Raw genomic sequence first — 66,798 nt, 5'->3', positions numbered from 1 at the left:
CAACAATGTATTCAATCCCTCCGGAGTGGAATAACTCCATTACGCACACCCACGCACGCAATGCCAGCATGCAGGCTTGCGCGCACGCAGGCACTTCGGCTTCGAAATGTTCAAGCCTTCGCCCTGAACGAGAAAATGCGTGCGTTATCCGGTGAGGTCGATGTGCTTGCGATTTCTTCCGCTGTGCTCGCAACGGCGATCGTCATAAATAGGGGGCATGGACCGCTGCTCCTGCGCCAATGCCGGCCGCATCAAAATATCGTTCCGGATCTGACAATGAGCACCGACGACAAGCTACAGAGCACTGACCGAGAGAACGAGCGATCGAGCTGAGCGAGCAGACCTCCAGTCTCAGCTGAATCGTACTCCGTTTCTATTGATGTCGCGCTAGCGGGTGTTTTCCTCGCTCCGTAACTTGAGTCCAGTAGCTCACCCGGTCGGGCGTGATGACGTCCGACGCGCGGTGCTCAGGTGCTAATTGTTTATGAAAGCAACGACCAGACAGCGAATAAAAAATACAGTTACGTCTTGGCAGCTGGGCGGCCTTCTCGACCAGACATGGCGAGTGTGTAATCTTTCTTTTTGACTGACTGACTGTCGTCTATGCATGTGATCTAGACGGCACACGACAACTGTAAAGTCTGAATGAGTTTGTTTTGACTCGGTGGGTGGAAGCGGATATTCTGTCGGCTAGACGCATCGTAGAAAGTGAGCCTGCCGTAGACAGTGCTCTATCGCGATCGTCTCTGCGAAACCGCTGCTTGCTCTGAAACGATATCACCGTTCCATCGACTCCCATCACCGTGTTCGTCTCTAGCCTATGCCCTTGCTATTGTTCCAAGCCTTTTCGGAAATAAACATTCCGGAGCTTCGTCGGCGAAGATGAATGATTCTCGAAAAAACGACTGTTCCTTTCGAGGTGGATCCTCGGCGTTGTTCCCTGTCGAGCTTGATGGATTCATTGAGCTTCTGGCGATGGACGTGAGAGTGACAGTAAGAAGACGTCACGCGCTGCGACGACGTACATAGAAAGGTAGCGGCGCGATCGGTGCACATTTGTTTTTCTCCTCAGTCCGCAAACGTCTGTTGATCCGCGTCAAGGATTCTGTCCGATTAAAGGAGGCGTCGTTCTCGGAAAATACCGTGCAGCGTGCATCCCGTGGTCATTCAGTACGAAGCGTCTCGAGTATCAGAAGATTCCCGAATGGCCCGGCGTGGGACTCGGCCCGGAGTTCGGCCCGGAAATTTTCAGCGTATCCTGATGCGGCTGCCCGCTCGCTTCGCTGAATCGAATAATATTGATCATCGTTCAGAGTGGATACGACGATAGCGAGCGAAGGAAATACTTCCAGTTCCGGAGGGGAGGTGAAGTCGGATCAGGATGGAGTTCATCACTGACAGCTGCCTTGTAGAATCGCAACGGCATTTCCCGTAGCCCCCCCCCTCCCCCGATGGGCGGTGGAAAACGCCCGATTCCAGCGACATGGAAAACATGAGGTTCGACCAAGAGGCAAGAAGCTCGTCAATCCGGAGCCTGTGACAGCGGAGACGCGATTGGGATCACTGGCGTAACGAATTGGCGTGAGATGCGTTTGGTTTGCCGTTCATGGAATCAAGCAGCCATTCGACGCAACTCTGAACAGTCCCATTATACTCTCGGCGCTTCGCGCTTGCGTCGTTTGGTCGTGAGCGTCGGCTTTCTACGTTTCGGCCCTTGGATGCTCCGGCGGACTACCATCCGAAAGCTCCAAACGTCGACCGAGAGACTGCGGGGAGAACGCGGGATACGCGGACGTATTCGCTTGGCATTAATTTCCAATTCGTCAATTTCCACCGTCGGTCGGCGCAGGCAACCGTCGCAGGCGATGATGGCCGCGTCGGTGTCTCTTAGCATCCACGACATCGTTGGCGACGACATTTTCTGAATCAAGCAACAAGCAACGCAAACAAGGGACTACGACGACAGCAATGACGAAATAGAAGATCAGAAGCAAAAGAAACGACGGAGATATAGGAGAGGAACTGTGCGCGCCAAACTTCTGGGGCGGTTCGCCACCGACGTTGCCATTCGACGAATCAGTCAGAGCGGAGAAAAGCCATGAGACATCTTTCCATTCTCGAACTGTGTGGCTTTCCGCACGTGTGCCCGGTGCCATGCTTGTTCTCACATTAGCCGAGCGAGAAGCGTTTTGAGCAACGATTTATAAAACAACAAGCGCCAAAGCTTTCACTGGAACAACGCTATTGTCAACGAGAACATAGGCAACGGAGAAAGGATCGTCTCCGATCAGCAGCGACGGAGGACCGCTTCGGGAACGACGACGGTCGGCGGGGCGACGTCCGGCTCCCGGGATCCCCCGCGAGCGTGGTCGCCAACGCTGTTCACGACTTCGGTCAATTCATTTAAGAGAATAATCGAGCCGAGGCTCCGACAGGAGGGAAAACTATTTCCTCAGATCAGTCAGCACGATGAGAAGACGACGATTCTTCCGCGAACGACCATGTGAACGGCAAAAATCTATCTCTGCATTTTTTCGGTTCGTGTCCACACAAGGAAGCATCTTATGTTTTTAGAAGTAGTTTTCGAGGAATTCCAAGACATGCTATCGAAGACCAACACAGATCACAAAATTCGACTGGATACTCGGGTAGAATCCGGGACGCACGGAGGAACGGTATTCCGCCGAAACGGAAAGTTTCGGAGAATTTTTCAATTGCGGAGCGAGATTGAGCTCTCCGGAGATCTCCCTTCAGTTCCGGTATCCAGACGGGCATCTACTCGTGGGAGCGGGGTCGTTTCCGTAATGAGCGAGGGAGCTTCACGCCAAAGGTTTCGGGGACCAATTTTAAATCTCAATGCGAGTGAGCCTGATGTTTTCTGTCTCTTGCCCCATCGAATGAGAGCAGATTCTCGCGGGAGGAGCTGCTGTCCGGTTATTCGCTGCGGAAGGTTATTTGTTTGTGATGCCGTTGCCTCCACTCGGACTCAATGGTTAGGCGGCGGGTTCCCGACTCGTGACCGGCAACGACCCCTGGAGTCACGCGCAATCTACCATAGATCCGCGGGAGTTCAGAGAGCGAGAAATAAAGAATTCGCTCGCAGGTCGGAAGCGAGCTTAGAGCTTTCCGTAAACAGTCCGCTCGTTTGTTCAGAGGAGAGTGTCCGCCGCCGAACTTACCCACACTTCGCTCCACACCGCGCTCTCGATCCCAACGCTCATTCGACATTTATTGTCACTTGCTAATGACAGAGCGTATTGTGTCCCTCCCCCTGAGGAACGCCGTAAAGCGAGACGTCGGCGGTGGGCCACCATCTCTCTCGATGTTCTGATACGGCGGCACCGCTCAGGATGATGACAACGGTCGCGGCACAAACAAACCCTTAGCAGCCGTACCAAAGCGGTTGGACTGTTGTTGGACATCTGCTCAGCAATGTTGTTGGTGCCGGCACCGAAGGCCTCGGCGTCGATGTTGACCTTGTTCGCATATAACAAATTTTAAGCCAGTCAGCGATCGAGCCTGTCTGCCAAGCAAGGCAGACGGGCGACCGGGCGGGCGGGCGTTCAGGCAAGCGGCCGGGAGGCGGGCCAGAGGCTACAAAACACAGCCAACTGACGCAAACAGCACTTAGCCGAGGCTTGACGGAGATGAAGAGATTGGAACACTGCGAGACGATCCAGACGAAAGTTCTTTATTTATTCAACGAAAATGAAACAAAAGGATCCGCAGTGAATCAGGAGCTCCGTCGACGACAGCACCGTAGGATCACATCATCAGCGTGGATGCGTACCGGTCTCGGCGATGATAATAATCGATGCTATCCGAAAATAATACATGATGCGACAAGGACTCGGATATATGGAATATTCGCAGCATTCGGAGACGGGCGTATTGGAGGTTCAGCCGGAGGTCTGGGATCGAAGCCGTTTCAGCAAATAGCGCGGAGCAGCTAGGGAACTAGTTAGCCCAGCCAGACTCGAGCGAAAGTGCGGGCCTCCGAGCAGCCGAGAAACACAAAATAAACCGAGTAAGTGCCGACCTTGGTCACGTCGGCGACGACGACGACGACGAAGTTGCCCTTGAATTCGACGGTCACAACTTTCTTAGAAATCGGAATTCGTTCTCAAGTAGAGGGATTTTCGTCACCGCGGAAGACGGTGCTGTCTATCGCCGGGAGCGAGGCACGGAAGAAACAGCGAAATGAGAAGTCATGAGCTTGAAACTGTAATTAACTCTAAATTGGCCTCTCAGGAGATTGAGGCGGACAGGAGGGTGAGGGGAAACGAGATCCGGACTCGGAGCCTTAAAACTTGACTCGCCAGCAGACTAGTCGATTGGCGACAAGCGTTGCCCTTTCGATCGAGCTCCCCCTCCTCCCGGCATCAGTCGGTCGAGTTTCCGAGCGGAGGGGCTGGGGAGTGACGGGGAACATTTAGAGGACCTTCAGATGCGAGAGGGGACTCCGAGTCGTCTCTCGTAATACCCAGAACGGCCTTACGTCGTGGGCGATGAAGTTCGAGGCAATTTCCGCACTTCGAGACCACGCCATCCGCGTTCTCTGCGCCCCGTCCTTAATTCGCGGAGAATTGGCAAATTCCCAATTGCCTACTATTAAAAAGGAAATCCCCTGTCAAATTGGAAACCCCGGATGAATCAGGGAGGGAGCCAAAGCATTGAGACAATCACTCATTGGATCTCTGAATTGAGGAAGCCATCCACTAAGGCATCCTCGTTAGATGAGAACTTTCCGATACGGTCTGCGAACGGTCGAGTTTCGCAAAAATTGAGGTAAGCATCAACTTTCCTCTCGAAATCGGACCTCGTCGGGATCGCACGTCAAGGATGAGTTGCACTCCGACGTGGAGTCTCAAGTCTCCCGTTCGGAGAAAATGCGTGAACTGTTGTTTGTCCACAGCAGTGGCGTAACAAGGGGGGGGGCAGAGGGGGCACGCGCCCCAGGCGCAGATCTCAGGGGGCGCAGAATCGTGAATCAAGCTCATACTATCTATGTAGCCGTTTGGAAATACAAATCCAGTGTGTGATGATCTGGAGATGTAATACTTGACCGAGGCGCTCAAACAACTCGTTCCGCTCCGAACGAACTCGCCCAGTTGAGAGAAATTATGGGAAAATTATGGGAGTCAGGACAGTCTCGTTGATCTATCTCTTCTCAGTATAGAGAGAGACACGACGGAAGAAACGGACTTCGAAGCCTTAGTGGAAAAGTTTGCTTCGATGAAAGCGCGCAAAGTTAATTTCTAACCTTGTGAAACATTGTGATATCGTGTAATATAAAATATGGAGCATATAAATGAATACATGGAAAAAAACAGATGTTTAAAAAAAATTGTTCAATAGGGGGCGCGTTTCCCTCGATTGCCCCGGGCGCCATTTCACCCAGATACGCCACTGGTCCACAGCGTCCTACTCTCGGAGAGGCTCTCATTTCACGGGGGACCAGGCATGGTACATTTTCTGTGCGCCTCAATTTCATTGCAGATGCCGGTGACCATGAATATCCGTATGATTCCCGATGGGAGCCCGAGGGAGATCTGTAAACTCCATTCGAATATTCATCGCCGTAAGGTTGTTGTTGTTCGCTCGAAAAGCAGGAATACTCCGTCATCAAAGTAGTCGATACCCGTCAAGGATTGCACATCAGGGCCTCGCTCGGTCGCCTCTGATGCTTGCCCGGCTGTCGGACAGGTCGGGTCCCATAGTAAGTTTTCTCGCCGCTGTCTCTAACCGTGGAGCTTAACCAGAGAGTGTTCATATTCATCATTTTTCACACAAGGCAGGCAACTAAGCTGCTGCCAGCCGGCTAGTCAGCGGCGCGGCCAGACGGACGGACCGACGGACGGCCGGGCGGACACTCGGAGGAACGGGCGAAAAAGCAGACAAGACCGCGACTGTCTGGTAGCAGCTCCTCGTGGATCGTTGTGGTCGTCGACCTAGCGACCGAACGACCGAGCCATCCAGCCAGCCAGCCAGCCGACCAGCCAGCGACCGAGCGAGCGAGCGCACCGACGAACCCCCAACTCTGACTGACTGAGAGAGCAAAAGACACACTCTCACATACAGGGAAAGAATTCTGCGCGCCTTCTGCTGTCTGTGATCTTGCTGCGTTCGCTTGCCCGGACTTGAATCGCGAGGTTGGCGTCCCTTTTCTCGAAGAAGTCGCTGGGCGCCGAAGTGACACAAGTTATCCGCTCACGCGTTCATTTTCGCCTCTCAGTCCGTTTTTCTTCGAAATTCTCCTCTCCGTGTTTCATTCAAGTTCGGCCGAGTCAGGGTCGAGACTCGAGACGACTGGTTCGGAGCCCCGTTTTCGAACGGATAAACGGGCGCTCGAAAGCGTAATTAGACGGCACGAGGGATGGATGTCGTCGTCATGATGAATGTCTTCTCTCGAGATGATCGACGGAAAGATAAGCACGACAGGCGTCTTGTTCTTCCCCTCCGACGCAATATCTGTGACATCGGGCAGAACGAAATTTGTCTCAATGGAAGATAGCGTCCGCATTATCTCGTTGCGAGCGTTTCTGATTGTCGGTACGTCATGTCAGACGTCAATGAACGCTGATAAATTAATTGGAGACGTTGATGTCGAAGGCGGGAGTTCATTTCCCGGGCCTTCCCCTGCAAAATATCCTCTCGGCCACCGAACGGAATATGGCGACCTACCTTGCCGTGCTTGAGAGCGCGTCGAGTACACAACGACCCGTCGATGCGACGTTGACAACGGCTCTGTCGTCGACCCATCAAACCACAAACCACCGGATCAAGAGGTCCGCCGGATTTGATTTGGACACACGGTCGGAGGAGAGGCTTGGCTCCCCGCACGTTTTTCCGCTCCGCGTACGCGTCGCTCCATTCAAGTTTGACGTCGGGAACGAAAGCATAATTTCGCCGTTCGTCTTCTACTTTCCTCCCGTCGTACGCGTACCTAATGCTCGAGCGTCGAACGATTCCTATCGCTTATCCGACTCAGGACAAAATAATATTCTAGTACGTCATATCGAACGGTCCCGGACAGTTCGCGAGGCGAAGCTCCGTATATATCGATTATACCCGCACATGACGTCGATGCACGCAGAACTGAATAGCGCCAAAGCAGAATTTCACTCAGTTGGATTCTCCTCCGCTCTCGGGTTGACGACTTGCTCGCTTGCAGTTGTTGAACTCTGGACCAATACAGTCGATCCGTCGCTCTGTGATTCTGCTTCTCCGACGCCGCCAGTTAGGTGACAAGCGAGGTAGTTCTTCTCGAACGGTGGCGCTGATCACTCTCGCTGTCAAGAGATCACCGTGTTTGACTTGCCGAATCCTTAATTTGATCCCCATCATTGCTTTAGTCATGGAAGACGTTTTTGTTGTTGATTCCAGTGGCCCCCGTGTTGTGCGCGTAGTCAGGCTGGCTGGCTGGCTCGCTCGCTGGGCCAAGCTAGTTCAATGCCCTCCCTCCTCAGCGACGCACTACAACGCATTTGCCGGCGAGCGCACACCGAGCGAACGAACTTCGTTCAGAAACGATTCCTACGCGAGCAGCATGATGTTAGCACCTGACTACGCGTTGTTTCGTCCGTAAGCAGTCTCTATCAGCTCCAGCGATTCGAGCTTGTATTTCGCCGGTTACGCAAACACGTTTATGCAAACGACCGACACGAATTCCATTTCCAAGCTGAGGTTCTCAAACGAGAACGCGCCGAGCCCTCCGTACCGATATGCGTGCCATGGCAAGCGTATCCGCAGATACGCGATCGGGTTCCTCGGAGCGCTTTACCGGCCGGGAGAACAACTTTTCTCACTCAGTAAGTCAGTCAATCGAAATGATCCTTGGCGCCGTTTACGTCTCCGCTGACAGAATGTAAGCGACTCCCGCACTCGGTCACTGTTCGATGTCTCGCACAAAAACAACATTTCCGAAATCAAAACTTACGGACAAACAGAAAACTGAGAGATGAAGCGGGCTCTCCCAATCGACCCACAACGGGCCTTACGACATCTGCTAGGCCTAGTGTTCGGGGATTTGACATCGAGTAGGGAGATCGCTCCCAGGCGAAGTGAAACGGAAATATCCCATCGCGGCTCCTCCGCTTACGCTGCTCTCACGTTGAGACACGGGGTTGCAATCCGCGATAGCAGCGAGTAAGCCTCAGGATTATCCTGTGTGGAACGATCTTCGACCATTTGGCGTTCGACAACAGACCCAACTGGCGGCACCCGCAGCAACAATGGTATTAGAAAAAGAACGGTGAAAATTCAGGGTCCACTTAGCGACAGTCACAGAAAACTATTGACCAGAACTTTAGCCGCAGAACGATTATCGAGTCAGATTTCATTTGCCGAGTATGCGCCGCAAGCGTGAGGAAAGCATGACTCGATCAAAATAAACAGCTCCGATAGAGCACTCAGACGTTTACCCTTTGCCTGCTGCTGCCGCTGCCGCCGCCGCCGCGGCCACACATCGCAGTCGAACTTCATCTCACAGACTGGGAGAATGCGGAGAGCGAAACAATACTCATATAGACAGCACAGAGACTAATAGTCGTCCAGAGAGTCGCTCGATGTGTCGAAATAAGACCACGAAACGTTGAAAGCACCGCGACAGCGAGAGATCTCGCAATCGGCCGAAACTCCTACAGCCAAAACATTACGGCATGACATCCGTGCCTTAACCCGACCTCACACCCCGAAGCGATTTCCGCCCAGAATCGAGCTCAACCGAAGCCGATTCGAGTTTTTCGAGTGGTATCAGATGAAATTGGACGAAGTCGCCTGTTCGCCTCAATTTTAACAGGTCTCCGTCCCGTCGGACTCCGAGACGGTGGGCCGCTAGTTGTTGTTTTGATGTCGTTTGTTCGAGGAGTCCATGATCATCTTCTGCCTATCTTACCTCGGCTCGGAGCGCTGCAGAGAAACTATCCAACTTAAACGACTTCAGTCGTTCATGGGAGCACTAATAATCCAATAACTATCCGGCACGTTTAGGTAGCACAGGGTTATATCGGACTCCAGCGAGCTCGATGATGAACTTGCACTCAGGAAACTTGGTTGACTTTAATACGTCACACAGCTCCGCAGCCAGATCAGAGCCAAAAGTAGAAAGCTCTGCGAATACGTAGCCACTCAGCTAAGAATCACCGACGAACGTTTCCGGCACACGCGGCAGAATTCGCCGAATAATTAGTAAAAAGTCGTTCAAATGTTGAACAAAACCTCGTCGAACCTCTATTCGCTGCTTGTGTTTCAGCGAGGACTGTGAATCAGCTTCGCAATAGAGATACTACCGACACGGGAGAGGGACAAAAAATTCATTCATCTGCAGACAAACAAAACAGAGGCGTCACTGGGAGGCCTTTAGCGCCGCGGGACCTGGCACGTTTCGACATTCCAATGAATTCGAATTTCGGCCCGCGAAGCCGTCGTTCGGCTGAGCCTGCGGGGAATGCTGAAGACTCCTAGTAGAGAGCACTGTGATCGCCCGCAAGGAAAAATCCTCTGGAGCGACCCGAATACCTACGTCTGGGGACCAGACTGTGAAATTCGCGCTCTCTTTCTCTCCCGTTTCGTTCAAACGGGGAACTGCGTTCCCCCGAGTAATCGCCCCCGGAGGTCTCACAGCAGTCCCTCCCCTCGGTTGTTGAGCTCGATGACCAACAGATTCGGTTCCCCTGCCATGGGGGATTGTTTTCCGGCTGAGTGCCATTCTAATTCACAAGGAACAAGGCTGCGTACTCACATGGGGGAAGAAAAATTGTATGTCTCTAACAGCAATCGCTCTATCCGTACGACCGCCGGACCGTAATCAATAACGGCATTCCAGATGAGGAACTCCCTAGGAGAGGATGGAATGTATGCGTATTGAGGAAAGAAATAAGATGGGACGTCCCGGCTGAGCGACGTAGTCCATGAGTCGCTCGCGTGATGGCGCACAGAAGGTAGCCCCTCGTTCCTGTATGCTCTCGGCGGATCCCGTGTAGCGGGGTGATTCCATAAACCAGTGTTGATCCGGAATAACCAGCTTCCCCTGTACCGGGAGAATCGGGGTCGGTAAACGGTGAAATACCTACCTTGGCTGAATGACTACTCATCACTCAAAGTTGAAATATTTGCCGAAGTCCGGGAACGTTCACAAGTTTCGGTCGCCTATGCTTTTTCTATGGCCATCCCCTTCAGGAGTATGACCTGCCGCTTTTCCGGGTCCCCAGCCTGAATTTCCGCAGGTCGCTCTAGGACTACGCGCGGAGCATTCCGACGAGGGAATAATAAGGTGACGCCGCGCCGTCTGCTCCAAACACGACGTAGGTGATGGACCGATCAGTGGGAGCAACTTGACCAGTCGATGACTCCGGTTCAATCGGGCGGTCGATCCTCAGGTCAGAACTGGGTGATAATCCGAAGCCCCGTTCACTGGTCTGATGGACCGCTGCCAGGGTTGTCACAGTTCCCTCATTGCTAGCTCTGGACGAGTATTTCCCATGAGCAAAAATCTTCCGCGAGGAATCCTCACTGGGCCTTGCTTTTTAGGTACTTGACAAAAGAGGCCTGGGATCGTTCTTGTCAAGCGCGGGGAGTGCTCCGAAGACGTCGAGGAAGTGACCGAGCTCTAAACCGCTACTCACCGCTGCCCACCCTGTCCGGCTCTCGGGGTCGGCGGGTCAATGCCGATAGTCTGGCAAACTATCGCGAAGCGAAACGTGACCGTACTCCCACGCACGGATGTTGATGGGAGCATAATCTCACCTCGTCAGACGTGCTATTTCTTTCCAGAGTCCGTTCATTTGTTTCATTTGAGATTTCAGTCGGATATTCCGCGCAAATACGATCGCATCGGAGGCTCCGATCGAGCGCAGCCGATTCACACCGACTACGCAACTCGCGTATTTTTTCGTGCCGCAGCGAAACTTGGGGAATCTGGTTCTCTACAACCGGCTAGTGCTTGCTATGGCTTAAGCTATACATGATGTTCGAGAAGGCCGACCGACGTTTACGCTGTCGTTGACGTAGGTTGCGGACAATCGGTCGACTGCAGCTGTGTGACAGACCTTCTGAATGCCGCAGTGACCCAATGCCACGTGCGCGTCAGGCTTTCGCATGATTGCGTTCTTTCTGAAGTCATATCTTTCCGGGAGCGGAACGCATATCTCGCTTGCGTATCGTAGTAGATGCCATCTCGAAGAATTCCTCTCCAAATCGGAACGTTATCTTGCGGCTCGAATCGATTACTTCATACATCTCGCGTCATGTTGTCCTGACAGACAGCGGGGTCGCCAGTTGTTTGTAGGGTTCTCCGGGAAGTCCCGAGCGTCGATTTCATTGGTATCGGACGTTTCCGCTAGTATCCACAGGATCCTGTCAACCTCCGAGGTTGCGACAATCGACTGCCTATTTCTCCAATGCGATTGGCTGCAAAAAGGTTTCAATCATCGCCGCCTCTCACTCAGTCGGAGGAACGCCTCCGAATTCCCGAGCTGAATAGCTTTGATTCCCGACGACCACATCATCAGCATTTATACTTCCGAAGCATTTCGTAATCGATGGAAGCACGTTTGTAATGCAACGACGGTGAGGAAATCAGACCTTCGATCCATGGATTCCGATCCGTTCGATCTTGATGAATGTCCCTCGCCCTGTCGAGCTCGACGTTTGAATATGAAAGAGAGAAGTCGAAAGATTGATCTCGAACATGGGATTTGAGAGTCCTCTCTATTCAACTCCTGGATAATATCCTCTCATGGAAATCCTGGAGAATTACACGCTCCCTCCGGAGGGAGTTCGAGGGTGGAGGTTCCCATATAGAGAGGTTCCTGAACCCTGAACCAGATTGCTGGCTTACTGACCTTGTAGATTTCCGCCGTTCGGGGAACTCGATGAGCTCCGATATAGATTCTTCGCTGATGAATGATATATACAGCAGCCAGTAGCGTTCGCAGAATTTTTTTTTTGGGGGGCGGCAGACTAGGACATGGCCCCTTGCCTCTCTTGGTTTCGTGGAGTCCCCATGTAATTCGCGGAAACGCATGCTTACTCCAATAGCAGCGGATTTGGATCCTCGCGATGCAGAGCCGCGAGGAACCGCGGTCGCTTTCTGCAGAGGAGGAAAGCATCGTCTTCGTCTGGCAGGGCCGTCGTAATTCCGGCGACTCCTAGTTTCCGATGCGGAAAAAGCTGAATTACTCCAACCTCGTGAGCCTCATCTAATCGGAACCGCTTGATATGAATGTAATGAAGCTTAGAGAGGCCCCTCAAGAGTCTCGGAAGACCCCTCAAGGATCTCCATCGATTTTCGGACGTCCTTCGATATCCATTCTGGACCCACTACCATTCGGTTTCTGCGCTGAATGGAGTGAACTTGCACATTTGCAATGTACCTACCTGACCGAGAGGCGACCGACGCAGATTCGAGGAGGAAATTGCTCAGCGAGAGGGGAATGGATCTTGGAGAACCTCTCAAAGATTTTTGGGGAACATCGAATGACGGAGTGATCATTTATTGAGAGGATCGTGATCAAAGTCTCTCTCGATAAAATTTGACCGAGTCCGCTAGCTGCTAGGTGTTCGGTTCTCCCGGAATATTCGCGGCAGGATGAGTGCTCCGTGCTCCACCATCAGAGATTGAGTGTTGAATAAGGAACGACTGAATAATTTTCTCCTAGGCTCTCTGATTTGGAGAAGACAGAGGAATTCAGGCATACGCTGAATCCGGGGATTCCTTCGGAGTCACTTGGGAATCGAATTTTCTCCTTTCGATTAACGCATCGATAGGGTTCCGACGTCACGCTACTGGGGTTTGAGTGTCCCCTGCAAGCCCCCGATACTCCACATGTAGCGCCGAGTCTTTGTCGAAGATTGGCATTGCGAGTGATCGGTAGCGCTTACTGGCCTTAGACCACATCGGATCTCGGATCGATCAGCACCGGAAGCTGAGCGAGCGATCCCCGACAGAGAACGGAAAGCGCATTATTCCTACGGATTATCGCCGATTTTTCGATTCTGCGGAGGAAGGGCTCGCCCTCGACAAACACTTCTTTGAGATAAAGGTGACTCAATCCATGTAAGTGAGGCATTGTAGAGCCGTCACGCTCGAACGGGAGCATGTTCTCAAGGGGAGACCTCCTCTCCGGGAGGAACGAACAAGAGTTCAACAACCTTGACCTCAACAAAAACTCACAATGAATAACTTCCGGAAATCACAATATTCTTGGGTTATCACATGATTCATTGCGCCCCGGACTGAATGGCAGTCGGGTCCGGTAAGAGAGAGGTCTGCAAGTCTCTGCACCTCAGCTCCACGGAATCGGCGGCAGTGAAACCTCCTAAGCAGATGACGCAGGCAGACGGGTCTATCACTGGCAGGATGGAGGATGATGTAGTACCCTTGAATGAGTAGTCGCCCGATTCGAGAAGGATAGAAATACTATTCTAAGAGTATTCACATTCTCCAAGAAAGCTCATCGGAACCCTTAGGGAGAGCTTCACGAACCCCTCGGGAGATTTCTCAGCCTCATGCGAAAAGGAAAGGTCGCCCGAAGGCTTCATGATCCGGAACGCTCTCGAAGCTTAAGTCCTGTCGCCGGAAAATGATTCTGCATCTCGGTAGACCCAGAAGGATCGCCGCGCGACGGCAGTCGGAGAAAGTGAGGTGAAGCGAAGTGCCATTCGCATGCTGTGGACACGCAAACAGAATTCGCGCGTCGCGCTGAGAGTGGAAGCAGTGAGTGGCGCTAGTTCTAGGTCGGATTCGATCGCCCCGGGCGATTCTCTCTCCTCCGTGGCACGCAGAATGACGTTCAACTGTTGTGGCAAAGAGAGAACGAGTACCATCCCGGGCAAGCAGTCATCCAGCCAACTTCCAGCTAGCGTAGGAGCGAGCGATCAAGTCGATGCGAGAGTAGTCGGTCAGGTTGGCGCAGACTGTGCCGGCCGCTGTGTCAGTTTCATGTGCTGTGACGATTGGTGAAAAGTAGGTGAGCACCTGTCTCCAATGTGATTTTCATTGTCGCTGAGAAGAAATCAGGACCGAATGCCCCGCGAGCTGAGCCCCATTGAAAATCTCAAATTCTGGTGGGTGCATAAGTGATGCAAAAACATCCATGGATGGAACAAATGCCCTGAGCAGGACATCCTGTCGAGCGAGGTAAGGCTGTAGACGCGGAAGCGCTGAGACTCGAGGTCGGCGCCGCGTAGATACGATTTGAGGCGCCCAAATGCTCTAGTTGATTCTGCACGGAAGAATGACAGTCTGTTCGCCGTCTCCGGCGGAGCGGTCACGGCACGCGCTCGCTCGAGGTGCTCAAGCATGAATTTGGAAGGGCAGCCCATGCGGGGCGTTGAGGCTCGTCGAGAAACAAACTTATAGAAAGTCATGATTCGGTGAAATTTCATCACCGGTCCAATAATATTACGCCGCGAAGGTGGCCACAGTAGGTACCTCAGTGTTGCTCGTGAGCGAATTTCAGTCGCTCGGAAACTTTCCCCAGAATTTCACATTCGGCGCCGTCGATCGTCAGCGAGGCGGCACAGCATCGTGAAACTTGTCACTGGGGCCGGCATTAACCTCAGAAAAAAATAATTTATATTCCGCCTCGTTCCATCGCCTACCTCCTCAGAGTGGGAGGGGAAAAACTTGAAATCCCTAGACGACGAACAACACTCGCCTCGTCGCTCGCTCAAGTCCCGTCTAGCGCTGTCGAATCGCTAGGGCAGCGACTGTGGCAATCTAATCCTGAAATACGGATAATCCTTGGGCGACTATCCTCTCGGCGTGTTTGCTGGTGTGTTCGCGTATTCCAAGTCCGGCCGTAAGTGAACGAGCATAGGCGAGTGCACGGGACACAGGCTTAACTTGAGGGAACGATTTACGACCGGGAACCGTGAGGAATTTCGCAGTCGCCAGTGACAGCAAACACTCACTCACATTCGGCGCGACTTGTTCCAAATTGAGTCAAAGTGACAATGTGGGTCCGGGTGCGTTGTAATGCGAAGGCCGCGCTTTACAGGTTTCTGGCAGGTCCATGACGTATTCGGCCAATAGCCCGGCCGGCCAAAGATGCAGATGCTCGTCTACGATCAGAACAAGGCCCGATAGCAGAGTAACGTCTCCCTTCTGCTCCGGATGGTTGTTTGTTCTATGGCGGGTCCGTCTCCATTTTATTAGAGATGCATGGACGCGGCCGGGACGTATGCATTGTCGTATCGGAGCGGGACTGGAAGTGTTCTTCCAGGGAAGAATATTGTCAGAGCTCTCAGAATCCAGTACAGTACATGCATTTTCTCATTACAGCGCACGTAACGAGCGTTATTCAAGCGTCAATAGAGCGGCGGCAATGGAAATGCGACGTCGAGGAGGAGGACCAAAATCTGCGCAATTTTCTCGAGATCTGCACAGCGCCAGAGGCGTGTCAGCTCAGTCGAAGAAAGTGGCATCTGTCTGACAGGAACGCTCGATACTTCATCAAACGCATGTCATAGAGGAGCATTATGGCGCCTTAATTCACCGTTCGACGAGTACCGACGTCAGGCAATGGTGAGTTCCTGGACCTGATCGTTTCTCAGAGTTTCCCCCGCTTGAACTTCCCACCACCTGAATAATGAGACTCCCTCCCTGAGATCGATGATCGGAACGGTGCATCGAATCATTCGATCGCTCACGCCTCGATGTTCGACCTCGAGATGATGAACGTCGAGCTCTGGTTATCTACTTCTAGATGCTCCCATGCGAGCACGCGCTCGTCTGAGTGCCCATAAGAACCAGCTGATTCGTGAAACGGAGGACTTGAATCGAGTCATTTGAAAACAATTTTCACACATCTCGAGGAGCGAATGTCTTTGAGTTGTGTTTAGGAAATCTTAGCGTGCGAACAGATGGGCAGTGCGATCGGCGCTATCGATTCCTGGCGTTCTTAGACAAGCCTCGACGGTCTTCACGTAACGTGATGTAATTGGGAACATCGCTCCGGAACCCTTCTATGCTCCGGATCCCAGAAACCAGTGTATTGGTCGTGGCATAGTAACTCGATCGTAGTCTCCCTGGAAGTATGCGTCGATTGGGAGATGCTTAGAGCCGATGCTCCGAGAATTCACTCAATGGAGCATATTTGGATTCGCATTGGAGCATTGGATTTTATTCCTCCGTCAAACGAGTCATGCCCTGGGAGTCATTCAAAGGCTGTTCCACTCGCTTTAGGCTCTGACTCATTACCACGGCGAAATTCTGAGATAATTCGGAGAGCTCAAGCGAACCCTACAGCGCATAATCTTGTTAGTTCTCTCATCGCTTACACAAATCATAGATTCCGGAGACCCGTACCGGCAATCGAGTTTAATCGAATTCCCTCACTCGATGGCCGGCAGAATGAGAACTCACGACAGCTCAGGAATAAGAAGTTGAGGAATTCCTCCAGTTCTGGCTCAGCTACATTCTCTAACAATTCTTCCGTCTCTCCAGTCAGAGACAACTTCGTTACCTCCGGACCCCTGCGAGAACAACCCCTGCAAGAACGGAGGCACTTGTAGTCCACTCGACGACTTCTCTGAATACCAGTGCATATGCCCCCCAGGATTCAGAGGGGGACAGTGCGAGGGGGTAGGTGAACCCATTCTCATTATATTTCTCAGAACACAGAGGACTTCCTTGTCAGGGGGACGCACTCATTTTGTTCTCCTCCCGCAGGTCCTGCTGGTGGATTCTCCCGCGGCTTTGATCGCCGGCATTTGTTGTGCAGTTTTGTTAATTGTTGGTCTCTTGGTAGTGACCTATTTTGTGGTGAGGAAAGCCAAAGAAAAACGCCGTCAGCATGGAACTTACAGCCCATCAAGGTGAGGGCCGCTTCTGGAAATTCATATGGAAACAGAAGTTCTTCCACGTCAGAGGCGATGCGGCTCGAAAGACGGGATAAGAATCTCGGGGGAAGGGAAATTAAAGATTGTCAGCAAGCACCGGAAATTCTGCAAAAGAATTCTCTCAAACTTCCAGAGAAGAACAGAATGGACGACGCTTCGAAATGAATCACGTTCTAAAACCTCCTCCGATAGAGCGCCTAATTTAATGGACCTGGGAACACGGAGCTCCCTACAGATGATATCCGCTTCGTCCGGCGCGTGAAGGTCATCCCTGACTTTCGGCCCCTCCAGCCGATAGCCCGTATCGGGATCTGAACATGCGGGTTGTCAGACCGTCTAGTCATCCTCAGGATTCGTTCAGAACAGTTCCTCGGGGCACCTGAATGCAAATCTTCACGATTTTATGGTCGGTATCCCATTCGTTTGGAGATCCGTCGAAACTGCCTCGAAATCCGTGGAGTGCCTTGCTCAACTCCCGAACCACAGGTCTCACGTCAACCTGGTCATACCGTAGGTCCAGCGACGACGTCTTGTAGAAATGTCCCATCATCCCTTCCGCGATGTTCTATAATTTAGCGATGTTCTATAATTTTTCGATCAGAGTATACGCGAGTGTTGGGCTTCTGGAATGATCTACCTATTGGAGATCATCGATTCTGGCGAATATGGCAGCGGGTTATCCGAATGTTCTCACCATGGCCCACCTTGGAGAAATAAACGTTAAAGTTTGCAACTGAAGAAACGATTCGCGTGGTCACTTTCTGAGTTCCGAGAAGAACATCGGACCGCGAATTTTTCGCACGGCAGAAGATTGTTTATTCGGAACGAGTGACTGACGGAGCCTCATCAGTTTTCGTCGTTAAGGTACAAAATCAACATTATCGACAACGTCACGTCAGTGGATTGCCCCGCGTCATCAAGTCTCAGCCAACAAAAGCCTCGCACCCAACCTCCCAAAATGTACATCCAAACGTAGAGAATCAGTATTTATGCTTGATGATCTTCTTGAGCGAAACTTTCAGGGCTTGCTGTTTGTCCCGGAAGCTGCGCTTGACCTTGGATCTAGCCTTATGCTTGATCATGTTGTACGACTTGGTTTTGCGTTTCTGTTTGTTACTCAGCGATGCGTATTCAGCCTTCTTCTGCTTGTACCTGAAATTCAATGAGAGACATAAGAGACTGCCGCGAATCCCCCTCGAAATGCCCGCGGAGCTTTTCTTCAATGGCGACCACACGAATCGTGCATTTCTGATCTTGTGAACGATGAATCCCGCCAAAAAAACACCAACTATTTGGCTCGAGATCTGGCGCGTTGGCCGACCTCGGGAAGGGCACCCAAAGCATTTCGAGAGATTGACTCGGAGATCTGTCTCCGCCAATCTGACTCACCCTCCATATTTCTCGCGTCCTTCTCGACCCGCTTGAATCGACGCTAGCCGAGCGGCCTTGTCGTTTTTGAGGTTCTTGGACAACTTCTCGATGTCTCTCAGAGCGACGGTCTCTTTCCGGAGCGCCGAATCCACGATCAGACCCGACTCGGGATCCAGGACTGTCTCGGTTGGAGTGCCATTCTTCTTCTTCACGAATCTGGAATCGAAACCTTCGTTAGGGGACTCCATTTCTCAACTCCAGCTGTTTTTTTCCTGATAATGTTCAGAAATGCATCTGTCTGTCCTCGATTTCCGTCGGAAGACGACTAACCTCCGAGGAAGAGCTACATTGACTTTCTTCGCCAGTTGCGCGGCTCGAACTTTCTGGAATTCCTTTTGCGAAAGGATCCTCGTCGAAGAGATCATCTTGGCCTTCTCCCGTCGTTCCTCGAGACTCAATACGGGCGTGTTCTCATCGGCCCCTTCCTTTCTGAGCTTCTTCCGAGCGGGTCCGTCTGCTTCGTCTCCAGCCTCGTCATCCTCGCCACAATCGCCTTCTTCATCATCGTATTCGACATCCTCCTCTTCGTCCGATTCCTCACAATCGTCATTCTCGTCGTCCTCTTCCGGCCTCTCAGCTGGCGCTTCGTCCTCGCTGTGGCTCACGTCAATCTGGAAATATCCGTTCCTTACGGCTCGATCTCGACATGGGCGATTCCAGCAGTGCCATCGATTGAATCGAGTGAAGACCCACCCATTCGCCATCCTCGCTATCGTTAGGTTGCTCTTCGTCAGAGTCGTCTTCATCATTCCCAGAGTCTTCGTTCAGTACTTCCGCTCCTGACACGAAATCTGCAGCAACCGTCTGTCCATACTTCTTCAGGTGTATGGTCTCTTGCTGCTCTGCGGTGGGCCTTGCCCTGTACTTCCTCTTCAAGAGCTCAGGGTTCACCTATAATTTTCAGTTCAGATGTTCAGTTCACACCGGGCAATCGCCAGGATAACGATGGCAGTCGGGGGACCTGATTGGTCGGAAGGCCTGCCGAATTCGCTCCGGCAGCCCCCCGATTCTAGAGAGGAAAACTTGCCTGTCTGTAGAGAGCGACGATGCTCCGTGCAGCAGTGCTGACATTCTTGTCTCGGAAAGTCCGGTACATGACAAGATCTTGCAGAAGGTCTTCACCGATAGCCAGGGGAGCGCGCGAGCAGATTTCCCTGATCGCGTTCAAACCTACCGTCATGACCTAATGAGAGGAGGAAATCTCTCTCGTTAGTCGGCGAACCCACCATCATTGAAATCGAACAAAGTCGCTTCCAGACGTCAGGTCGCAGGAGGGAAGCTCACCTCGACAGAATTCCGCTCACTGACGAAATTATTCGCCACGGCTTTGACCACGGGCTCGAGTATGTCCGGAGGAACCAATTCATGACAGGCCTGGGCGGCGTATTGGAGCAGTTTCGTCACCTCTCTCTGATGAGGCTGGACGTACCTGCAGATGGGTCGAAGATGATTGATGGAGAATGGTTTCATTCAAAGCTCGATCCTCGCAAGACAATTCGCGAATCTAGAAATTACGCTCACTACGAACCTCAGAATTATGGGATAGAAGTTGAACAAAATGAGTTGATGGACTCCGATTAGCCTCGAGATGAGGTTCAAAATCATCAACTTGACCTCGAATCGCTCATTGAGTTTCTCCAATCTGTCGGGGAAAGAGGGTGATCGGGTTTGAAAGGTACGTCGGTAGCGTTTCCCAAAAGACGGCGCGAAGTTCACGTTGGCTCGATGACCACAGGAGCCACACCTGCACATACCTCTTCAGAAGTTTCTCAGCCATAGTCTGCGGATCGTGTATCAAGTGGAGCGCGGAGAAGTTGAAACTGGGAGCTTTGTCTGATTTCTTGGCTTTCTTCGCTTTCTTCTTGATGTTCTCCAACCAGCGTTGGCGTTTCCGGGACTTCTTGTTGATCTTGTGCGTCATCAAGGCGTCCTTGAGATCAGGAGCGTCGGAATCACTGTCCGAGTCGGAGTCGTTCTGTTGAGGTTCCTCATCACAGCCTGGATGACGGGAACAGGCTCGATGATTTATCCTTATTTCCGACCAGGCATTGTCCATCGAAACGAGAAAGACTCACCGAGAAAGAACTTCACCGCCGTTGCCATAACTTTGACTTCGGGGTGGAAGCACGCGGTCGCGATCACATTCACGGTTTTCGCATCGTTCCATACCTGCTTCTGATAGAGAGCAACCACGCAATCCAAGGACTGCTTCGCAGCCTGTGTATCGCTGTCCTGAGGATCGATATATGAATGAGAATCATCGTAATATATGTCTGCCTAGGCCGTCAGTTATTGGGTCAGCGCCTTACGGGAAGAGCAAGCGACACTAACCTTCAACACCGTGAACATGAAGTTTTGCAGGGTGTTGTTGAGCTTTGTCGATTTCGTCTTTTGATTTGTGTTCTTTATGTCGGCGATTATGTGCTGCTTGAGGAATTCCCGGAGATTCTTATCGAATTTCACTCTGAACATGCCGAAGTAAAGCTCCAACAGGGGCAGAGGTTCGAGCAGCCCCTTGTTTCTCATCATGATCAGCGCGCGACAGATGCAGAGTCTGAAATATCAAGTCGAAGAATATACCCAAGCGAGTCGAGGTGATCAGGAGGCTGTTTCTCAGACGAGGTAGAGACTACTCGTAGCTAGCACGTTTGCAAGCTCATTCGGGGAGAGAATGTCACGCTACGAACCTCGTATCAGCCGTCAGCACGTGGGCTTGGCTCTTCAAGAGTTCCATGCAATCTTGAATGAACTGATCCTTGAAGTCGTAATGCTTGCAAACATTTGCCAGGAACATGATGAGCTCTTCAAATTTATCCGAGGTGTATTCCGATGGCTGCGCGTAGAGCGTTCGATAATGCGAATACTGCTGGCGGACCTACGATGGAACAAAACTTCCGTTGTTACATCTGTGAGTTCTGTGCCCGAGACTGCCGAGCCGGTGAGAACATTTATGAGGAGCCGCAAGCGCGATGGCACGGCTCTGGGAACCATAATTGAGAGCTCGTTCTTCTCGTCCATCAAGCGGGGCACGAAGCCGACTTCGAGTCATGGATTGACACGGCGCTCGAGTACGAGACGTTCAAGCTCCTCAAGATATCAGATGTTCGAGGAATGGAACGCGTGTTGCTTTCGAACACATTCCGAGGACTCACCTCATCCTTATACGAAGGCGGATCCCGTTTCACGAGATTTTGCAGCTGAGGCAACGAGTGTGCCAACTGATTATTGTGACGAGGCTTCATCTTGTCCAGATGAAAACCTGTCGAAAATTCGAAGAGCTTCCTTTTTTCTCGGACGGCTCTAAGTGCAGGTCCTTTTCGAAACACGAGCCATGTGCGCATACCGAAACCACAGCGGACAGGACTGTTTACAACTACGTGACTTTTGTTCGCGACGCCGCATTTCTCGGCGCACCTGATTCATTTACGGCTCTCGATTAAGGTTCTGAACGATTCTCTCTGGACGCGAACGTGAAACTCGCGGAATCAACCTCAGTTCGAAGACGTTCCGCCGCGTAGTTCTCTCTGGACCGAGTTCTGGACACCCCAGACTCTCTAGGCGCCGAGTCGCATCGCACTACTGCCATCAGCGCTGAACTTTTCGGACGGACGCAGGAAGGTCGATCTATAGCTTTTGTCGAACGAATCGGTCGTCGACTGTCGACAGTGATTCCGTTCTATTTCTGAGAGCCAGACCGCTCTTTTAGGATCATGCCTCAGCTCCAAGAACTCGCCAGAATTTGGTGAGTAAGATTTGATAATCGAGAGTCCCCTCAGAGGGAGCGTTCGGGGTGAACTACAGTCGGAGCGGATTGAGAGGGAATCAGTATTTGTTCAAGTTATCATTCCCTTCGCAGGGCCCGGTCGGCTGCCGCCTACGGCGCGACAGGAGGGCTGCTCCTATGCTATTTCACCAACTGGAAAGCTGTTCTCCAGTATGTGCCCGTTTACAATTCGAAATACAAGACAGAAGAAGAAGCAGAGTGAGTACATTAGCGCCTGTTCGAGTCTGGTCTCCCGATGATTCTCGAGGGACGTTTCCCGCGGAAGTCTCGTATCCATGAACATGTCAGGGTTCCTGACACTTCATAAGCTCATGAAATTTCCTTCGCATTTGCAGGTGAATTCGTCTAGTTCAGCCGATAGTTTCTCGAATTGAATGAATAAAGAATGAATTGAAAGGTTACTCACGCTTCCTCCTTCCTCGCACGTGAGAGCTTCAGGCAGTGATGGTGTGAAGACCCTTAATTGGGGGGTGTGACACGCATCTTGCAGGGTGCGTCGACAAATTCACCGACTGCTGGCTTGGTGAAGCTGGCTCTATCATCATAAGTCATAAGACAAGTGAATTGGAGAGTCTGAGCTCCGACTTTTGATTCGAATGGAATTCGCCGATGCGATAGCCAATAGATGCACAGCTTGAGGTTTGATCGGCAACTCTCCGAGGGACTTTCTGATTGATAGAGACGCTCAAGGATTATACTTGCACTCAAGGTCCCCATCGGTGGTCATCAATGGGTCGAACGGTACGCTTTTTCGTGGCTCGGTGATGTTGCCGAAGTTTGGGAAATTCAAACCGAATCGACGTGCGATGAATTCGTACAATCGACCCTCGGAACCCCGGACGGCTGGATGCGGAGAAAGCGCTCAATTCTGCATTGATTGACCGTGGAATTTTCGTCCGTCCCAAACTGACCCTCATGAATACTTGTGACCCCAAGGAAGAGCGGAGCTCGGTGAAGTTCAACCTGTGTAGCTCGCTCCGCATCTCCGGTATTCCGACCTTCCGGCCTAGGTCTTTGTGGGAACTGAAGACCCTGAGACGGACCCTCGGTATTCGGAGCCAATACAGGAGCAGCTCCCGGAGAATTCGTCGGTACTTTCCGGGACAATCTCGAGGGCCCTGCATGGGGAGAAATCCAATCAGTGAGCGAATACGTCCCTAGCAGGATTTTTCCCTACGTCTACTCCGTTTTCCTCACAGGATGAATTCTGTTCCCATCTTCGAGCTCCATCTTGAATCCGCTCATTGCCCATCATGACCTCTATCGGCGCTGCAAACTCCCGCCGACCCCCGAAAGAAATCCTCCGCTCCGTAGCTCGAAGCCTCCGGAAGCTCCTCCGATGAGCAATGTCCTTCCGGGCCAATACGCAGGCGCGAAAGCCATGCGCGGTCGCAGGAACCCCTCACTATGCACGTGCTGACTCCTCGGCTGCTCGCGCTCTTTCACGGAGAAAGCTCTCTGCAGCATCGCCAGCTAAGTCCTGACCTCGAAGGAGCGGCATTACTATTCCTCCAGATCGAGAAATCCTCACAAAAATGCTGTGCGTAGAGTCGGAATCCGATGTATCGGCGCAGGGGATGATTTTGGAGAATTGAGACCTCAACAAGCGCTCTGAACCTCGAGATGTTGAAATATTTAAAGACATTTAATTCATCTCTAATTGTTTGCCGGCGATTCAATAGGATGTCTCTGGAAGAGGGTGGAGCGGCGGTCACGGTCTGAGCTCCGAATCGAAGTCCGCCCCCGAACTTTTATATTTGAAACGAATTTCTCAGAGCGCCCCGTGACACACCGTGTCTGTGAGGGAAATATAGCGTGGTTAGATATACGAAGAATTCTGCTCGATAACCATGAGTTTTCGACTCCGACCGCGAACGAGTGCCGCTGACCCCGTCTCGAGACAGTCGCATTGTGAACTCGCAATGTTTGATGTCGAGAGACATCGACACGGAAAGTTCGATCATATCGTTCGACCTTCGCCGATGAGTATTCCAATCAAAAGTTGAGTCTGAGACTTCCTTTCGACCATAAAGTGAATAGATTCTTCGCCTGCCACGCTCGAAATGCTTTGCGGGACACTCTGGCGAGGATTTTTCCGGTTCCTCACGAGCTACGTGAGGAACCATTGGAATCAGATCCCATGGTTCAGAATCGCGGTTTTTCTCGCCTGTGTCGTGATGTTTTTCATTCAGTTTATCGGCATCTACAAACATTATAAGGAGTTCAACTTCGCTATTTCGGTCGAGGAAGAGTACCGGGAGAATATCGTTTTTCCCGGGGTGACCATTTGTCTTGACGCTTGGTAATGTCGCTGCGGAAGAATCGCTTATGGGTCGTGGTTACATTGCATACAGAGTTCGGCAAGACCAGAGTTCGGAGCCTAGAAACATTAAACAATGCTCGTCCCGCTCACCAGATGGGCTTCCGTATTTCGCAGGATGGACTCAGTGAGGACCTGCGCCTACACGAATAACAGATGCTCTCGAAGCGATATGGTGAGTCTACGTCGAACATGGATCTCGATCTCCCCGGTGCTGCTGTTAACGTAATTCGCTTCCAGACATACTCCATTGGGCTGTATTACGTACAAACCAATCCTGAGCTGCGAAAATTCGGCGCTTTCCCGCCGAGCGATTTATTTGACTGCACAATGAAGCATCCCTCGTGCAAATCGTTCAAGTGCAAAGACGCGTGAGTTCTTCGCTTCGCTCCTTTGGAATTGTCTCGGTTCCTCATGGTGATTGCATTGGCAGTGGGTTGGGTCATCTGCGTCTGAAAAGACGAGGAACGACGCTCCGAGATTGTGCGCGCTGCATCTGGACCTTTTTCAGCATGCGAGCGACTTATTTCCGAATGCCGTCCCAGCTGTGTTACACGGTCGATGTCACTCAATACCAAAATAAAGTCGTATCTACGTGTCCCTATCCTTGGATGTATGGTGAGTGGAAACTCCACGTTCTCCCCAACATCGGGTCCCCGGGAACGAAATATGTATCAACGTATGCGATTCGAGGTCGCTGTTCTTTCGACAGAACTCGAACTCAAGTACAAGCTCAATCGGAGTCGCGTCATAACGTTCATGCCGACCAATGTGTTCCCTCTGGTCGTTCATGCGCCGAATTCGGCTCCTCCGGACCGGCTGACCGCTATCACGATGCAGCCTGGCGCGGTCTTCGAAGTGGCGATGAAGCAAGTAGGTTCCAATCTTGCTCAAAATTACTTCCTAAACCGAGCACGGCGGGGGACAGGCGCACCTTGGAGAGCCTTACAATCAGCACTCCTTCGCTGATTTGCAGCAGCGCATTCGTCGTTTGAAGGCCCCCTACAAATCGAAGTGCGTGGACTACGGAGCTCTCGGCTACAAGCAAGAATTCGGAGGCTACCTGAATTTCGATGTAAGAGAAGAGGGGAGGGACTCGCCGCAAGTTTAGTGGGGTCTGGGCTCTGAGTCGCAATTCCTGATGACGACTTCCGGATGATGTATTGCGTCTCTTCCAGCTATGCCTTCAGAACTGCAGCATGCACCTCGAACTGAAAAGGTGTGGTTGTATACGGTCCGCACACGAGTACGCGGGGCATCAGAGATATCCGATTTGTAACTTCACCTACGGCGACAGCTGCGGTCACATGATGTACGCGAGTGACGTTTACAAGGTCTGCGAAAAAATATGCGGGATGCCCTGCGAGTGAGTGACCGCGAAATAATTCGAGTCGAGGAACTTGTTGAGCGAGGAGATCCCCCATGCGATAATAATAATAATTGACATATTGCTCTTATTTCCTCCACGTATTACAGACAGATATCCTACGACCTCAAGCTCGTGAGTCTCGGTTTGGAGAGCGGGTCAACCAGCGATAAAAAGTTTGTATCCTAGCGATCGCTGGCTACAGTTTTCTACTTAAGCGACGCCCATGCCCGAGCTCCCGAGAGCTTATGACCTGTAGTAAGTCCTGAACGATCTTTCTCCTCCGCAGAAATAAATTCACCTTGAAGTTGAGTTTCGGATCGGACGCCGAAGAAGTCACGAAATACGTCCCGGCTTTCACTGTGAGTCAATCAAAGAACATAAGTTTGCTACTCGAGTGAATATGTTCTCGGTCGTCCCCCTGCTGATCGGTGTCCCGTTTCCCGCTTCGTTGCAGTACACAGAGTGCTTGGCCTATATCGGCGCGTATATGGGCACCTGGATAGGCATTGCGTACTTGGATACCCTTCTCAGTTTCGAGAGTTGGTACGCAACGAACAAACGCTTCATAAAGCACTCCATGAAGTCCTATGTCGGAATGCTGGTGGCGTAAGTGTCGTCAGTTTGCATCATCGATATTATGGATGCTCGAAAACCAAGTGGCTCATAAGCAATTTCCCGCTTTCAAGTTCGGCTCCTTACAGGCCGACTCCCGAGCCCCCTATGACAGGCCAGGGGGATGCGACGATGGATCCAGAATAAAAGAAAATATCACTGTTTCCTTAGACACGTAGATCAGTGACTGATTTCGAGATGTTTGAAGCCGAGGCAGCGATTCCGCCATTAGCCCTTGAGCTCAGGCTTGGGCGGTCGGCCCGGGAGTCGACGCGGCAAAAGGGCATGGGAACGTCCCGGAGAGCCGGACGATGACTTTCAGGCCATTCAAGACTTGTTCAACGGAGTCCCTTCATGGGCTTCCCGTGAGGGCTCTATTATGGTTAGTTCGATCTCAACTGCTGGAAGGAATGTGCAGGCCACATCTTTTTAACAAGGAGTAAAATTTCTCTCTCGAACCCGCCCTAAGAAGGAATCTCTTCAGGGAAGGATCCGGACCGTCGGTTCTCCTGCGAGGAGAGCTACGGAGGCTTTTAGCGGCTCCGGGCGTCAGAGCTCAGCATTCGAGGTATCAGGTGTGATATTCGCTCCGGGCATCGCCGAGCTCAGTTACTCTAATGCTGATGCCTATTCCGGGTCCGCGGGAAGCCAAATAGAGGACTTGAGATGCACTCGGATCGTCGAAATCCCCCGATTCTCTGAGAGAGACAAGTATTCTCTCACAGGTATCCTGCTCCGTGATGCGATCTCAGGGCAGTCAATAAATTCTAAAAAAGTGATATCCTCTGATCAGCTGATTCCCTTCATCTGTTCTCCGACCGCCCCCTCGCCTAAAGAGTCTTCATGCTTTGCCTACGTTTAGGTAGGCAAAGCTTAGGAAATATTAGGTTTGTCCGTCCGACTAGCCGTCTACATCCATTCCCGAGGAGCCTCGGTACCCTGGACTCGTCAGAGCCTCGATACAATAGAACCGCATCTAATGGACTCGGATATAACGGACACTCGGTTGTTATGACGGAGCGAAAGCTCGGTCCCCTCGACCCTATGGGATCTTCCATGCGGAGTGACTCGGCTACAGCGGACCAAATAACGGAAACCTACATGCAATGGACTGATTCCTCGGCCCCGGTCCTATCCCATCTCATGTAATTCAACTCTTTCAAGAGGGACCTGTTCTTGCGAGGCGGAAAGTTCCTCTAGTGTGATCAAGGATGAGATCTTTGTCACAATCATTTATGCCCACTCATTCGGATAGGGAGAGGCCCGGAGGAGCATCAAACTAGCTCCTCTGATCCACACTGGTCTCGTCGAACCCCATGTTCAGATACAACAGACCTCGGGTATGACGGACCAATCTGGCCGGTCCCATGGAATTCGCTGTACCGGGGTTTCACTGTATCTCGCTCAAGAATCGATGGCTCGCTCCCGAGAAATGTCGGAAATTCTCAGGCGAGCTCCGAGCCGCTGGTCAGGCGGAACTCTTTCGTCCCTGGCCCTACAGCGAGCCCGTCGAAGGCGGCTGACTTCCAGGCTCTCTCCGGCAGTTTCCCTCTCGCTTCCCACTCCGAGCTTTAGGGTGAGACCAGTTGCAGGAGCTGCATCTCCTCCGATTGAGAGACATCAACAATCGGGGATCAGTCCCTTCACATTAGTCTAGAAATGATGGTTGTAGGGAGTTTGATTCTCCCCTAGCCGCCTCGTTAGGGACTTATTCCACTAGTGGCTTGAGCGGCACAGCTTTTAGATTCCCGACCACGAAGTGACGATGTCGAGCGACAGTGAGAGCGAGCTGCTCAAAGAGTCCCGGGAATGCGTTTCTGAGGTAAGCACCCATCCCACCGTGCCCGGGTAGTGAAGTCGTTTCGCACTGTCGTTGGAATGCTTGGTCCGAGCGGTTTTCGAGAAGGAATATCGGCGGCTCGATCATGAATGGTGTGAGCCCACCCAGACCAAGCGAACACACCTGTTGTGTTGATGCGCCAAGGCGAGAGATGAAATGGCAGAGCGACAGTAATTGCATGCTGGATATATGCTGACAACGTTTTTTTTGAACGGGTTCCAGCCGCAGAAAGCGCTTTCGCCCACTTCTGCTCAACCCCAGACCTCAAATGCGAAACCACCCGGATCTCCACACATCAGCGGCGGTCATCACACCACGAACCAGGACGACTCTTGCATCGAGTCCTGTTTCCTGAAGGTGAGCGATTCTCGGTGCGGCTTCTTGCGCCTCCGGCAGGGCTTGGTGATCGAGTCCCAGCGAGTTGAGGCTGCTTTCGAGAGTTTGATCATTTGCCTATGAGAAGGCATCGAGACAACGAGTTGTCAAGCAGAACAGAAAACTCGCGGTGTCGAGGTCCTTGTTAGGTCCGTAGACGCAGTGAGACACAAGGGAAAATCAGAGCGACGTACAGTCTACTCGGTGACTCGTTGGGAAGTGATCTTCGTCGTCACCTAACTTAATGTGAGCAAGTATTCAACGGCGCACCCGGCGCGCTGACACCAACTAGGTCCCAGTAGGTCTTACCGTATGCTCACGATGAGTCAGTCTTTGACGCAGTGGCGTGCAAGCCCTCCACGGCGCCTTGGGCTTCGTTCAAATTTCTCATCAATCAAGATACTCACCGCCCCGTAGCGTATATTTTTTTCGGGGACGTTCTCCGATATATTCGACCAGAATGGCGGAGAGTTCCTTACGAAAATGATCGGCCGTTCTTCGGATGCCAAAACTGATGGAGAGATGCTGCCCCTCTCGGGTTCCGCCCCCTCCGTCTGCACGCTTCTGCATTGATGCCTCAACAATTTCAGATGGAACATCTGATCCACGAGATGCAGCATCCCGAGATGGGCGTCCCAGTTCGGTCGCAGAAACTCTTCCTCACCTCGATTCCGTGCGCTTTCGTTGGATATGATGTTGTCGAGTGGATCATGGACAACCTTGACATCGAAGATCAGAGCGGGCCTGTCGCCCAGGAAGCTCTTCAACTCGCAAATCTGCTCTGTCAGCACGGATATTTCTTCCCCGTCGGCGAGAACGCTAAAACCTACGCGATCAAAGACGACTCAACGTTGTATAGGTGAGCGACGCGAGATTCACCGTAATTCAAGTCGCCATTTCGATCGGCTCTCCTGGAGTATTGCCTGGTACCGTGATTCGCCCCTGAGGTAGACTCCCACAGCTGGATCATATGTTCTGCGTTCCATTCAAGATTCCAAGCCCCGGAGTATTGGCCCTCGCGCAATAACCCCGACAATACGGAGTACGCGCTATATCTACTCAGGAGAACCCTCAAAAACAAACCGAAGGGATCTCTCGAAGACTACGAAGTCGAGGCGCTGCAGAGGATGAAAAAACTCCTCGCGAATAAGTGGGACACCATCTGTCAACTAGCCGAAGAACAGATAGCGTGAGTAATACACGATGTTTTCGCAACGGAACTCCATCGAGGGTAGAAAGTCTGATTTTCTCGTGTCCCAACCTGGCGGTACCGATCCTTGTCCGGGAGAGGCTGTCGGAATTTCTAGAGGTCGTCCGAATCCTGTCCGAATCCAGACTCTTCAAGAGAAATCACGCATAAATTCCTCAGAAATATGAATCGTATATTAGTCTCATAATCGTCGCATGGGCTCGTTCGATAAAAGCCTCATCATCGGCCTTCGCTAAGAATAGTTTCCCAGTGCAGCTTCCGCGCGGAGCGGAAATTGAACAAAGCGCAAAGTGATTGGTCGCGTATGGAGCTCGATGTTTTATGGACCTTCACCGTGATCGACGAAAAATTACTTCGGAAGGACTTATTGACTTCCTTTCGTGTCTAGGCTCAATGACAGAGAGTTCTTAACTGCTCCCGGTCCCTTACAGACAATCGAAAGATAAGAAGAAAACAGACAAGGTGATTTCGTCTTCCCAAGAGAGGGCCTATTGGAGACTCCACCGTCCCCCTCCGGGAACGGTTTCCTGTTTAGAACGCTGTCCGAAACCGAGTCGTCGTGGGCCAAAGAAGAAAACCTGCGAACAATTGAAACGTCAGGTTAGTTCTCGTCGACGCAAGCTCTTCGCGAGATGCACCGTTCCGTCTGAAGAGGTTTGTTTCCTCCGCTAAGAGCTCGCTATTCGTTCCAGATCAAAATTCTCAGAAACAGTATATCACGCAGTCGCGCCAAGAGCACTCTCTGGCAACGATGCGAAGACTACAAGGAATTCGATGCATTTCTTTCTACTCCATTACCCTCGAATCCATGGATAACCGATGATCAGCAGCTGTGGACCGTCGAGAGCCACACGTGAGTTGATCCATACGAGACCGTAGTTGATGCGCCCGAGCGGTGTCGGTGAGCCCGTTGCTAATCTGAAACTCCGTGATTTTGTCTCGACCAGGACGGATACATTCACCGAGCGGAGACTTCGTCGATGGACTCTGTCGCTTGAAGAACTGCTCTCCGATCCACGCGGATTCAAGGAGTTTGAAACGTATCTCGGCTTGGAGTACTCTCGGGAAAACATTCTGTTCTGGAAATCCGTTCAGGATTTGAAACGAGGATCTCATTCTACGGTGCCTCAGAAAGTTGCCGCTATCCACAGGTAGGTCCTCGGGTCATCGTTCGGTCACGTGATCATTGGCTCCGAGGTTCCGTCCATGAATCACCTAGAGGGGTGAAAATGAGATACTAGGCCAGGTTAGCACCGGAGTCACTGAGAGCAAAATTTCCCCCTGGCACGGGGCAGATCAGAAACATGAGAGTGTTCATGGGCGGAACTCACGGTGGATATTTGAAGCATTTGGGAGGCGAACGCAGCAAAATCGACTAATTCCGTGATTTTCCCTTTTATCTATTCTCTCACGCAGCGAGTATCTGAAATCGGGCGCTCCGTGTGAGGTCAATCTGGACTCGGCAACCATGGAAATCACTCTGGAAGCGATGAAGAAACCGACGCGTTACACCTTCGAGAATGCTCAACAACACGTGTATACGCTGATGCAAACCGATATCTATCCCCGATTCCTCCGAAGCGATCATTTTCGCAATCTCATGGTGCAAGCATCCCTGCTCCAGGTCTGTAGTGAATTTTCCGCCACGTGATAGACAGCGATTTCGTTTGAAAATAGACCGCGCACGGCCACCCAGAACCTTGCCGAGAAATATACGACGAACGCTCATTCACAGATCCAGAGCCAACGCAAACGGTTCTTCAATTTCGGTAACTCGGCTCGGAAGGTCCCGAATACTCGCGCACCGAGAACTCTAGCGTGCGGAACCGAGGCGAGACCATCGACCCCACAGGGACATCTTCCGAATGCCGGAATACTGTACGGCCAGACCAGCCGGATGTGCGCCGCAATCACAGAGCAGGCTCAACAGGCTCCCGCTAGAAGACTCTCGGGTAAGGCAGCGAGCCGGAACCGTGGAGACCCTGCGAAACTCCTCGGCCAACAATTCAGGCGGGGAATGAGGATCGTTACGTCGATGACTGGGTCTTCGCATCGAAATCTCCGTAGAGCCGTTGCATTGAATGTCTTCTCCACCTGAAAGCACCTGCCCTGCACCGAGTAGTAGTAGTAGTCCGCACGATCACAACCTAGCGTCTACTTTTTTCAACAGGGTTACTTGCAGGAAGTACCTACGACCTTCGGGAGTCCATCAAGCGTCGGAACAGCAGCCGCAACAAGCGATTGGCTAGCAGCGGATCCAAGACGGACCTCATCTCTGACGATGACTCGATGAGTGTGGCAAGCCAATTCAGCGGGCGTCACTCCCTGAGCACCAGCGATCTCCAAACACTCACTGCTCCCGGCAGTGGCTCGAACGAAATCTTCGACGCCGATGACGGCATCTCACACGAGGTGAGAAACTACTGAGGAATCCGTCGAACAATCCCCCGCCCTCCAATGGCCTCCGTCGGCCCTGCTACCGCCCCCTCCCCCGCTTCAGTCTGAGCTGTACAGCCTGATCGGCGAACTTCGATCTCCGTAGAATGGGAAATACCCTTGATACAGTCCGTATCGTTGCAGGGAAAAGCTCTGAGCGGGAAACACACCCCCGTGCCGAAAAGGGCGACCGTCAACAGCACTAGCGACGCTGAGCTGGATTCATCCGTGGCAGCAACTTCTCCGGCAGAGCAAGCAGGCCTGACACCGGACGAGGCGCTTTCTCCCGCGTCAGCCGCATCTCCGGGCGAAACCGATACCGAAGATGCCCCGCAAGCCTCGTAATAGCTCGCTTGGATCTCATCTTGAACTTATGCGATCTGTCTTCAGTTCTCGATCAAATTCATCGCATAGCAGCTCATGAGACAGTCGCTCAGACTGAGTGCTATTTTACCCCCTAGTACGATGATGCGAGAAGATTTTCTCTCGGCAGCGAATGAAACTTCCACGTAATTTCCATAGCCTGATACTTAGCGTTATCCGCTGGTCGTGTCCGAATGGAACGCGATAGCGTTATTTCTTACATGTCCCACCTGAATATCCAAATACGCTCCAGCCCGTGAACCGTCACGCGCATGTTCGATAGGGGCGTACGTTTCCATTCACGCGTGTCTTCTCGCTCAGAGATACCATGCGCAAAATCGAGCTAACTATAAGTCCAAAGAACTTCACACAGCGAACACTCCTGCCCAATGGACAGGGATGGAGTTCCTATTTTGTATGAATCTTCCTTTTTGCTGTCGGAAGCGACAACTTACCTTTATTCCTTGTTCATTCGGAGGAAGTTTGTTTCTGAATTCCTCTGCTCCCTCTCAGTACGGAACCTGAGGCCATTCGAGCATCATAGAGGTCTATATTCAATATTCATGGCTTATATCTTGATCGCTTGCATGTTTCGAAAACAACTGTGATTCACAGTTTTATGATTGTTGGTGTTGTTGTTTATACGTGGCTCTGAGCCGGCATTCTGTTCTGGGATCCTCCGGCTGTTCCCCAGTCGGATAACGTGTTCCGTGAGTCTGGAACTCGAGAGCAATTCTTGTAGCAGGACGGGGGACCCGAATGCTCGTCTCGAACCGACTCCATTGAGGTACCCGAGCAACGGGTCTTTCCGTTTGTTGGGAGATGATATGAAAATGACTTATCTTGATGTATTTCGTTAAGGATTTGGATGTCGAAGATATGACTCGTGATTTCAGAGTTCTGCCACTGTCGGAGAAACATCGATTCGACTCGTGACGCTCACCGGCAAGGGAGGGTGATTCTCGAGAGAATTGATATGGGGCCCATTCTAATTTTCGGCGACTGATGTGATATTTTCGATTATTGTCGGAGTCCTTCGAGACTCGAGAGGGATCTTCCAGAAACCAAAACTCTCGCGATTCGTCGCTCAAGATGAACCTTAACCCTCGAACAAAGTGTGGCTCCTATGAGTTCACGACTCTTTCCTTTGTAAACTCGTGTCCAGAGCTCCCGATCGGAATTATTGTGTGAAAAAATTCGATTTCGAGACCTCACCGTTCTTGCGCCTGATCGCGTGGGGTGTCCTCGAATCCCAAATCATTCGTGCCAACACTCAGACTTCACACGAGTTGTATACTCCGCGGCTGTAGGAGCTGTTTTGTTACTTACCGATGCCACTTTTCGATCGTGGGAGCGGTTTGATCATCATGTGATGTCCGGAGTCAAGTTGTGATGCTCTTGTCTCATATTTGTCGCTGCAGCAGTTCAGCTGGAATTATTGTTGCCTAACTGATTTCACTTATTATGAATCACATGGCATTTGATATTATACAGGCATTGCCGGTTGCTGCTGTTTACGCGTCTTATCGGCGTCCCGGATCTTCCTGCTTCGACTATACGTGGTATTGAGATGTTGAAAATGCTGAGGAGGCAGACAAGAATTCTGCAAGCATCATTCCCCATCTGGTGAGCACTCTCCTCCGGAGGACATAACTTCGATTTGGCAGACTTCACCTTCAATCTTACCTATCGAACCTACGATATTTTGTCGAAGGTTATGTTCGGGGAAGGGGCCAGGACGTCCTAGATGGAATAGAAGAACAGAGCACTTACTACTGAGCAGCCTTCCGGCGGCCGAATTCTGGTAGAGGTTGTAAGTAGCTCATTCGTGGAAAAATCGGCAGAATTTAGGTGGTTCGTACTTCTTATACTGTACGCGGACGTACAGCTCATATCTAGCTAGGAACGGAGCCGTATCAGTCAGCAGGGTCCTTTATTAAACTTCGAATCATGAAGGGAAAACGAGTTCAAGAAGTATTTCTCTCGTTAGACGGCTCGTGAATATTCATCCGCATACGAACGTGAATAAATTATCTGAAAGCCTAACCTCGAGCGTCCTACCTCGAACACCAGGGAATGCTCATCGAAGTAGATCAGAATCCAAAGTCTTGAGCGTCAGATCGAAAGATGCCGATCCCTATGATCCCGTCGAAATGTCCCTCATCCGTCGCCGGATTGCGCCGCGACTCGAGGAACGCCGCATCGCGGATGCGAATGACCAGGATCCCACCGAACAAGAAGAACTGCTCGTCTCGCGGCTCGTCACCTCATGACTAGGGCTGGGATTCCTATGAAATGCATATTTTAGAGCATATTCGCATATTTGACCTTTTCCGAGCTTGAAACGCATATTTCGATATCCGCATCATATTCGCGAGTACTGAGTTCTCCTCTGAGTCGATGTAGCATCTCTCAAACTTATCCAAGACCAATCAATGATTCGATAGATCGAGGATGTGAGAAGCGAAGAGATTGACACCCCAATGAAGAGTGAAATCCTTTGCCGAGACTCGGAATGCTCACAAATGTCGTTAACCTGCTTCCCCCTAGCTCCGTCGGGAACGTTCCCCCAAGTCCTGACCAATGACCGCAAGTTTGGTGAAACTGAAGCCGAATCGCATACGCCTCATCGGGAGCGTTGAAGACACGCACCACTGTCAGGTGCACGTTCGATAACGCTCCTCCGATCAGTCAGCTGGGACTTTCCGAAGTCCTCGCGCAGGCACGGCTCCCGGTCGGTCACGGTCAGAAGATGCCGAGACCAAAATTGTCGCGAGCGGATCTCATCTCATTATTTGGTGCGGATACGTTTTCGGTTGACGGGGATGTGGTTCTCTGTAGGTTATGCGTGAAAAACTTTCCGCGAGCCACGAAGTTCAGACTCAATCAGCATGTTGTGACGAGAAGCCATGTTGCGGCTGCGGAGCGCTCGTCGCGGAGGGCTCAAGGATCCTCAGGGATGAGACAACAACAGCTGTCAACAAACTTGTTAAGTGGAGCCAAGAAGGACAAATTCTTCATGGACTTGTGCAGTGCTTTCATGAAAGCGGATATAGCTCTGCACAAGCTTTCGAATGATGCTCTGAAGAACTTCCTCGAACACCACACATCCATGAAAATACCCGAACCTTCCACTCTACGAAAAACGTATGTTCCTGAAGTTTATGCCGACGTGATCGATCGCATCCGGCAAGGAATCGCTTGTTCGAAAATTTGGGTCTCGATAGATGAGACCACGGATAGAGCTGGACGGAGTATCGCAAACGTGATCGTGGGGAAACTAGAGAGAACTCATTTTGGTAGAAGTTATCTCTTGGTATGTGAACAACTCGAAAAATGCAACGCCACCACGATCGCCCACATTTTCGTGAAGTCCATGGAAATTCTTTGGAACGGCGATGTGCACTATGATCGCGTCTTAATCTTTGTCAGCGATGCTGCCCGTTACATGGGGAGAGCTGCCGCCAGCTTGAAGGTTTTGTTCCCGCGAATGATACACGTCACCTGCCTTGCTCACGGCCTACACAGGGTATCCGAAGAGATCCGCGGATTGTTTCCGAAGGTAGATCAGCTGATCGCATCGATGAAGATGGTCCTTTTGAAGTCCCCGTCTCGTATTTCGCTCTTTAGAGAGGAGGTCGAACTCCCGCTGCCCCCGAAGCCGATCTTGACCCGGTGGGGGACATGGATAGAGGCAGTGGAATATTACGCCCGGAACTTCGAGGTCTTGAGGAGATTTGTCTGCGAAAAATTGCAGGCGGACGATGCGCTCGCAATCAAGACAGCACAAAGGCTCTTCGTTGACGCGACTGTCCAATCCGGTCTCGTGGCGATAGCAACACATTTTTCAAAAATTCCCGACTGTATCACCGCTCTGGAGGGACACGGTCTGTCGCTCGAAAAATCGTTGAGCATCGTCGAAGATTTACGAGAAGAATTCAGACTTCTCCCCACCGAACTCAGCGCAATTTCCCAGAAGTTTGAAAACGTCCTGAAAAACAACGCTGGCTTCGCTGAGCTTCAACGTTTAAGAGATTTTATGCGGGGAGAAGCGAGCGGAGAGGACGTTGTTATGCCACTCGATGACCAGATCCTGTTGAAGTTCGCTCCGGTTGTTTCTTGTGAGGTCGAGCGATCTTTTTCCCGGTACAAGTCAATCTTCCGCGACAACCGCCGCTCGCTTCTTTTCGAAAACTTGAAAAAGTACGTTGTAGTCGCTTGTAACCAGGACATTGACTAATTGCGGGGTGGTTGCTCTCGGAAATCTCAGTGTTTATATAAATTAATAATGCCAATTCAAGATGGCGGCCGAAGCGGCACGTTGTTTTCGATGCGGCTCCCCAGACTTCCCGCAAGGAGAGCTGATATTCTGCGCAGGGAACTGCGGAAACGTGCGCCATAAGAAGTGCAAGAACACTCTGAGTCCGACCAAGGACAAAGTTGTCAAATGCGGAATCTGTGAGAACCGTGAAGTGGATTCGTTCGAGAGGTGCCTCGTTAGGACTCGCTTCCTGGCGGATCAGTACAAGATTCTGCAACTTCGCTTATACGATGAGTACGAACGCGGAAATAGCCTCAACAAACGGCTGTCAGCCGCCGAAAGGACTATCGCAAAGCTGGAAAAACAGATCCAGACCCCGTCGCCGAAGAGAAAACGCTACAAGAAGCGTCTCTGAACGCGTCGAGGCACAGAAATCAGCTGATTCAAGCACAGGGTTGCCGGTGCCGGGTGCTTCGCCGGCTCCATCGACAGAGTTGGCACAGGAGCATCCGGCTGCGAGGGCTGACGAGACCGCCTCCGATCAGATGGAAGTAGATGCTCACGTGGACGAAACCACAAGAGCACCTATGAAAATCGAGAGGAAAAAGACATCAAAGTCCCCGGTCGAAAAGGACTCTGTAGAAAACGTCAGAACGAAAGATCGCCGACTGGACAAGTCGGCGGTCTCCGAGACAAGAGGAGAAAATAGCGGCAACAGCAGCAGCGACATCATCGAACAGCCGACCAAGAAGTCAGCTGTTGTCAAAGGAACAGCTGAGAACGACGATCTCAGCCAAGCGCTGATGCCACCGGGAACTTCCGAGCGACGCAGGAGGATGAAACGCAGGCCACCTGCAATCTTCCTCTACGGCTTGAATGACAAGGCCAGCGCGACCAGTGTATTAGAATGGTTTACGCATAAAGGAAGCAAACCAAAGAGAGTCTCTAAACTAAAAGTGGAAAGAGGCGGATCATCCTTCTGTGTCAGCTTTAACCCGGCAGACTTCGAAAGATGTTTGAGTCCCGAATTTTACCCGAAGTTCATGAGGGTGAAGAAATGGAGTGGATTCTTCCCGGTATCTGAGAAGATCCTGGAAACTGCACCATCGAAGTGACTTACAAGCAGCGCCAACGGGAGAGCCTCGGCTACCCAGCACCGATTGCTTCTCTGGAATGTGGAGGGACTCAGAGGAACCCTCGGGCGAATCGAGGACGCTACAACTCTAGCGGAGCATCAGATACTATTATTCACAGAAACATTCAGTATAGAAGATGTGGAAATCCAAGGATTTCTAGGACATCATTCATTTGCAAGAACCAGAGAGGGTCCGGGTAGACCAGAGGGTGGAGTGAGCATATACACCAGCGCCTGCATACGACGTCCGAAGGTGATCCATCGGGAGGAGAATGTGTTGGTGCTGGAGACGTCTGACTTGACAATCGCCCTCTTCTACCTGAAACCAACCCTCACGTCCACCGAAGTAATGTCAACAGTGACACAGACGCTCAGATATATCGACACCCGAACGTTCACCGTGATTGCCGGGGATTTCAACTGTCGAATGGATAGCCAGGCAAAGGACTCGAAAGGATGCGTCCTGCGAGAATCTTTAGATGAGCTAGACTATACACTAGCCAATGACGCGGATGACGTGACGAATATCTGCTACAACGGATCGAGCACCATCGATCTCTTCTTCGTGTCACATCTTGACCGAGTGATTGCCTGCCAGGTAGTGGAGGCGCCAATTAAAAGCCATCTACCAGTGGTACTCAGCATCACCGCTCGGGAAACCCCGAAGAAGAAGGAGCTCAGACCGACTCGGCGCATGGATTACAATATTCTAGACGAAGAACAAGAGTCACGACAGATCTCAGGCAAGATGAGAACGGCTGACGTGAATCAAGCTGAACAAGAGCTAGTTCGCCTCGTTCAAAAAGCTCAACTTCTTCCTCGCCCGTACAAGGCGAAAAGAAGACCATGGTTCAACAAGGAATGCAAAGAGCGCAGGAGAGCGCTACTCCTGGCCTTACGGAAGGCGAAAATTGAAGGAGGGCCGTACCGAAGGGAGTACTGCTTTCTACGGAAACGGTACCATCATCTAGTTCAGCATCGCAAGAGCGAGCACCGCGAGAAGCAACATGAGAAAATGTTAGCTGAAGCGAAAAAGAAAACCCACATTCTACTGAAAAAATGTCGGAAGAAAACGACATGTACCGCGAGTACAGAAGAGATAACTCGACACTTCAAGAATTTACTTTTCGAAGAAGATATTCCCCCGCCAGCCGCGCAAATCACTCTGCCGCTCACGTTAGAGCAATGGTTGATGAACGCGCCGTGGACAGAGAAGGAAGTTGAATTTATTCTAAATTCCCTACCAATGAGAAAGAGCTGTGGACCTGATGGTATCTACTACGAGAACTGGAGGATGGGGGCAGCCGCACTCGTGCCTTTGATAAGTTCTCTCTTCAACAAAATCATGGAAGAAGGATGCATTCCGGACACATGGCACATCAGCCGGCTGACTTTGCTATTCAAGGGTGGCAGGTCAGATCCGAGAGATGACATGAATAAATTTCGAGGAATAGCCAGCGAAGCGACACTCAAGAAAGTGTTCTTCAAAGGCATCATAAGTAGACTCGAAACATCTATCGAGAACAGATTGCCTCCAGAACAATTCGGGTTCAGGAGAGGCGTGTCAACGAACGACGCAATTCACGTTGTGATGTCGGCCATCGAGAGGGGGCTGGCCCGTCGAAACCAGGCCCAACTCTACGGTGGGTTCATCGACTGCTGTAAAGCATTCGACAGTGTTCCGAGGCAGGCAATGGTAAATGCCTTCGCCGAGGCCGGAGTGAACGGACAGCTCCTGAAAATCATCGAAAGCTTCTTCTACACAGACACACTCATGGTGCGGACTGGGTCGGAGGATGTCATTGTGAGGCAGAACAGAGGCACGCCACAAGGCGACCCGCTGAGCTGTATCGCTTTCACACTCCTCCTAGCCGACCTGCCCGCGAGGGTCCGAGAGGAGTCGAAGGATGCGGTCATTTGCCTGTATGCGGATGACATTTTTGTGGCTCATCATAACGCCACCATGTTCAGGAAGGTCTTCGCCATCGTTGGTGAATACCTCCGACAAATTGGATTAGATCTGAATCCGCAGAAGTCATGTGTTGTTAAATTCCGGAACGGAGGACGACTAGCTAAGACCGACAGGATGCACTGGAGAAGGGAACCGATCCAGTTCGTACCGAGCTCGAAGTATCTCGGCTTGCACCTCACCACCGCCGGCACGAGTTTCTCAGCTCACGTGGAGTTCGCGGCGGCGAGAGCAACGACAGCGATGGCTTCGGGTGTGGACGGGCCACGAGATCTCCCACTCGACATAGCGGATCGCCTCTTCAAAATGAAGGCCGTCCCGGTCTTGTCATACGGACTGAAACGAATATGGAAGCACCTCACAGTAGCCAACTTCAAAAGTTTGGAACGCTCCTACACGCTCTTCATGAAAAGAGTACTTTGTCTTCCCCCAACGTCCAAGTCACGTTATGTATATGTATTCACCCAGCGGCCGCCGATCACTGAAGAGCTACGGAGGCAACTGAGAGCCGAAAACACGCGGGCATTCGACTCCTTCGTCCATCAATGGAAGGAGAAAACCGATGCAGCAGCGAGGGAGGCGGAAGGTCTGCGAATATACACAGACAGGAAGCTCTGGGACGGCGCACTCAATAAGAGGCGACACATCTACACGAGGTTGATAGTTCATGGATTTCATCATCAATTCTGTACCAACACAACCTTCCACGAAGCGGACATGAATTGTATATGTACATATTGTCACATGTCATGCTGTAAACACCACGCGCTAGACTGCGCGGCATCTCATCCGTCGCTGACGGCGGTCGCACGAGCAAAATAGTGCAATGTTCGAAAAGAACGCTCAGAATAAATAAATAAAATAATGCCAATTGTAGCGCATATCGTAATGCATATTTTGCCTCTTTTTTAGCGCATACCGCATGCATATTTCCGGATTTTTAAGGCATATTTTTCTCAGCCCTACTCATGACGCTCGCTGGTCCAAGCTCATTCTTCCATGATGTTCTCGACCGCCTTATTGCAGTGTCAGCCTAGTCGTCTCGGATCCTCTCTGAGATGACGGGTACTCGTCTGTCCGCGGCATCCGTTCCTGGTTCCAGTCGAGCTCAGATTTCCTTCGTCAGATTTCCTTTCCCGGTGATGGCCTGTCCTTTCAGTGGTCCTACTCGCCACTGGATCACCGCACCGACTGCGTGAATCTTGTTATATGCGAGAGTTGGGAGGACGGATGAAAATAATCAAGCCAAAGATACGACGGTTGGAAATCCTTCCACGGTCGTTCAATTAGGTCAATTCCGGTTTATTTGATTCTGTTGTCGTTCTCAGAGGGACTCGTCAGTAAAGAAGTCAATTTTGCTGATATCTTCGTGTTCTTCGTCGGAATCATTAGCAGGCATCGAAGAACGTCCGATAGCCCTCTCATCCACACGCTCCTCGGGCTCACAATCCTCCAGCCGATATCTCGCAGAGAAAGTGGACGATCGAAGGTCTCCATGCCGGATGATCTCTTGTGTCCTAGCCCCCAGGCTCACACGAGAACTGACTCCGTCCGGAACGGAATCCCGGAGTTGGCATGGACTTGAGATGATCTCCTCGGAGGTCCGCTCGACGCGCTCCGGCATGATGCAAAACGTTTATCCCTAAGCGTTGGCACTAGTGGAGTGAAGCGCATCAATCGACAAGCCGGCTGGCCGGCCTCGCAGAGAACTTTCCCCCGAAGGGAAGGTCTATCGAACGTCCTTTGACCCTCAATTCCCCCCTCTCGAGCGGCGGTTTTTCTATCCATATCGGACCTGGGCCTATTCGGGTCGTGGCATGCCTGAGCACCCGGAAGTCACCGAACACCCTGGGGACGCCCTATGACACAGCCATCCTGCCGTCCTATCCTCTGAAGAGCCTCACGTCCCGATGGGAGATAGATGCCGCGTTCTATCCTTTCTATCGGGCGCGGATGACCAGAGATCTCGAGGCGCACGAGCATCAGAAGGGACCAATGATACCTCCTCCGAATGTCATGCCGCTCTGGTTGGCAATCGTTCCATGTCCGACGTCACGCCGCGAAATGTCGCGCGGGCACGGATTCCGTCAAAACCAGGGGAGTCCCGCGATCCTCGGCCCATTCCTGACAGACGATTCCCCATCGAACCGGAACAAGGCCCAATGTACGATGAGAAATTCAGATTCTACATACGATATCTTCGAACCTGGGGGAAATCTTTTCGACCTCTCTCGATGCAATCGAGGCAGCGTCCGACCCCCATACTCAGGTGCGAATCTTGAGATGAGTCGTTGGCTCTCGGCCGTCTCTAGGAATGGTCTCACGTGTTGCGTGTACGGCATGAGCGTCACGTGCTTCCCCGCCCGTTCTCCCGAAGCCACACCCGCCGCCTCCGATTGGCGGAGACGGATGCTCCTGCGCAAGTTTCCCGTGGGTGTCTTCGTCGAGCGGGCAGGAACTCGAGGATCGTTCAGATTGTCAGTGAGCGGGGAGTTCTCGTATCGCGTCGAAGTGCACTCCACGTGCCAGCATGACAGTGTCGCCGAAGCTGTGCCTCTTCTCCGGATGTGAGTTACGCTTCTCAATCCTTTTTTGTTCGCGGAGCCTTCAAGACTGAATAATGCCAGATAATTCTAAGAGTGACCAGATAGTTCCAAGAGTTGCCAGAGAATGTCGTGACCGTCGGCGTCGCTGGGAATGGGAAATCATCGGCCCCATTCTGTCTGAAGACCGGCGGCGCGGTCGGGTAGTCTGCGCGCTCAGCGCTCGAAGCGAATATTATATACCGCGTATGTCATCCCGAGGAGCGCCTCTTCCGTGTCACGAGCTCACTCGCTGGAGTATCGCCGCTGGCGCGGGAGGCTCTTCCGCTGGTCGGAGTTCCGACCGTAGTTCCGATGAGGAGTCCCTGCAGGATTTCCTTGAATCATCAGACAGTGTCGATCCTAGTTGCCGAAGCTAAATGCCAGTACGGATTTAATTCATTCGGTGGAATCGGATCTCTGGAACCATCGAAGGGAGTCAGACCAAGAACTTCGGTCGCGTACCTATACGAATTTGCGATGTCCTACAACGAAAATATCTTCGTCGAATCCTTGTGTCTGAAAGACACGGAACTTCAGATCAAGCGACCCCGGCGCACGAGTTTGCCAGCTGGCGAACGGAGTCAAGACGCGTACTTTAGCGAAAGGCTCTTCGTGACCCCCTTCAGGACATAAAGATTGCCGAAAACCAGATCTAGATCGTACACAGGTGCGTGAAAATGTCTGTCACGCTCCATGTCAGACCTCGGATTTCGGTTCGAGAGATTTTCGCATGACTCGCGGTTTCACTGCTGATCAGCGGTTGTGCTGAATGGGGAACGACCGGGTCGATTTTGGGCGTGCCAGTATCGATGGGGATTCCTTTGGATTCAATGCCTCATATTGGGGCGGAATTCTGGACTTCCAGGGCGTAAACTCTTTCGGACAAGACAATACGTCGGAGCGCATGAAACAAGCCCGGCAACAATTCGACTCATGGACTCTCAGCTTCCGCCGGAGGGGTATCACTGGCCTTAAATTGCGGTATTCCGCTTGCGAGCTCTGTGGTATTCATTTTCCAAAGTTGAGTGGTCCTATTCTCGGCCTGGTCTTCGGGGAAATCTCCTATACTGCTCCGAGACATTCGATATCAACTAAATTCCTAGAATTCGTCCCGCCAACGGGCATCCTCGATGCCTACCGTGGTACGGCACGGATCCTCGTGTAGAAGAGCTTCGAGCTGCAAGATAAAATCGAGTGATAATAATCGAATGGCGCCTGACCCGACCGCGCTGATGTCTTTCAGAAAGGTATTCATCGGTAGCCGGCCTCATTCCTCCACCCCGCTGTTTCCCCAGAGTGCCATGTCATTACGGGCTCCCCGATACATTACCTACACGAGAGAGCTCGCTAGTCAGGTCATACATTACACTCTGACCTACGGTTCGGACAGAATAATAAAAATATCTAATTCAAATACTCCAAATATCGGCTCACTCTCCGATCCTTCGGAACACTGGCAATGCAGAGCACGTCATCAAAGTCATCAGGAATCCACCCGAGCGGGGAGGACCGTCCACATGCACAAGCTTTCGCCCATTATAACGGTGCCCACAGTCACTTCCATCCTGTGTGACCTGTGGAACATTGTGCACGATGCTATTTGTCGGATTTGCGCCGGTGAATTAGAAATGACGGCGGCGAAATTCGAGAAGTAGTCATTCCGATTTCCTCTCTGAATACGGGGGAGCTTCGTATAGCCTGCTCAAAGCACCGAGAGAAACAGTCCGGATGACTTGCGGTGAGTCCAAAACTTTCCGCTCCTCCCCACAATGTGCGATATAATATCGAGACTGTCGAACACTGCTAGACAGCAGCCTATGGAAAATCAGCAATTGGAAGGCTCTGGAGTTGCTCGTGTACTATTCAGTCAGCCTGTCGGACGCTCTCGCGGCGCTCGAGCGCGAATCTCTTCAAAAAGAGTCCGCGTCCAGCTGCGCTCGCGTACTTGCAGGCGCGCGCTTTACCCCTCACCCCTCTGTGGATCGATGTTGGTGAATTTTCGGAGGGCGATGGACGGAGTCGCGCACATAATTTGCATTTCTCCCAATAAAGCTCCAGCTTCATCCGATCTGAGGATAATATTTTCGGCAAATAACTGCTGTGGGCTTGCATCGAGGAGTCTCTGAGCACTCCAAGACGGAAGCAAAACTTTGGCAGCCGCTAGCGCAAATCTGCCTCAAGGATGTTGGGAGCAGATGCGCAAAGAATTCATGGAACAGAAGAAAGATAGACTCGAAGGGTGGCTGCTCCTCTTGTCCCCCTCGAAAGGCAGATCATGATGCATCCGTATAGGTTCGGCGAGGGAAAGCTCCGAATACATTTACGACTCGAGCGATCTCAAATCACGTTTAAGACATACCCCGCGCCCATCAAATGAGAAGCGATGCGCCAAGCTCTCTAGAATGAGGAGCCCGGAGGTATCGCGATGAGCGTATCCCTGGAGACGGTTCTTCCGTGCTTTAAGTTTTTTCCCAGCTTGCTCACTGGAGGCAAAGTCGAAACAATCTTTTCTGAAATCCAAGCCGGACTCTCGGCCGGAGGACTCAATCACAAAGCACCCTTGCCTGGAATTGGGTTCCCTCGAAGGAGGATCGACAGCCATAGGATTATCCCGGTGTGTAAGCCATCCTCGATCGCTGCTCGTGATTTTTGATACGCAAAAGTTCCGGTTGAACGATGTGAGTCTCCAAGCAGCTCCTGATATCAAGATCGGGAGTCCCACAGACCTGAAGTTTCTCGAGGAGCTCTGCGGCGTACGCTGTCGATGGCTTAAGTCGTGGCTGGAGCTCATTTGATTTCCAGTCCGCAGCAGCGGTGCTTTTAGGCGACCCGAGTCTCTGAGGAACAGTTGTCCCTAATTTGGTTATTCATCAACGAACTTTGTCTACGACTGTTCCCGTTGAAAAGTAGAGTTCCTACCTCTCAGTGCGTAGGTGGACGCTCGGCAGCGAGGCGGCGGGGGATGAATGGGCACACCGTAGAGCAGGACAAGAACGGTTCCCTCTTTTTCCCAACGACAGCAGATCTCTCCCTTGGGAAAGCTAATTTCAAGTCCCTGAACTCAAACTGCCGAGGAAAGATGATTTTGAACGTTTCCCCAGCCTGCATCACCGAAACTGACTTCGCGAGTTGCTGCATAAAGCAGCTCGCGAGAAACTCGACGCCTCTCCGATCTCATGGGAAATTGATCTGTCTTAAAATCTCGGGGAAAGTTTGAAACTTGATTGTCCAAGCTGCTAACTCCAGCGTCGAGAAGTCACGTTGCACCTGTCGAAAGTGATTCCTCGCTTCGCATAAAAATAACTCTCATGCCCCAGCGATCCGTAGAGTAGAAAGTTTGATGGTGAGCTGAAACTCAAAGTGCTAGCCACCGCAAACAATCTCAAGACGAGCTCCAGCAGCCGAAATCTCCTAATTCACCCGGGCTTATTCAAGAGCGAGATGTATACGAGTCAAGCCCAGAGACGGAAATCGAATCTTCAAATTCAGGGCTGATCCCGTTGAGGGATATTTGATTTTTTAATGCATACGTGATATTGGGAAAACAAACACGTTTTTGCTGCGCGCGATTGCTCGCCCCCCGCTGCAGCTCTCCGTACTAAGCCAATGAGCTCCTCTTCCGACACCGCGTTCCACATAGGTATTCCTCGATCCAGGCCATGCGAAAGGATCGTCCGACCAGACACCCTTGCCCAAAAAGTTCCGTCTTGCCATAACTGGTATTAGGGGTCATATACAGCTTTGTAACTTTGCTTTCCTGTCCAGTGCAGTAGCATTAACATGGCCCCATAAACGTACGATACTCTTCCGCCGCCTGCATAAGACTTAAGGCACTCGCTCGCCCTCTTGCGCCCCCTAGCCCCGTTCGTCCGTCCCGATACGCTCTCTCGGGTCAAATCGAGTTAGGAGGCATTGAACGAGTGAAGGCGATCCCAGTGGCGAACGCGCTCGAACACGAACAGCTACACAGACATTCACACACGCAAGCTCCCCCATACAAGGTAGCAGCATATTCATACGTGAGAGAAACAGCATCGGGGACCCGACCACACAGATCTGATTATAACCCTATTTCAACTAGCGCTGCGGCGGTCACTGTCGATCTTGGTTATCTCACTATCGAGAGCGAGGCAAGACGTTGAGAAATAGAACCCCTACGAATCAGCGAGGACCGATAGCGGTCATCTATCATGCGGAAGAACCGTGAGGAAACAGAGATTTGTCCGCCGCCGCCGCTCCCGCCCGCTTGAGGTTCACGGCATGAAAACAACGGGAAACACGCAGTCACCTATGCAGCCGATTCCCTTCCGGCAGTGTTGCTGGTCTATTCGCTTTCCTTCGTAGCCCGCTCGGTTCTCCTCTTCCAATAAAAGCGTTCATACATTCTTGATCAACTCAATCACTGCTACAAAAACCCATCCCGCTGTTGCACTCGGTTCCCCCTCAGAGCGGATCTTGTCTAAGCTCTCCATTTTCTTGCATGTCAACAGCGACTTTCGAAAGACGCACAACCGACAACAACCGAAAAACGCTCATGGAGGATGTTGCAGCATCGTCGTCGAGTTTCTAGCGGAGTTTCATATATCGCATCCGATATCTTGGCGGCTTCGGACCGCTTTCAGTTAGGGACGTTCTCGAGCTTCGACTCAGAACGATGCGGGAGCGGAGAGGTCAGACTTCGTCGAGATCCCGCGAGCCGACGGAGAGAAGCGAAACCCGAGCGGCAGCCGACACTGTTACCGCACAGCCCAAACAGCCTGTAGAAACGCATTTGGTTTACTGCAAACACGATCTGTGGTGCAATGTTCTGCTGTCTAATGAAACAGCGGGACGTCTGTGTCTCGCCCGGTTTCTCCGAGCAGACTTGTTGTCCTGCCAATCCCGTCGGCGTCCTAATTAAACAACCGACTAAGCAGTGGAAAGACACTCGTCCCGTCATTGAGTTTTCGTCGCCAACGGTGTCATCAGGAAATCTCGAAACATCGTGGAATTCAGTCGTCCCGTGTCTCGCGTCCATCGACGTAAGGATTTCTTTGTTCGCCTCGAGCGAGGGCAGCTCTCGTGTAGCGCTGGCTAGAGCCCATTTGCATGAGGGCCATTCAGAGCGTAGGAAACGCGCACAAGAGACATCGGAGAGTGTGACAACTCGATGATTGTGCCGCGTTTTCGTTCTGGTGATTTCCTCGAGAATCTCTCCCAATTATCTCCATCGTAATGAGAGCGACAAGGCAAACCGCACAATTGCTCACCCGGCACGGCAGCTGTCGCTGTTCGTTTTCTCCCATTAGATTCAAAGGCGGAGGGTCGAGCGCGGACTCCCTTTCAGACTAAATTAAAACCACTGCCGTCGAGAAGGGTCCCGCGGTGGACAAGGACCAGACAATAGAAGCTGGCGACCAAGCACAGCAAAGAGTGAACCCGCAAGCGAGAGGGGACGGGGGGTTGACATCCTCTTGGGTAAAGGCCAACGGGGTGACAGTTGAGTGGTAATTATCTACCCGCGACTCGAGGGGATACAAGTGAACACGGTTTCGCCGCGCCGGCTTAGCTCGCAGATGTTACAAAGCTTTGTCAAACGACCCTGCAGAGCATCGAAGCCCCTGGGGTGCCGCTGTTGAATCGAAAACACCGGTCTCATTGATATAATATGTTGACCCGTCCAGCTCTGTTCCGAAGACTTGCAAGTTCTCGCACGCTGGAACATCACCGCATGCCACGAATCTCTCGATGCGGACGGCTCACCGAATTGGCTATTCGCTCGGTATGGTTCATTAAAGAAGTCACTTCTCAATGACTTGTAATAATAATGATAAAAGGGCTGTACCCGGGGAGGTGAGGATTGACAGAGGACGAGACGTTTCCGACTATCGATTCGCTCTCCGTACGTGGGACCTCCAAGCGTTCGGTCCCAGAAGCGGCAGCGTTGAACGGCGCGTTCGAATATTCGGAATCATGATAACCTCGCGCTGCTCAAGTTCGCTCCAATGACGAAATCAGACATAGCAGCGTAAGAGCCTTCTTTTCGGTTCAAAGCAAGAGTTCAGACAAATCAAGCCGATTGAAAAATGTTTGCGGAATCGAACGATGGGACGCACGCGACTTATTTCTGATGAAAAATGCATCACCGGCATGCCCTTCATTTAGTTCGACCCCGCGCAATGCCAGGCCGAATGTTGTCGAACAGATATTCACCCAGTCCGAACTTTCGTCGCGCGTCCAAATCAGAGTGGTCGGGGGCAACCCTCTGCTCACACATATACGTAGAGATGGACGAGTGGTGTGAAAATAAGTTCGCTAGCTCCATCGCTCACAAGTCGGCGCTTCAGTCGCGGTATCAGTCCACCGAGGAGCCGATCGGCGTCGATACACAACAGAACACCAGCGAATTGGCGAGTTCTACCTCCGTCTTCAATCGAATTATCGGCGACGTGAATAAATGTCTTCGCGGTATGCCTGCATTCGAGACGAGGAGCATAGACTAATGATATGTTCGTTCTCCGCTTTCGACTCTTCGGCTAATCTATGGCGACAGCTACTCCGCGCGGATAGCAAGACCGCAACAAGACGGACGGAGTTAGCGGAGATAACATCTCGGTGATCGATCCGGAATCCTAGGATGGATATCCGATTGCCCTCCCCTCCCCCAGCCGGGTCCGCCCGCAGCGCTTGCGTTCTTGAACCCTTCAGATCGTATTTAACTTTCGAAGAAAACCATGGAGAAGTCCTCCGAAGCGAAGGAGCCTACGCGGCGTCCGACAATCGTCTCTTCCCGTCTACCGGTTTCGTTCACGTTACTCCCACTCCTACTGCTACTCCTTGTTGCTCTTCCAAGGCCTGTACTCCTCAAGGAGCCCGCGAGCGGCTCCGAGCTTATCTATTATGATGATAGAGCCATATATAACGCTACTTGTTGTATCTGCTTACCCGTTCTCGCAAAGACGAGGAACAACTGGGAACATCACTACTGAGTGAGAGGGCATTCGAGGAGAGAAACGAGGGGTAGGTGGAATTCGGAGACGAGCAGCTAGACGGCGGACTCGAGGCGACTAGGCCCTCCGGCAAATCAGATTACGTGAGAAGCGGAGACCAGACCACCCCATCGAAGATGACACCTTGGCTCTTTGTTCTGTCAGGGATGAGATGACCGCTCCAGATGACTCGCTTTGAGTCCTGCCGCCTGATGTTCCACAGCTGGGCCAAACGTTTGACATCCTTTGATTCGCGGGAACCCCCATCCAACCGCTAAGTCTATTCGGCCCCGCCCGCTCATCTCACGGGTGTGCCTTTTGTCGTCATCGTTGGTCATCTGGAGCTTATCTTGTTTTCGTTAGGGTCCAAGATGTGGATATCAAGTCCGAGCTCCTACTTAGGTGGCGGAGCCATAAAGTGGTTTTGTTATTGAAGAAAGACGTTGCACCCCGAAGGTATGTGCACATTAAGGTAGCTAACACTGCTATTCGAGCGGCAGTAGCTTGTGGTTGCTCGCCGACTCCCTCTTTGGCCGTGGCGGCTAGGGGTAATACCCTATCTGTATGCCCGAGCATCTCGCAAGCCAAACGACCCGGGGGCCGACAGCACAGCCTCATTCGAAGGGAGAGGAGCGATCCTGCGCTTCAAATATTTAGATACATTTCTCAGCTTACAGAATTACAGCCATGCGAGCCTGAGTTGAGTGGGGACGACCGAAAAAATATGACGGGTAACAGAGAAAGAATTTGTTTTTAGTGCTTCCGCCTGGCTTCGGTACGCTCATCCGAGAAGCCAGGTCACCTCGCTGAAAGCGTTCCGCAGATTTCATTAAAACACGGTTCGTTTATTTCTTCGCGCGGGACCCGTGGTCGCCACATCGGATCGGATTATTTTGATCGGTCGCCAGACCGAGCCGCTTGGAGCAGAGGTATCTCCCCGAGAAATTTGAATCGAGCGCCACGCGTCATCCGCGACGCTGCGGACCCTCGAGACAGCGAGCGTCGATTCGAATTCGACGCGTTTTCCGCGTTCCCCAGAGACCACACTGGTACGAACGAGTCACCGTGGAGGAGTTGGCAGCTTTTACCGCCTTTACCACTGTTGTGAGAATTCGGCTCTTGCGAAAGCCGAGCTGAACGCGCGAACGAGCGAATAAGAAAGAGATGAGGAGACGCCGGGAGAGACCGGCCGAGGGGGGAAAAGTGCAAAACAGATGATTTGTTTCCTTGAAGTGTGAGATAAAGAATGAGTGAGAAATGACGAGAGTGACTGAGAGGAACGAGAATGGGACTCTAGCCACCCATCCCACCAACCGACCGACCGACCAAACCCGTCTGCACTGCTCCCTCGCCCGCCCGGCGGCGAGCTCCCGAAAAGGCTAAATGATTTCCCTGTAGACCTACCGCACTTTTAGCATAAGTCTGCGATAAATAAGTAAAGGAATAACTTTCATTCTCTCTCTCATCTGCCGCATGGTGTCCAGCTGTTTCGGCTGTCGGAAAATAAGACTTCGTGTCACTCCGAGAACAAAGGACGCGGTGCGTCAGAACACGAGGAATAGCTCGGGTGGGCACTTCTGACGGAAATTCAAATCGGCCCTGGAACCGTGTGAGATACCTCGGTTCTTTTGCATCGATATCGATTTGCGTTCACCAATAGCAGGCCGTTGGGACGAGTCGCCGCAGGAACTGCGAAAAATCTTTTCGAACAACTTGATACAACTCGAAAAACCATCCCCCTCGAAGATTTCCAAGACGAGAGCTTTTCGGTGTTTCCATCTTCGTGCCATCGATTTCGCGGCGGAGCAATTGAAAATCGAGGAGGAATCCTCGAAACTTTCTCGCTAAGAAAACCGCCGGTCCCGACTGAAGTGAAGTGGCCTCGCGTCACGTCCTCGCAATGCTTTGCTTCGATCATCCGGTGATTGGACGATACCGGCAAATCGGCGGAAAGCCTCAAAACTAGCGGTACGATCGGTCGGTCGGTCGTTCGGTCGAGCTTGCAGACACGCGAGCGAATGGGAACTGTTTGATTCCATCGTCCCCGCCACGGCCATATTGAATTTGAAACACATCCTCCTTAAAATGTTATTAACTCGCTCTCTCCCCGTTGATCGGAAGGGATTGCGAAGTTTTTACTGTTCTTCGGCAAGAGCTTAGCTTCGGTTCCAGAGCTCCGGGCCGTCGGAGACGTCTCATGATTCCTTCACTACTTAAGCCGAACGGTGTTCGTCGGTCACAGAGTCACGCAAGCCGAAGGATTTTCCTACGTCCGCTAGGCCTTCGTGTCATGAAAAGCAGAGTATCAGAGAGAGGCACGGGCTGACCGGGCATTCCCTGCGTTCCGGGAGCTTCCTGATTGGTTTGGATCTGAACTGAGATCTCGATTCTCTCCCTTTCAGTTGTGGTCCGCTCGCTGCTGCTCGCAGGAACCTGCGACGCGATGTCCTCGATCTCGGTAAGAAAATCGTGCTTCCGCCTGATTCCTCCGATTCGCTCGTTCTCCGGAACAGCTTTTATTTGGGCGCTCGACCAGGGACTAGCTCTCGCCCGCGAGGCGGTCGACGGGTATCGTCTGATGCGCTCTGTCTGTGATTCTTTCTCGTACCGACTTCAAACTGTCCCGGAGTCAGTCCACGAAATTCGAAACACATTTGCGCCCTCACGTTCAGAGACATTACGACGCTAAGCAAAGCCGCTTTATAATAACTTCATCCCCGCAAGCCGAGTCCGCGAATGCTTCGCGTCTCTCGCTCGACCCTGTTTCGCGCCGACCGTGCGAGACTAGGGAGCCAGCCGTTTCGGAGTCCGAGGAGTTTGCCGTCATTGACCCCGTGTTTGTCCTTACGCTCTATCTGAGCAGATTCCATCTGTTCAATAATAACTTTGTCACGATCGCGCACTCTCTCCGAATGTTCCTCGAGCTCCTGAGCGCAGTGAGCTTTTCGAACCAAGTTTCGGAATACCCTTGCCTCACTGTCTCGCAAACCTGCTCGATGCCATCCGAGACGCGCCTATGTTTGAAGCGAGAAAGAAATTCAGGTTTCCTGATGACCTCTTTGCAGATACAAACGCACTCGATGTCCCCACCTCCGAAAAATGTGCAGCATTTCTACCGCTACCGGAGACCACCGCGGTCGCTCGAAGAGGACGAACCTCGGCGGCCGAATATCTCTCTGGATCTGGAATATCTCGATTACGATAACGGCAACGAGGTCCTAACAAATCAGAGTTAGTCTCAACTTACCAACTCCGGAGAGCTAATCTCATACCCCGTTGAATCTCCGTTGAATTTCCAGAAACTATTCGCTCAGGTTTTCCATTTTCGATCCAGAGGAGCCATACACGCATCAACCTGTGGTCTTGGAGCAAGAAGATCCCCACTTCGCCGAGCCCATACCGAGTGTGACGGTGGCCGCAGGGAAAACAGCTGAGCTCAAATGCATCATCGAGAATCTCGGAAACTACACAGTGAGGGATTCCGTTGCATTCTCTGCTCCCATTCTCTGCGTCAGAGCCGTAGACGAGCTATGATGAGGACTCTGGGCGTTTTACAGGTCGCATGGCTGAATGTGGACAAGCAAACCTTGCTCGCGGTTCACACGCACGTCATTTCGAACCAAGATCGTGTTCGGGTGAGTCATAGCGGTCATCGAGAATTCTCCCTGCTAATCGAAGATGTCCGGCCGGAGGACTCGGGCTACTACATGTGTCAAGTGAATACGAGACCGATGAAGAATCAAGTCGGATTCCTCAACGTCGTAGGTGAGTTTATCTCTCCTCATATAGCCTTTACACCTCGGGGGAATCTTCCCGTCGGGAGATTAAAAAAAAACATCCCTGATTACGATCCCACCACGTAGTTGCGCCGTACTTCTTGGAGAGCGTCGGCAGCAACATAACCGTGCGCGAGAACGATAACGCCGTTCTGCGATGCCACGCCGGCGGGAACCCCCAACCGAAAGTCACGTGGCGGCGAGAAGATTCTCAGGTGAGTCAATAGACCGAGAGCTGTCGTCAAGGAGGCGATGGAGGAAATACATCAAAGTGTCCTTAGTTTCTCCCAGCTACCACTGTACGAACGATCCGGATATCTATGAAGTGCCTCGTCTTCAGGTCTTCAATTTGGAAAGGCGCCTCAAAGCCACCACCTATCAGGGCTCAGAGCTTCATCTCCGCGGCGTCGGTCGCAAAGACATGGGCGTGTACATCTGCCTGGCTTCAAACGGTGTACCCTCATCGATCAGTCGCAGGATCCATCTGGAAGTCATATGTAATGAAGTGGAAAACGACTCGATCTACGATAAAAGATTTCATGCTAGATCCATTGATCTATTGATGTCTGTTTAAGAGCAATTCACGAGCTACTGCTAATCTGATACTGAGCTCTTCTATTTCTCAGTTCCACCTCTGATCAGGGTACCTCACCAGCTCGTTCAGGCATCTTTAGGGGACAACGTCATCTTGGAATGTCATGTCGAGGCATCCCCCCTCGCAGAGCCCGTTTGGCTTCATCGGAGTCAGCGTCTGGGATCCGACCACAAGTACCACACTTCCAATAGCCAGGAGGACCTGCGAACGACAATGAGACTGCGCGTCAAAATCACGCACCGTAGCGATTTCGGGATGTACAGATGCACGGCGCAAAACAAAATTGGCCACACAGAGGCGAAGATCACCCTACTGGGTACGTAGTGTCCCGAGTCCCAACGTGCGGGGCTTCGTGCAGGTTCATGACATCAATTCACCTGATCAGCTGTGGTGTTCCGAGTAAATACTCCTTGTTCATGGATCGGGAGTCGACATAAAGATAAGGTTCCGCTTTCACAGAAAGACGTCCAACCTCGATGCCGACGACCACAACTGTCAGGCCAACGAAAGCTCCCCGAAAACCCAGCAAAAGACCTTCGCAATCGTTATCCCCGCCGACCACGCCCCTGATGTATTGGATTACGACGAAGGCACCTGTATTCGTCAGCATCTTCGACATAAATAAGGGCAATATGTCGACGTTGTGGCATCGGAACAGAGCTCGAGGTGACAGGAGCAACGACACACATTTTGAGCAGAATAAGGATTAGAGGATCCGCAACGGATAGGAGGAAAAGATTTGAAACATGTTTTCCTTTTTTCCAGAATCGTCGAGTATGGCCTCTGAAGCTGTCTGCGGCTGCACTTCAACGATGCATTTACTCCTTACAGGATTGGTGTTAGTCCGTATCGTCTTTATGCCTCGAAATTTATGAAGGCACTTTGTTGAATCTAGCTCATCACCACCAATACCAATAATAGACTGTTTGTAATGCCTCAGTACAATACGAAGATCTCAATAGTTGATCGAAGCGTAAGCCGGCACCAGATACCCACCGATGTGCGGCGTAGGCCTCGCGGTATTTCGAAGCATGGCAGCATCTGCAGCGTCGAGTATAATAATTGAGACAGCAAGCGACTTCATGTAAACTATCGTTTCATCATTAAAGACGAGTTTCTTAAGATCGACGTCCTTCTCTTCTCGCCATCTCTGGTGAATAGCTCTACGAACCACTCGTGGGGCTCTCACCACCAGACAAGGAGGTTATCAAGACCCTTGGAACTTCTCAGAGATGCTCAGAGGACAGGACCTGAGCCCATCCCCTCGAAGTGCCGAGGTATGACCAGAGCCGAGGAGGGATCCCTAACCCGAACATTCGCGGAAGCAGAAGTCCATTGTAATCCGGCTCGGTGCACGAGCTCCGTGGATACAGTCACGGGAGGGATATCCAGTCCATCGACTCAGCAGAAGTGGAAAGCGGTCAACTGTGGCCTCAATTAGGCAGAGATGCCAGCAGCTTGCGGAAGCCTACGTAGGTGATGTTTTGTCGCGCTTTGACCGAAAGAGGTCCTTGTGACTGAAGACGGATCCCCTATTCCGATGCTTGAGATCCGATTCGGGCGACATACAGTTCGAGGACCATCTTGTAGGCTCAATTTTTCTCAGTCACGTGTAGCGTGCCTCGCATGAGCGGCACAGATTTTCCCGCCTGCTCGCCGAGAGCCCCACCCGCTGCCTCCGATTGGCTGAGACCGATGCTCTTGCGCAAGCTTCCTGTGCCTGCCTCGCTTGAGCAGGCAGGAGGATCAGGGACGAGAGTCGTGCGGACCTTCAACGAGCACGAAGCTCCGCCGACGTCTTAGCTCAGCATCGATGCTCTCCCACGAATGAGTCTGACAGTGCCATAGGAGTTGTGTTGCGATTTCTGGTGTGATGGGGTGTCTGCGTGAAGCAATGTCCAGAGGTTTTCCCGAAGCTCCCTCGGAAGCATCGGCGCAGTGTCGACCACGTTCCGTCTAGTGCTCGAATATGGGGGCTGAGTGTCTCGAACTCTCACGGGGCTCATCGGTCGCAAGGGCCCACGCGGTATCTCTTCGATTGAGAGGAATTTGGAAAGAGGTCAGAACGCCATCATCCCCGAGTTCCCTTGCATCATCCGGGAGCCGATTGGACTCGAGCTCTCTGGAAGTGCTCGCCTGAAGGCTTACAATCATTTCATTTACATTTACCTACCTGTGATTCATCCGGAAGCCGTCGAACAATTTCGCTACGCATGTTCAGTCAGTAGCCCTCCATGAGCGCCTTGCCGCTACGGTTGAATGCTCAACTAGTTCTCATCCAAGATCAGGATGAGAATTCCAGCCCGCTGTGGGCCAACATCACCGAGTCTCTGGCGTTGCTCTCGCCTGAAGCTTGACGTATCGCTCTCGGGACATTGCCAGCAGGAGCGGCGAATTCCCCGGAATCGAGGGACATTTTTTCATCATTCACTCGGCGATTGACGATGCATCACGAAGCACGATCGGTGGAAATATGCCCCGGCGGTGTTCGACGCAGATTGAATTCCTCCATTTATCCCTGCGATTGAGGATCAGAGTCGGACGTCTCTGGCCTCGTGCAGAGTGGTCTTTCGAACAAAATTCGCTCAGGCACGCGTCGAGAAAGACTCGACTGTGGCGCCTCTTGCCCGAGAGTCGAGATCGGGACTCATTTGGTCTCCTGTCCGCAGCGGTGCATCTCCTGAGCAACTCGAATCTCCCGCGAGCTGTGATCTCGAATGCGGTTATCCATGGATGAGCCCTCATGGAGACGTGATTCTATCTCGAGCGCGAATCGTCTCGCGCAATCCGGTGTCCAGCCTCCTGAACGGAGAGTTCCGTGGAGACTTTCGCGGGAATCGACTGCAAACTCAGACGAGGAGCCTGAGGGGAGACTATCGGCAAGACCTTGCCTGGCTCGCCTTCGCTCCAGCGGTGTACCCGCAACAAGGGGAGAAAGTCAGAGGGAGCGGAGTGAGTGTCTCAATGACACGAGAATTCTATCCCAGCTCCGCTGGCCCTCGACAGACTCCCTCATCGAGCCCCGCTCACCGCCTAATTCGATCTCGGTGTGTTCGGTGTGAGGCGTAATAACCGATTCCGAGTTCTGTTTCTCTTTTTATCTGTCCACAGTCGCGCGCGCACCGCTGAAAACGAATGGTGTTGTCCATGAAGGGACGATAAATGCCTGAGAGAAATGAAAACCGACTCACTAGCTCGCCGTCTTAGCGTACCCGTTGGTCCGGCCGTTCGTCTGTCCGCCTCCGCACGGTTCACAGGAGCCTCATCGAGTCGGGCCAGACAAAGCGAGCTCTGAAGGAAAGGGGGAGAATCAAGTAGCGAATGCGCCCTCAGACGATGGGGAGCTCCGAGGGGAAAGACCACACTTGCACATCCTCCCGAACAGGATATCGGCACATATTCACGCTCGAGAAATTCAGCGAAATTCCGAGCATGGAGATTTGATCTTCTTTCAGTTCAATCACCGCAATGGCGATCGTAGAGCGGGATGGATAGCTTCGCTCGCCTCAATCATCTGCCTGTCGTTCAGCGAATCGGGACCTAGACTCTTCTGACGACCCTCTAATGTGGAAATCTCTGCTGCCATACGATAGCGGTTTTACGAAAAATGGCATGCGCGAGACACGGCTCCACAGCGCAGCGCGCCAAAGTCTGTTGCGTCACAGTTACTTTTTCCTTTGCCTCCTCCGGAGCCCGGCTCTCCGGTTCGAGGGGGAACGTCCATACATTCTTGATCAGTCAATCTATACATGGCAAACCCACCCCGTTGTTGCAGCTGATACGGTCTGATGTGAGAGTGAATTTTCTCTAAGCTCTCAGTCCCTTGCATGTCCGCAGCAACTCCCGAACGACGCTGAGTATCGCAGAACTCGTCGAATCGTCCACGACATTCGAACGAGCGGCTAAAACCAAGCAGTCTTATTGTCTGGACGAATCCATTCTATTCGAGACTATATGCGGGCAATCCGTCTCGAAACGGAATTCATATCTCCTGTGAAGATCATCGACGGATAGCTGAGAGCTTGGAGCCCTCCGCAGGTCGCACGCGGCCATGCATTGACCTCATTGATGCAGAACCTCTGGGAGGATCTCTGGTTCGAACCCGGCAGCCGGCGATTTTCATATTCTTGGGAAAATACTGGAATACAGTGATTCCTCAGACTTGGGCGATGGAAAACCCGATTTCGGAAACTTCCTGTGAGTGGTCTCGAATTCTCATGGGGAACCATCAGCTGACTACGGCTCACTCCGACATCATCGTCCCAGGATTTGCGTTCCAAATAATTCTTGAAATCCTGCATTCGAAGGTTTGATCTTTCATCGTCTAGTGGTTTGTTTCTTGACGAGTTCATCCTCAGAGATCTTTTCGATTGGAAAGGGGTCGACGCCGGCGCTCAGCAATAAATCCCCTCGATAGTCCCCGCCTGCGCGAAGCAGATTCTTCACGCTTGGCCGCGCCTCAAGACTTAACCGTGGGGGAAATCTATCGGACTTCATTGAACAATGAAGTTACCAATGCACTAAATCGTCGCGGCGGTCGAGCTCTCACAGCATCGAATTCCGATCGCTCATGAGCTCACAAGTCACTGAAAAGAACCGAGGATCGTCGACGTTGGACGGAGGACATAAGAGCGCGGTCTTCTTCGACGGCAACCCAGGTTGCTGTGGCTCTCTCAAAGTGTATCTCTTCGGGCGGAAGTTACCACGAAAGGAAGGAACGGATCAAACGAGCGGATACGCGACGGACGGGCCCGCCGACATCGAGAAGATCGCTAACCTAGCCACGCATCAGTCCATACTGGCGATTCCTCCCGCGAGTGGGCAAACCATGAGGGTTTGCAGAAATCCTCGTGAAATACGCTCGACGTCGTATCTCTCTTCGTGTGTCATAGCATGATACGGCATTTGAGACAGTTTGAGTGCTGTTACAGGTTACAGAGTGCTGGAGGTTGGGAAGCTTGTATAAAATGAAACCAGGCCGTGTTTCACCTTGTTGTCTCATCGTCTGGAATTTGCGTCCATCAGGATCCAAATGCCGTGACCCGCGATGGATGGAGCTTCCAGGGACCCTCCACCTCGCCGTCAGATCTAGATGAACGTGCCATCCTGCCAACCACGATCGATCCCTCCCAGTAAATCAGCTTCATACACATCACCACACCTCTCTGGTTCATGCCATCGGTAAAAGTCTTTCGGTTGTCCCATTTGCGTTCTCTGGGGAAAGCTGACCATATTCGTGAGAATCGTTTGAGTGAAGATATATGTGAGTGTCCTCCGAGCGCTTCCCTCGCCCCAAACAATAGTGGAAGATGGTAGTCCTGTGCAAACGAGAAAGGAGAGCTTTACGGAGCGTCACATGCAAGTCTTTTTCGGGAATTGCGCTTGCTTAGAGAAGGAGCTCGCACGGAACTGACAGGCAGCTCGCCGACAGACGTCAGGGAGTTGGTGGCGCCGACACCGATACCTGATCTCCTGCTCCGGAGATCGATCGGAGAGGTCCACCGCTTGAGCGTTCACCGTAAGAAGAGGCTTCTGTTGGGATGACATTTTCGAGTTCTTGTCGAGGGACTGATGCCCTTGCAGCAATGTACCTCCTTTTCTCACACGTTCGTGATAGCATATGACGAAATCGCTGTCGGATAGGGATCGAGATGCCTGAACTATACCCAAAACTCTGGAGGCGCTGGAGACAGCTCATCTTTCCGTCGGAGGAAAGCGCAAATCTGAAGCGACGGAGATAGAGCTCGGGCGGGGAATTTTTCTCTGATGGAAGATATTCAGTTGTGTTGCCGAACATCCCGACTTCAGTAACATCGAAGATAAAGGTGAGCCGATGAACTGCTCTCGATCGGCCGCTGGCCGTACGGGAAGGGGGTATATCAATCTGCCGCTCGATATATCGATTCTGTCGCTCCGAGCTCACAATGTGAAAAAATCCTTTTACCCGGTCCCATGAAAGTCGTGCATTCGCCGGATGCTCTACTCCCGAGAAACTTATTCCGCATCCTGCACCTTGATCCCATAACACTCTGTGTTGGTGAAGATCTGCTTCCGAGCTCATCTCTGCAGCGAGCTCTGGCAAAACCCTCCGTGGTCTCATACCAGCCTCGGGTCGGAACGCAGGTATCGGGGGAAGCTCCAAGAGCTGCGATTCATTGGCGGCGATATATTATCCTTGCGCCCCATCAGAGTTTACGTGCGCTGGGGGAGCTTTACTTAGCATATGCCTGATAGATGCTTCGGATTTGCGCATGTGATCCATGCCGTACCGCTTCAATCCTTAAGAAGAATTTCGGCGATTAGGTTTCACCCGGAGCGAGTGAATGCCCCCATCCTTGCGATTGTAATTCGAGCCAGTGGCTCACTGTAAGAACGCTTGTGCGATACAATAGCATGATGAAAGCCTTCATGTGGAAAAAAAGAGGAGGGTGTCTCAATGGAAACATACGTCTGTAGCGCTCAGATCGAGCCGGCGTCCCTACTAACCGTCGATGAGAGCAAACTGAGGTGAAAATAAAAAAATGAAGCTGTGGAAGAGAGGGAACGGCTTCGTGCATCTGATAGCGCCTGCCCGATCCTTACATTCACCGGAGAAATATGCTGGAGGGATCGCATGCTCAAAGCGTTGCTAAGAGAATCATGGAGGTAATAGAGCTCCTCCTCGATTCGAGAGATCGGAATTCCTGTCTTTTTTTGCTCACTTAGATCCTCGAATTTCAACCTCAGGAGATAATCGTTTATTCCACTAGGAATCGTCGCGAAGCATACCGACGGAGAAATTCATTGACCCCTCATTAGTGCTACACGAATATGACAGTTTCTTTTTGTCGGGGCGGTCGATACGATTCGAATTTCCAAGCGATACATCGGGACACGACATATAGGCAAACGATGAGCACGAGGAAGAAAAGCTTGTCGTCCTCCACTTCGTCTCCGGAAATTCCCGGGGCTCCCTCCGTAGGTTTCCTGTCCGGAGATGATTCGGAGGCGGCTGATTTCTCTGGGGCCCCATCGTATCGCTCCGCATTCAATTCCTTGCTTGTCAGCGAGATTATGAGGAAGGCTAATACCTCTCCCTGGAAAGAACATGGGAATCATTCATTTTGTAGGCATGCGACGGGTCGCTTTTCCTCCAACCGTCGGTCGGAGACATCGTGGAATTCCCGATCACCTGTCGAAGCACAAATTGAGCATCCATCGTCAGCGAAGGCCCATGCTCAGCTGTTGAAAGACTGCCAAGTCGAAAACTGTCATCCGAGGCTAATCATGATGTCTTTCTGCATCGCTGTGTCCGTCGGTCCATTTATGCTGAGCGATCGAATGTAGACTATCTGGCGCACTAGAATTCGTGATTTTTCTTCCGCTCGCATCGAGCTCCAATGTAGCGGCTCTCAAAGATGTCATCGTCATCTACATAAATGTCGAAGATCGAAGAGGCATCTCATCTCGGGTCGAGCACTGCATCAATTGTAGCAGATTCGATACGGAGATAGCGCTTGCTCTTGATAAACTGCTCCTCACGATTGGGGCTCGAGGATCCGGATTTTTACAACTTCCCCGAGAACTTCCCGGCATACACAGCGGAATCGCACGAGTGTTTCGATGCAATTCTGGCCACCAGAATGAAACGAAGATGAGCTGCGGAGAATTATCCCCAATACGACTTCGCTTAAGGCGCGACCAACTCCCAAATCTATGAACATTTCGAGGATCTGAGACGCGGGGTTGCTGTTCTTACCATTCGATGGAGCGAGGCACAAATTTTCCCTGTCCCGAAACGATCGCCGAGAGCTGTTGACCCGAAAGCGTTCGAGTCGAATCAAATCGGAATCAAGGTGGAAACCACCTTGACCTTCTGAAGAGAATTTTCGGTACACGCAGAAAACGCTCCTGCTGCCACCGCCGCCGCAATCGTTGGACGTTGACGGAGTTCCCCGCCAGTTCCTCCGACGAGAGTCTGTCTCATTGAAGACACATTGTCTGGAGTGTGTGAGGGTGTTAGTGATTCTGTTGATTTCGTAGAAGTGATCGCTTAGTCGATGAAGTGCTGGTTCCATGAATTATTCTGCCCAAAACATTGTTTCCCTTCAATAAAAGCATCGCACCTGGCTCCATTCCTTTCCTGAGCGCGTCTCATATTGGACACAGAGATTTTTCGCTACAGGCACGACCCCATGATGAAGGATTTCCCAGGATAGCCGAATAATCGTTCAACATGCCCGACCTGACAATCAAGCGGAGAATCGAATTCGAGTTGGAATTATAGTTCATTATTAGTAACGCCACCCTGAGCAGTTGTGAGAGAACCAGAATCAGTACGACGATTGAGTGACATTCACCGATATATTGAGTCCCGCTTGCCTGCTCGACGATGCAGATAGTCATTGTTCGTGGGCAGATCGATCCATGAGCAGATCAGTTATCGTTCCGATCCTGACAGATTATGGTTAGAACGTGACCATTGACAATCAGAGTTATGGGATATGAAAGGAGCCAGCTAAAAATATCAATGTATATTTCTTCTTGCGTCTGATCTACTCGAGAACGATTCAATGAAGCTGACTTCATGCAAACCCCAGATACTGGCCGTATTTCCAATCGGACTGCAGTCGATCGACTGACAAGATTCCGACAGCTTTTTTATTGCATCGCCTTCTTGTCCGTCAACCTCCGGCCGTTCTTCTCTCGTTTTTGCCGCATCCTCTCGCTTACTTAGGCGCGCCGTTCTTCGGCGCCATCACCGAAGTCTTTCTGGCGGAGCGTCAGAGTTTCAGAAATATCAAACTTTTTGACGATAGAACCCTCGTTGTTCGGCGAGAATACTTTTGGAACAGCGGCTCCGAGGCAAGAAAGAAAACGGCTCTTCCCTCTCTGCGAGCGCTAACTTCGGAACTGGTTCGCGCTTTAGAAAGGGTACGGCGGAGCGCTGCCTGATAAATCGGTATGAGAGCCCTGGCACACCTCAGATGATTCAATCCATGTCATAAAACGTGGACTTCGAGGTTCTGAACCGGTCATGAAGATCGACTCAGATATCTTTTACATTCGGTCTCACTCCTGCAACTGAGCGGGGTACCCCACTCCCGGAGCATCGAGCTTCACTTACGTCCCACTGTCGCCGCAGCGCCGCTGGAGCCTCCATCGACGGCGGGTCACGGCGCATGCCAGAATCAGAAGCACTCCCTGACTCCCCTGCTTGCCATGTTTGTTTTGAACAGGTTTCAACACACGGCCACCTGAAGTAGGGGGCTAAGTCCGAGTGTTCAGTGATTCGGAGGGGCTCAGAGAGAGCCATTACGAAGTTCCAGTGCCAGAAAGACCTGTGTCAAGGGTGTCTTCCACTAGGATCTATTCTTTCAGCTGTGTTGGCACTGTCGTCGTGGAGATGAGCCCGGCTGTCAAAAACCTTTCTTGGTGAGCCGCATGTAATTAAGAGCGTCAACGAACACCCTGATTTTGCTTAGTTATGATGACATCGAGACTCTGCGTAATGCGAAACTGCAAGTCTCTATTCCATTGGAATCCATAAAATCACTGCCTTTCTCGACGATCCGTCGTCGTTTCGGTGTAAACTTAGACAGAGACATATTTAAAGCCTTTCGGTGCCATATATCACGTCGGGACATGGTCGATATATAATCGAGAAGCGAATCTCGAATCATGACGTCGCTCACCAGGCTGGGATTTTACGGGGTACGAGCCGATCCTGGAGAAACCGTAGTTGAATCCAAACCGGGCGCCGGCATATTAGGAGGGAACCCGAGCTGTTCCGTCTCCGAATGGAATGCCGAACGAGCTCCCATCGAGACAACTACTTCAGTTCTACCTGGAGTTATTGCTCGCGACCGGAGCATTTTGAAGAGTGCTCCGCGTCGTCTTGGCCGATTGCTTTTCATCTGGTATATCGACCGACCGGATGATCCGCGAGCTCCATTCCAGATGTAAATGAGCGCGATTTCCTCATGACAATCAATTCATTCTTCATCCGCCCCTCATCGAACGGATGCGATCCCTGGGACAAGTAAAAACTCGCAGAGCCCATCACTAATGGAACAGGATGACTACTTTCGTATTTATGGCGTTTTCCGCTCGGCTTGTATTCACTTATCGCCCAAAGGTAGTCATTGGGGGCCATGACGAAATTCTCAAGCTCGGCGCGCTTTATCACGAGCGATTCGGACGGTACGCGATGACTCCCTGATAATCTCGAGCTTTCAGAGCAAAAATTGGGCGGTTCGACTGGGGAATCTGTCCTGAGTATCGATGGAAGCGAGCGAGCCCTCGTCTCGAATTTGAAGCCTCTCTGGCCAGAGATAAAAAACGAGGTACTTGACAATGCGGACGATTTGCGTGACGCTCTCATTGATCGTCCCGCTCGCTCCCCCTTGATCGACACGATATAGGGATATCCGAAAGAATCGATACTCCTCCAGCCCGACCGTCTGAAGCAGACCGAATCTCGTGGAATGCGAAACGACTCCCTTGACGTCTGATGACATCCATTCTTGAGCTGAAGGCACTTCCGGCATTGAGCTCTCCTCGTTCAAGCTCCATCCTCTAAGAGTCCGCCCATCTCTCATGTTCCGATGATTTGTCATCGACGACAAGGTGGAGACGACTCACGGGTGAATGCCCGGGACCTCTCCCGAGCTCATTCCACGAGGACGGTACCGAATATGATATGTGATAGTCACCTACAAGCGAAGTGCTCGCTCTTCAAATCGACTGAACCGCTGGCGCTTATTCGATAAATTGTCGATCGATCAGAACGGTCTTTCGATGCAGGTCCGTCTCCTCGTCCCTCCTCGTCCCTCCTCTGAGCTCTCCCCAAGGTCTCCCACGTCGGCTTGGACGCCTTTCTTTCAGGCGGTAAAGGAAGAGTTTCGCTCCATGTTTCACTTCATGGAGACCTGCAAGGAGCAAAGGTCTCCGATCGAGGGGTCCCGGGGAGTTTGGACATCAGATTCGAACGACAGCAGCTAACGGAAGCATTATTGTTTGACAAAGCTCCGAGCCATATTAGTTCTGGTGTTGTACGCGTGAGTCGGACGCGTCTGTTAAGTGAAGCGTTGACGGCTTCCCCAGATACGAAAAGAAAATCTTCCAAATTCGATGTGTCAATACTGTCGTGCTGGTTTGTCGCCACCGACCACTAGTAGTTACGTCGTCATCGGGACGTCACGATGGTCTAATGACCGGGCGAGGAGCGTCCGTCCGATCTTCCCCCGCCACCGCACCATCGCGAATTTCATCCACGCGTTTTCGACAAGTCCATTCCATCGGACGGATGCAAGCATCTTTCGCTAATCGCTACGGCAGCGCGAGTGATTCCCGATTGAGAGCTCGTGAATCCTGTGATCGTGGTGCCGCGCGCTCCGGACTGAAGTGCTCAGTTGAAGTTTGAGGAATTCAGTGCAAACCTCAATCTGTGCATCCCCGCAGGATGGTTCGTTCTGGCGGGAAAGAGACCGTGATTCAGTTGAAGCAGGTACGACAATTGCCCGACAGGATTGAGCCGCGATTATCGAGGCTAATCAAACCAGGGGAATTAGGTCTCTGTTTACCCATGTTGGAAACAGAACGGTGGTTTTTAGACAACATTGCGTCGTGAAGAACCGAATACCATTCGAGCTGTGCTCAGACGTCATGTCGGTTGCCGGCTGGCTCCTGGACACTGAAGTCTCAGCTGACGTTTATCCCGAAGAATTGCCGAGGGAAAGTGGGCCGTCGGATCGAGAAGAACGCAACGAAATTCTCTGAGAAATACATTCTTAATTATCTAGCTATAGAGCTGAATTGTCTCGCTCACGTCATTCAGCGATGGACAGTCGGCGTCTAGTTGAGGAAAAAAGAGTCGTCGGACGAGATGTGTGAAAATAAGAAAATATTAGAAGTCACGGAATACAGAAGAACACTAAGTGGACCTCTCCATCTCTCGGGCATGAGGAGCAAGTTCGAATAATTTAAAAATGAGTCCTTCTGACTATGATGGTGGCGCCGCGGTGCTTCCAGACTGATCAGGACGGAGAAAGCGGAGTGAGCTCTTCGGTGCTTTCCACGAGCAGTCGAAGCTCCTTTGCCTCGGGATCCTAACACGAGATCTGACGTCAGTGATTTAGACAGACTCCGACGACTCAAACGGAATCTGAGCGATGCACGTTTTGCACCAGAAGTCCCAGACGCGCTAACCGTCTATGAAGTCAATGAGGGCGGCAAAAAAGTGCTAAAGAGGTGATCTTGCTTCGTGACTCTGGCCATCGTTGTCGATTATGACGATACACGACAAGCTCTTTGACTGCTTTACGGCCTTTATCAAAGCCGCGAATCTCGTAAAGGACCACTGACAGCGCGTCGCCTCGTGAACTTGGAGCATTGTTAGCAAACGGATTCGCTCGCCGCTGGACTCCCAGCGCGGAGGGCTGAGATGGCTCTAAGCGTGTCTTGCTCTTCGAAACACCGTCTCTTTCTCGTGGATCTCGTGTGTAGTACCTGAGCGACTGACTCCTCCAGACGCCTTACGCTCCGAGTGAGCGACTGAAGATCCGGTGTCCCATTCGCGGACACACCTCCTCAAGGAGACGACGCAGTCCATGTGTGATGCGGCCCGTTTTCTTCCAGAGCTCTGTGGATCCTCAAAGATATGTTTGTTGTTGCCGCCCATCAAGGGCTCAATGAGTGATTAATCGAAGTGTGAAGTGTGATGTCGGTCTGTTTGCCCTCGATCGAACATCCGCTGGCCGCAGTCAGCTGATCATCCGGCGGTGTTGACAAAAATCGCCAGAATATACTTTGTCCGGGGACTCTCCCTCGAAGCGTGGAGCGATCGAGCAGGAAGCCGCTGGGCGAGCTAGAAAGCAAAGATTGCAATGACTTCAACTTCGGGAAGGTCGACAAATCAGGTACTTCGTCATGGAACAACGCCTA

General features: G+C 51.8%; 8 protein-coding genes across 8 annotated transcripts in view; 7 read left to right on the top strand and 1 right to left on the bottom strand.

Annotated features, from left to right (window-relative positions):
• Positions 1-14,992: 14,992 nt before the first annotated feature.
• LOC100897143 (protein crumbs homolog 2) lies at positions 14,993-17,572 on the top strand. The gene is made up of 5 exons (XM_018642147.1): positions 14,993-15,140; positions 15,287-15,529; positions 16,451-16,588; positions 16,676-16,821; positions 16,979-17,572. Exons 2-5 carry the CDS (start codon positions 15,527-15,529, stop codon positions 17,049-17,051), a joined length of 360 nt encoding a protein of 119 aa, XP_018497663.1. The 5' UTR covers positions 14,993-15,140; positions 15,287-15,526; the 3' UTR covers positions 17,052-17,572.
• A 73-nt stretch (positions 17,573-17,645) lies between these two features.
• On the bottom strand, positions 17,646-21,614 carry Mys45A (SDA1 domain containing protein Mys45A). Its single transcript, XM_003739487.1, has 12 exons — positions 21,429-21,614; positions 20,964-21,151; positions 20,608-20,830; positions 20,352-20,508; positions 20,031-20,274; positions 19,805-19,918; positions 19,561-19,705; positions 19,304-19,459; positions 18,970-19,167; positions 18,547-18,887; positions 18,235-18,432; positions 17,646-17,997 (listed from the first exon to the last, which is right to left on the bottom strand). Exons 1-12 carry the CDS (start codon positions 21,516-21,518, stop codon positions 17,826-17,828), a joined length of 2,226 nt encoding a protein of 741 aa, XP_003739535.1. The 5' UTR covers positions 21,519-21,614; the 3' UTR covers positions 17,646-17,825.
• Positions 21,615-24,237: 2,623 nt separating this feature from the next.
• LOC108865263 (amiloride-sensitive sodium channel subunit alpha-like) lies at positions 24,238-26,508 on the top strand. Its single transcript, XM_018642130.1, has 11 exons — positions 24,238-24,362; positions 24,498-24,555; positions 24,621-24,751; positions 24,892-24,998; positions 25,093-25,253; positions 25,357-25,455; positions 25,559-25,746; positions 25,857-25,922; positions 26,036-26,108; positions 26,204-26,355; positions 26,451-26,508. The coding sequence occupies exons 1-11, from the start codon at positions 24,238-24,240 to the stop codon at positions 26,506-26,508; spliced, it is 1,218 nt and encodes a 405-aa protein (XP_018497646.1).
• A 1,618-nt stretch (positions 26,509-28,126) lies between these two features.
• On the top strand, positions 28,127-32,993 carry LOC100904933 (regulator of G-protein signaling 7). The gene is given in 11 exon segments (XM_029113311.1): positions 28,127-28,183; positions 28,424-28,558; positions 29,167-29,435; positions 29,568-29,807; positions 30,218-30,386; positions 30,479-30,639; positions 30,734-30,937; positions 31,203-31,410; positions 31,522-31,738; positions 31,957-32,198; positions 32,367-32,993. Coding segments are annotated over 11 exon segments (2,103 nt in total). The 3' UTR covers positions 32,568-32,993.
• Positions 32,994-35,544: 2,551 nt separating this feature from the next.
• Positions 35,545-36,825, top strand: LOC100904791 (uncharacterized). Its single transcript, XM_003739540.2, has one exon. The coding sequence runs from the start codon at positions 35,545-35,547 to the stop codon at positions 36,823-36,825; it is 1,281 nt and encodes a 426-aa protein (XP_003739588.2).
• A 1,505-nt stretch (positions 36,826-38,330) lies between these two features.
• LOC114828615 (uncharacterized) lies at positions 38,331-40,772 on the top strand. Its single transcript, XM_029113302.1, has one exon. The coding sequence runs from the start codon at positions 38,331-38,333 to the stop codon at positions 40,770-40,772; it is 2,442 nt and encodes an 813-aa protein (XP_028969135.1).
• Positions 40,773-48,801: 8,029 nt separating this feature from the next.
• Positions 48,802-54,990, top strand: LOC100904644 (lachesin). The gene is made up of 10 exons (XM_029113301.1): positions 48,802-48,982; positions 51,906-51,961; positions 52,569-52,734; positions 52,838-52,974; positions 53,061-53,268; positions 53,367-53,494; positions 53,620-53,776; positions 53,906-54,190; positions 54,334-54,540; positions 54,640-54,990. Exons 1-10 carry the CDS (start codon positions 48,802-48,804, stop codon positions 54,747-54,749), a joined length of 1,635 nt encoding a protein of 544 aa, XP_028969134.1. The 3' UTR covers positions 54,750-54,990.
• An 11,264-nt stretch (positions 54,991-66,254) lies between these two features.
• The window catches only part of CalpC (calpain C), a 7,733-nt gene continuing 7,189 nt past the window's right edge, over positions 66,255-66,798 (top strand). The window contains exon 1 of the mRNA XM_018642142.1: positions 66,255-66,773. Within this exon, the coding sequence (XP_018497658.1) occupies positions 66,741-66,773 (33 nt within the window). The 5' untranslated portion in view covers positions 66,255-66,740. The remainder of the gene's footprint in view (positions 66,774-66,798) is intronic.

The sequence above is a fragment of the Galendromus occidentalis genome, unplaced genomic scaffold (genome assembly GCF_000255335.2).
Source record: "Galendromus occidentalis unplaced genomic scaffold, Mocc_1.1 scf7180000076543, whole genome shotgun sequence".
NCBI lineage: Eukaryota > Metazoa > Arthropoda > Arachnida > Mesostigmata > Phytoseiidae > Galendromus > Galendromus occidentalis.
Note: the sequence above shows the minus strand (reverse complement) of the source record. Positions and strands in the feature narration are given on the sequence as shown.

Coding starts and splice junctions, on each gene's coding strand:
- LOC100897143 (XM_018642147.1), top strand. Junction 16,589..16,675: donor GAGGGGGACAGTGCGAGGGG/GTAGGTGAACCC, acceptor CTCCTCCCGCAG/GTCCTGCTGGTGGATTCTCC. Junction 16,822..16,978: donor GGAACTTACAGCCCATCAAG/GTGAGGGCCGCT, acceptor TCAAACTTCCAG/AGAAGAACAGAATGGACGAC.
- Mys45A (XM_003739487.1), bottom strand. CDS start 21,518: ATGAAGCCTCGTCACAATAATCAGTTGGCACACTCGTTGCCTCAGCTG. Junction 19,168..19,303: donor TCGTCGCTCTCTACAGACAG/GCAAGTTTTCCT, acceptor TGAAAATTATAG/GTGAACCCTGAGCTCTTGAA. Junction 17,998..18,234: donor GGACGCGAGAAATATGGAGG/GTGAGTCAGATT, acceptor ATTGAATTTCAG/GTACAAGCAGAAGAAGGCTG.
- LOC108865263 (XM_018642130.1), top strand. CDS start 24,238: ATGTTTTTCATTCAGTTTATCGGCATCTACAAACATTATAAGGAGTTC. Junction 25,456..25,558: donor GAGGCTACCTGAATTTCGAT/GTAAGAGAAGAG, acceptor CGTCTCTTCCAG/CTATGCCTTCAGAACTGCAG. Junction 25,747..25,856: donor ATATGCGGGATGCCCTGCGA/GTGAGTGACCGC, acceptor CACGTATTACAG/ACAGATATCCTACGACCTCA.
- LOC100904791 (XM_003739540.2), top strand. CDS start 35,545: ATGAGACAACAACAGCTGTCAACAAACTTGTTAAGTGGAGCCAAGAAG.
- LOC114828615 (XM_029113302.1), top strand. CDS start 38,331: ATGTCAACAGTGACACAGACGCTCAGATATATCGACACCCGAACGTTC.
- LOC100904644 (XM_029113301.1), top strand. CDS start 48,802: ATGGACGAGTGGTGTGAAAATAAGTTCGCTAGCTCCATCGCTCACAAG. Junction 51,962..52,568: donor ACGCGATGTCCTCGATCTCG/GTAAGAAAATCG, acceptor ACCTCTTTGCAG/ATACAAACGCACTCGATGTC. Junction 53,269..53,366: donor CGGATTCCTCAACGTCGTAG/GTGAGTTTATCT, acceptor CCCACCACGTAG/TTGCGCCGTACTTCTTGGAG.